This window comes from Ochlerotatus camptorhynchus, unplaced genomic scaffold (genome assembly GCF_037179485.1).
Source record: "Ochlerotatus camptorhynchus isolate MF236.1 unplaced genomic scaffold, CSIRO-AGI_Acam_v1.1 ptg000649l, whole genome shotgun sequence".
Taxonomy (NCBI): domain Eukaryota; kingdom Metazoa; phylum Arthropoda; class Insecta; order Diptera; family Culicidae; genus Ochlerotatus; species Ochlerotatus camptorhynchus.
The window spans coordinates 74,381-146,469 of NW_027041128.1; positions in this window are offsets into that span (position 1 = coordinate 74,381).

Below are 72,089 nucleotides of genomic sequence, written 5' to 3' on the forward strand. Positions count from 1 at the left end.
TGTATTGTGGCAGCAAGCCAAAGGGTTAGCATACCAACTACAGCAACAGGTTGCCAACTTATCACGAACATTTCCTTGACCAACTGTAGTAGCATGAAATGAGCTGGGGCAGCAATTTTGCATGGTGCTTACGGTGTTTCTATACTGCAGGAAACCTTCTTCTGGTTTGCATGACTGTATGAAAGCGGCTATACAATATGTGTGGGCATGATGACACTCATGGCGAAATCCAAAACTTACTAGAGCCGCCCAAGATCAGCTGCTGGCACGAAATGGAATAAGGCAGCAAAACGGGTCATGGGCGGGAGTGAGCATTACTGTCACCACACATAACAAAAACATACACAGCGATATAGGAAGGTAAGGTGAAAGAACGGCCAGCAAAAGTCGCAAAAGCTAAATGGTCTCCCGAGAAACATTAAGTCCAATAAATTTCCAGAAGATGAATGAACGTAGTTTATGCTGAAATTGACTTTGGGTTTGCCCTTACTTTGGTGGATGTTTTCTGGTAAAGTTGTTTTCCCTGTACATTCGCTCGAACGGAGTGAGTTTTCCTGGAAGAAGTCGAAGCTAAGATGGAGATTGGCATTAAAATTGATTGAAGGGCTATTTTTACAAAGACGATACATCTGAGAAGTCGAATGAAGTGGGTAAGACTCCTGACGGACCTTTTTTTACAGTGTTATTCGTCATTTATTTACTCATATGAATATGTAATATAATAAGAACTGAACAGTAAAGCTGTTATAAAATTATGCTCCAGTCTCAGAACATACAAATCCCGTTATTTAATCGTAAATGCTATCTACCAAAGAGAACAATGCCGTGGAACTAAGCTCATCCTCTGCCCCCCGGTTCAAAGAACTGTCACCCGACAAATAATTCAGGCTAATTAATTAAAAATTCTTTTGTGCCGTTAGCTGGTTCTCCATCCGCTGACTTATGCTTAACCAAAATAGAACTTCACTTCACCCTTTTAGTTTGCCGCGACAAACCTCGAGGAGAAGTTCTCATAATTAAAATTCTAAAAAATCTCGCAACGCTAAGTGTCGTTTTTGTCTTCCCCTTCGAGATGAAGTGCTGGCGAACAAACTGCACCGAACAGAGCAATGGCACACCTCAAAGGAGCCACCTGGAGGTGATTGCCGACTGCGAGGTGAGAAATAGGTTCACCGAGAGAGAGAGAAAAAAAAAACAACTGCACGAGTAAGTTTATGTTTCTTGGAAGTGACACCTCTCCTCCGGTTGGTTCTCGATGGGAGTAGGTACCTACACAAAAGATCGTGCAAACTTTCTTCGCCTTTGCTTTTCGCTACGTGCCCCGGAAATGAAGGGGTGGTGACCAAGTCGAGAGGTGTTAATTTTTCTCGCGATTTTCCCCTCGGATTTTGCGTTTTTCCTATTTGGAAAAGTTGTCTGGCCGTGATGGGTGTTCAAAAGTGGGAAGCGTGGTTTGAAAGAGTAATCGGAAGGTGGAGAGGGGTAGAACAACGAAACGGAAGAAGCGTGTTTGATTGAGAAGAAAAATGATAATTGACGGTTTTTGTTTGGCGGCGTAAAATTAGAAAGCAGAGTGGACGGAGTTTAATTGAACCTTTCATTTGCATTTGGTTCCTAGAAGTGCGAAACGTTTGATTTTGCTGCTTTAATTTCAGGCAAGTGGTGTGACCAATTTGCTACCGCGAGTGTTCAATTATAAATGGGAACTTGGTGGGAGTGGTTTGTTGTTCTTGATTGTTAGAAAAGTTTTGTTTGACTTTCTGTGTAAATTTATGATGACTTCAAAGCACATTCAGCATCCAAATTTCCCGTTCGGCACAAGAAACAGTTCATCATTTGGAAACGATCTGATTGATAGCGTTTTACTAGGCTTTAACTTGAGTTCAACCAGATTTAAGATATTTTGTCCCATTGGTTATTTGTTCTTTAGCCTTTTGCTTTCTTTTCCTAACTTCTAACTTATTATCATATTTAGAATCTACTTTTATCACTTTATTTCATTCCTTGCAGTGCCTTGATCCATCATTTACCCTGCAATTTTTTTCATGGGATGGATTCGGCCATACCTTTACTAACCATCGTCAAGGGGGTAAATGAAGACCTTGAGCACTCGTTTTTTGCATACATCGTGTTTAAGAGCATCGCTTGTAAAAATTTAATCGCTCAAAGACACTTTTATTTTTGCTTTATTAAGAAGATTTTTAGCCTGTAGGCTAGTTCATCACCGTCTCAAAGACACTGTTTACCCCAACCGATTATAGGCAAAGTTATTGCCGAAGCTGGTATTTCCCCTGTGTATATCTTATTTGAAAGTATTTTAATAATAAGATGGTAGTGCGCTGCTTCACCGTTATCGCCCATTTCCGTTTCATCGAGCAGAAAACATCAATAATATCAATGATTTCACCAAGCACAAATTAAACAATTAGTTTGTTCCGATGCGTTAGTTTACACAACATAAAGCCTATTAGAATACATTTTATGAATATTTACACTAATTGTTCTCAAAAACAAAACAAGCGCTCATTGCAAATCCATTTTTCTGCCTTCATCCGTAGGACGAACACAAATTAATGCCGTTTCAATACGTTAGCACGAGCGCCGGTGATGTAGTGGTAAGCGTGATTATCTCTCACCCCAGCAGGCCTGGGTTCAATCCCAAGGGATGTAAAGTACTTTAGACGGAACCAAGTTTCTTATTTCTTCAAAGTTGCGTTTCTGAAGCTCTATAAGTTTCTCAACAGATATTTTAAGCTCCATATGTTTTCCAATGAGGAAACCAAAAATCTTGTTACCAGCTGAATTTCTCCTAAAATCCCTTTGTTTCATGAACTTCCCGAAAGTTCCATGAACTTCCCGGAACATCCATGAACTTGTGACTATGGCATGACCAGACACTCCCGGGTAACTAGCTCAGTAGTATGAGATCCCTGAACTGTGTCGCAGGGCCGGCATGTTACTGGGTATTCGGAGGGGCTACGCGGACAAAGTATGAAAACAGCAGGAATATTCACATTTTCTAACACATTTATTTGCCCTTTTCTGTGGCGTGTGGGTGTGTGTTTTTACATATATGTGGCGTGTATACGAGGGTTTAAAATTAAGTACTCACTGCTGCAGCGGGATCTCCTACGGTGTCGCGACGCTGGCGTTGGCCCACATGGCTGCTCCTGCACTACCGTGTGGCCGGAAACTTGCGGCGCGGGCTGCAGACAGTGTTGTTGCAGCTTTGGGAGAATGGCGGATCTGGTGGCGTTCATCAGCCACATACAGCTCAGCAGGCGTTGCTGGCTCGTTTGGCTGGCAGGCGTCTTCCGTCGTTGACGGCATCGGCTGACCGTGGCATGACCACCTTGGTCGAGCCGAGACGGGACCCTCCTTGACAATTAAGGCCACCGGTCTGAGGGAATCGTCCCTGACGGACGATCGAGTATCATTTACCATTAGGCTCGGAAGCCATCTTGACTTCCGAGCCGAGCCGTGTAAGACCGTTTTATCAAATATATTATATTAACAATATGATCCACTCTTTCGCTTAGCTGGTGAACCGAATTTTTAGCGATGAAAGCACCTCTGTGGCCAAAAACGCTACAAATGTATTTGTTTATCGTCACGAGGGGCAAACCAAATGAAAATTTGTTTAATATTTCAAATGAATGTATTTGAGCATTTTATTTAATTTGATGACAACAGTGACATGTCAGACAAATTTTAAAGTAATATACACAATGTAATTAATTAAAATAATTTGACTCTTACTATTGTAATAAGTGCTATATTCGAACCCCTCGATTGTAATTGAATGATTGTTGCTGACCTTTTTCAACGCTAGATGGTGCGTGAAGCAACATTTTGCTGGTCGCCATTGCAACATTTGGAAAAGACATGAATGAATCATATTGTTAATATGATATATTTGGTTTTATTTACGGTACGAGGTCCTGAACGGAGGCAGTCCAACATCCCAGAAACCCCACAAGGAAGGGGGGTACACTAAATGGCACTACACTTTACGATACCGGTCTACACGGACGTCTGATTACTTCTGCCAATTAGAAGGTTTTATCTTTTAGAAGATGGCCACTCGCATGACTTTTGCCAATCATTCTCCATTTTTAGCTTAAGACTACGATTTTCCTCCCTTTAGTATCGTTCGAGTGTTTTTGCAGCGGTACTCCCTCTCGCTGCTGTTTTTTGCCTTCTGTCTTTGATATTAAAATACGTGAATTTTCCAAACAACAACAACTCATACAAACGAAAATCCACGGATTGTAACCAACTGGTTACAAACTTCCCGGAAGATCCACGAACTTTCCGGAAGATCTATGAATTTGCTGGAAGTTTTATAAAGTTCCCAGAAGTTACATGAACTTTCCGGAAGTTCCATGAATTTCCTGGAAGTTCCATGAACTTCCTAGCAGTTTCGTGAATTTCTTGGATGTTCCATGAACTTATCTGAAGTTCGGTGAACTTCTCGTAAGTTCCGTGAGCTTCTCGCAAATTTCTAAAAGCTTATAGAACTTCTTAAAGATCCATAGAGCTTCACGAATGTTCCAAGGGAACTTTAGGAATATTCCGTGGGATCTACACCCTTTGCTATATGCTCAAACAAAATGTAATTCCTCAAATGTACTGTGGCTTTAAAAAAATCTTGCGAAAGTTTTATATGAAAATGTTAATTCTGGATAATCTTGCTTGTATGGTACAGTACATTGTAAGAACTGCTATTTCATTTGTTATTAGAAAGGATGTAAAAGAAATCGACCCTTACACTTGATGTGTAAGATGTGATTTGAGTGAAACAGGTTCAATTTTGTTTGTATTTCGCATAAAAACCATATTATTTGTTTATCCCATAGAATCCTATATTTTGGAATAAATCATTAATATTTACTAAGAGACGCCTATACCTGAAAGCCTCTTTAATGAAAGTAAAACAAACAAGTAATACCACATTTCACGGCGATGGCTGAACCGATTTTAATGCAACCGGATTCTTTTTTTCTTACTTCCAAAACAACTCAATTGAATTGTTTGTATATTAGGCGTTTGATTCCGGAGATCCAAAGTAGTGAAATTTTGCAATTGAAGCCTGATTAATCCACCTGACAAGTGGCAAGTGTCTTTCTCGAATATTGAATAGCTTCATTCCATATTCTAGCCAGTATCGAAGGGGTATCCATAACGTAGCCAGATGTAAAGGACCCTTACTAAGGTTATGATTAAATAAGATAATTAGTTTACTACTGGTTAATTTATAATGAGATATATTCAAAAAAAATCATTGTATGAAAAAAAAAAATGCTTTGACGAAACTTACTTACCTTACCTTACCAATCAGGCTAAGGCTTTGTTGTCCTCTGCTGTCCGAAGAAGTCGTCTCCACTCTACTCGATCCATGACCACACGTCGCCATCCTCGTAGTCTGCGAAGGGTCCGCAGGTCGCCTTCTACTTGGACGATCCACCTTGCCCGCTGCGCGCCTCTTCTTATTGTTCCTGTTGGGTCGCTTTCGGGAACCATTTTCACTGCGTCGCCGTGCGGCATATTTACAACGTGCCCAGCCCACCGTAGTCACCCAATTTTTGCAATTTGGCCTTGGATGGCTCACCCACCAGCTGGTGCAATTCGTGGCTCATTCGCCTCCTCTACGTTCCGTCATCCATCTGCACTCCACCGTAAATGGTACGCAACACCTCTCGTTCGAAAACACCAAGGGCACGTTAGTCCTCCACGAGCATACTCCAGGTCTCGTGGCCGTAGAGGACCACCGGTTTAATCAGCGTCTTGTAGATAGTCAACTTCGTGTGACGCGAATTTTATTCGACTGGAGCGTCCTCCGGAGCCCAAAGTAGGCATGATTCCCTGCTATAATACGTCTTTGAATTGCTCGATTTTGTCACCGTCAATCTGAACTCGGGGTTGGAGGCTAACACAGTCTTCCCTAGAACCTCTTCCTTTCATGTATTTTGTCTTCGATGTGTTGATGGCAAGTCCAATCCACCTAGCTTCTGCCTTCACTCTGATGTACGTTTCCGTCATCGTCTCAAAGTTCCGTTGCATGATATCAATGTCATCCGCGATGCCAAGAAGCTGGATGGACTTCCTGAAGATCGTGCCACGCGTGTCTATCCCAGCTCTTCTGATCACACCTTCTAACGCGATGATGAATAGCAGACACGAAAGTCCATCACCTTGCCGTAGCTCCCTTCGAAATTCAAAGGGACTCGAGGGTGTTCCCCGATACTCTAACAACGCACATCACTCGATCCATCGTCGCCCAATCGCGTCAGTTTATCCGCAAATTCGTACCCATGCATAATCTGCCAAAGCTGATCTCGATCGATTGTGTCGTACGCGGATTTGAAATCGATGAACATATGATGTGTGGGCACGTTGTATTCGCGGCATTTCTGCAGAATCTGTAGTTCAAATTTTGGGAGGCTAAGCAGGATCCAATTTGGAACCGTTTAAGCACTGTGGAGCGAAAATTTCAAATTTTGCATCAGTCTAATATTCAGTCCCAGAAAGCCAATAAAATCTAATTTGTGAGAAAATTAGCTCTCACGAGTTCAATCTCTTGAAGTCCCTTCTTTATTACATATTCTGCACAAACGATACTTTGGCGAGGCGCCCCATTCATATAATTCGGAAGGAAATCCTGTGAGGGGTGAATTGAATACACTTTAATACCAAAATTAACAAAACATAAAAATTCATAAATAACAAAAAAATCAAAATACACCTTTTATTTAAAGCGGGTAGATGAATCGAAAATACTCAAGTTGACAGTCCCTTGGATTCTCTTCAGCAACTCTCTCTTTGAAATAAATACTACAAATTTTATACGATTACAAATAAAAAACGGAAAGATTTAATATGATTGATCAATTAAAAGAAATAAATGTTCACATTTGTACCGTCAACTAGTGGTCCTACGTCAAGCTTCCGTTCGTGTCCCTAGGCACAGATCCTTCTACTTTTTTTTCTTTATTTTTGTGATTTTTAGCCGTAGGCTAGTTCATCACATTATGTATGTATGGAATGTTGTGCTGACGTAACGTCGTCATTCACTGGTGCAGCAATGTTTACAACATTTCTGCGTCTAATACCAGCAAGCTGCTAGAAAATATAGCCGTTCCCTTCCTTTGCCTTTTCAATCACGTTTTTAGTGAAAAATAATTGGAGTAGATCTTTTGCTCAAAACATTTTGAATTGGCCGCAGCTGAGAAGCACACGGTTAGAAAAAAGTACCCAAAATTAAGTTCTTTTCACTCATCTCGGCACTATAGTGCAGGAACCCAAAAGTAGGTAAAGCGGGTCAAAGTAATTTTCATTTACTTGTATGCAGTTCGTATGGAATTTTCCACTGGCTTTTTAACCAAAAGTAAGTTATTTGTACCCAACAGTAGGTAAATATGATTATACTCAACGTTGGGTTCCCACACTTTACTTCCCCTGTTGGGTGGTTTTGCTCCTCCGTTTTTGACAACATTAGAAGGAGAAAAGGAGACAAACTAGTCAAAAGTAGGTAAAAGTGAACTGGCCGTTGGGTACTTTTTTCTTACCGTGCATATGGAGCATTGAATCCTTGGGTATTACTGGTACCGATAAGCACTCGATTTGATTTATCGTTTTGCTTGCGAAATTCTTGTGAATGGGACGATGGTCAGCTCAAAACACTGCATAATTTCCGCATAAACCGGGACACTTGTTGCAAAATGATGCTGCTTCTCTTTGAACTTCGAAATTTATGCAGTTAACTCCTAATTTGCGGGGTCGTATTTTTCCTCCTACGAATCCAAAATAAAATCAAAGTTGATGCAATGGCTCTAAACATTTAAAAAAAATGGTACATACATTTTTCTTCTAAGTAAACACAAATATTTAAGATTAGAAGAAGTATTGGCGTGGAGTTTTTCGCACGTTTTTGCCATAACTACAGAAAAACAATACGTATGGTTTACAATAACATTTCAGGATTACTCGTTGGGTGGTCATTGCTTACAAAATCGGCGAAAAATTTATACTTTTTTGATTTCAAACGTTAATATATATGTTTGCTGTGTGACGCGATTTGAGGAGCTAGCTATATAGTTATAAATAAAGGAAGACAGAGAATTTTAAACCACGCTATAATTATTTTAATAGAATTGACTACCCCCTTGATCCCCTTTCTCATTTTACAGCTGGTATAATCAATTTGACAGATCGATGTCTTTCTATACCACTTGAAATCACTGAAATGGGGTCGATTTTTGACTATCGAGTTCCACATATGTTATGTGCCTAGACCCTACCTATCGACCCATCAACTCAACAATAGTTGGAGATGATTCTTCTTCTTCCTCGCATTTCAAGCTTATTGCGTGCTCTCACAACTTAGTGTTCTAGATGCACTTCCACAGTTATTAATTGAGAGCTTTCGATGCCTGGTACCATTTTTGCATTAGTATAATTGTGTGGCAAGTACAATCATACTCTATGCCCAGGGAAGCCGAGAAATTTTCCAACCCGAAAAATTCTTAGACCGCACCGGGAATTGAACCCAGCCACCTTCCAGCATGGTCTTGCTTTGTAGCTGCGCCGTTACCGACTGAGCTAAGGGAGGTCCCAGTTGGAGATGCTTGATCGGGTTAATCATCTCCTGTACCAAACTACCGGAGATTCCTTCCTCAAAATTGACCTTTGCTTGCTTTCTACTCTCTATACAAACTTTCCACACTGCCGTACTCTAACGGGGCTATCAACTCTATACTTTCATCTCCTCTTCTATCGTACAAAATGGCCACTTTAAGTCTGATATTTGATGTTAAGCATCTCTAACTATATAAATCGTTAATTTCATGCATGGAGTAATACAAATATGATTAGTTAAAATATCCTAGGGGTAATGTCTTTAATTTTGGCCTGTGGATCAAAGATTGGGCCCATCGCTAAAAAGCTGTTATTTATCAATAGATAAACGCGAGAAATTTTTTCCTACCTGATAGTAGACTTAGAATGCGTGGGCGAGCTATCAGTTTCGCCAAACCGATGATCAAATGCATTATTTTCAAAAGCTGATGAGTCCCCTCGAAAAAATAATAGAGAAATATTGACATTTTCCATAGCCATCATGCGATGTGACATTTTTCAAGTACTAGCTCTACAGTGCTAACAATTAGATAATAATACGTGGGTTTATTCTTTCAAACGTGATTCAAATCAATGAAAAAACCTTTTAGTTTCCCCTATGTAAATATTCCATTTGTCCTCAAATGTCGTCGGATAAAAAAAAAACTTCCATACCCGAGCATACCATGATCAATCGTTAGAGAAACGAACTCCTAAGAAGTTTAAGTCCAAAATGAACTTCAACGAGCGACCCAAACATTGTAAGGAAACATCTGTGCTTACTCTGCCTGGGAAGATTTTCGTTAAGAAATTAATAGGATCAACTTTTGGCGCCTTTTGTTCAGTCTCGTCACACGCCTCCTTCCGCACAGAGTTTTGAAAAGTTTAACGTCGAAAAGGAGATTCGCATAAAGAATACAGGAATCCCTCTTAGAGATCGGTGGGAGGTGCTATCCACCCACCACTTTTTCACTGATATTATGCTACCAATTGATGGGACTTTTTTTTTTATGGTTGACACGAAATAGCGGTGCTCACACCGCGCTCCTCGAGTAATTTGTGAATCGACAATCTGTGCAGCAGTGTTGTCGTCTGGAAATGGGTCCAATCGGGTTGTGGCTCTGTTGAAAAAAGGCTTTGGGACTCGCAAACTCCGAAGGAGTTTAAAGCTTTTATTGGTTTTTCTTACGACACCCTTTTTCATTGGGTTTCCTGAGGGAGGAACGAAAGTCAGTGAAGGATTTAACAGCTTCGAAAAAAAGCAACGCTATTTGGAAAAACTTCTCCAAATGATTTAAATTGTCTCAAACAAATTGCAAATAATACACTTTATTCAAGAGAGTGTTTTATCCACGATGATATCGAATATCGTTAGAATGGAATTGAGAATTGATTTCCGTGAGACTTGTATTACATGTTTTTACACAAAATAATTACACTTAGTGCTTCGCATAGGGATAGCCTTGTAAATTAAGGCACAGTATAACCAAGCTGGAGCTGGGGGATTCGATTCCCGGTTCGGTCTGCAAAGTCTTGTGTCTTGAACATTGTATTGATTTCCCCTGGGCATAGCGTATCATCGCCCTATATCTAGTGAGTTCATTCCCCGGCAGTTTATACAGTCCCGGGATTTGGGATTCAGATTTCAGATATGACGAGAAATCCCGGGATCCAGGGGTTGAAACAATAATTTGAATAAATGTTTTAAGCAGCGTCTTTATTTACTTAAAAAAATAATGTCCCTATTTAAATCCTAAATTTATTTCGATGAGGAATTTGGATTATATATCTGCATGCTTGAGTAATGTTTCAGATATGTTACTAGTAAATCACTTAAGCGAAATATAGAATTTGAGCACGGGACTAGCAAGTGTCATTTGTAAACTTTTGTTGTAATCTGAGCGCTCTTGGTGGTGTGTGTATTCCTGCCCGAGTTTCGGTTAACCGAAAGCAACTTTCAGATATCTGTTAAGTTCTTCCTAATCCACGGTTGATTATGGGAGCTTTTAATTCCCCTAAGGCTGGGGGGGGGGGGGGGGGGAACTGTATGATTACAACCCGTCAACTTTGACCTTTGCAACAATTTTAATACAATTCTTAACAATGGAGAAGTAACACGTTTGGCTAGTCAATCCTCAAATGGAAGTAGATTAGACCTTGGAATGTGATCCAAGATCCCCTTTCCGATCAAAGTTTCAGTTGCCAGTGGGTTCATTTCACCAGAACTCGTTCACGTCGCGTACGATCTTACCCGTAATATCGATTGGGCAAAGTTCAAGACTGTGATAGATTTTTTCATCAGAGTGTCGCTTAGTTCGAGATCAAGATCACATTGCTCTCCAAACCTTGTGTTCACAATCCCTACCCTGCCATCCATTTGTTACAATTTGTCACCCCTAACCTCGAGATAGCCGCGAGTAATCGGCCCCCGCTTTACTAACGTTAGTTTTAAGTAATTTTGTAATCTAATCAATGAATATTGGCTCCGCAAAGCTATAGCAAATGAGCCTGGAAAAATAAACGCATTATAAAAAAAAAAAATAAATAAAAATAAAAGACTGTGATAGATGAAGCACTAACGTCGGTAGAAGGGCTTCCACCATAGGATCAATATAACTTCCTCTCCAATCTGATCTTAGACAGTGCGCTTCAAGCTCAAACTCTACCGGTTCCAGGAACGTCTTTCCGTAGGAAACCCCCTTCCCATTCGTGGGAGCCTCATCAAAGCCAAGAAACGCGGATACTGGTGTCAATTCGTGAACGGATTATCGTGCGATTATGTCCTGTTGGATGTCTTGATTCCGTGCCGGCACAGATGATTCCTCGCGAAACGACGCATTTGGTAGACGAGATCAGCCAGCCTTTTTCAATGGTGTAGCTCTCACTCGTGCTCCATTTGTGTGGGAATTCGGCTCCGGGGTATCAACTTCAACCCAGAGGTGCATGTTGAACTTGTTTGGCCAGTTTCTGGAGCTCAATATTGTTCCGGATGATTGGAGGCGTGTGAGAGTTATAACCATTAAAAGCCTGGCAAACATTTGGCAGATTGCAACTCGTACCGACCCATCGCGATGTTTTCGTGCATTCGAAGATTGTTGGAACAAATTATCCTTTATCGCTGGAAAAAAATGGGTTGCTATGAACCACCTACTCTCAGATACTCAATTTGGTTTCCGTAGGGACACTGGAACGAACGTCTGCCTTGCGTTGCTTTCCACAGAAATTCACTTGGCTTTCGCTAAACAAAGAGCTAATGACTTCTGTGTTCTTGGACATCAAGGGGCATTTTCATTAATCAATAACTTTTGGTACAATTTGCTGTCAGAGAAACGTATGAGCTTTTCTCATGTGCTCATGTAGCCTCTTTTGAATAATTTCAACGTCAGAGAAATTGATAATTGTCTTAGTGTCAATTGCACGTTAAGACAACTTGCAGATGCTGGCGTAGTGTCTGTCACAGGGCCCAAAGTGGTCGAGCTGCAAGGACTCTTACAGGATACCTAAGCCAATTTGTCTACTTGGGCTTCACATCATAATCTCAATTGTGTTTGCTTCTCCGACATCAGCAATTATGCTTAATTTTAATTATCCATGACGCGAGAGATTCGTTCGATCCCAGAGCATCATCACTCAATGAATTTTTGCTCCAAAGTTTGGCCAAGTTGATTCCGCAAGATCGTTCTTCACAAGCAGAAGAAAAAAATCGATTTTTTTTTTTAAATTTCATTGGGGCTACCTCTAAATCACGTTTTTCAGAGTTGTAACAATACAAAAGTATTTTTGTAACATTCATGACCATCATTTGAAGCGTGAGCCCATGAGATTTCATATTTCATACTACTTTTCAAATTTGGGTCAATCAATCTGGGGATCCAGGGAGAACCCAATACTTATTTCAGATAATCACAAACGTTTTATGATATTTACAAAAAAATGTAAATTCAGTCAACAGTTAAATTCTAACAAAATCTTTCGACTAACTCTAAAGGTCTCTTTTAATACATTAAAACATGAAAATCCTAGAATTTATCCCTTGCACGAAGTACTGTTAAAACAAATGTGATACTGAACGCAGATTTGTTTTCCAAACAGCACTCACTGAAACAAAAGAATGCAATTTTTCATTTTTCCGCGAAGTTCATCGAAATGAATCCGCTTACCCCACCTCCAAATACTGTGTTTACACCTCACCACCTAGCGATGTGTGGTGTAAAAGTTTTACGATCTTCATCATTCAGAGAATAAAACTTCACCCAACTTGAGTATGCTAAAACATCGAAACTTTCCATCAAGGTCTCCAGAGATTTCAATTTTCCAGCAATATCTCATGTGTCAGCCAAACTTTTACAACACTTCAGCCGTGTATGCATGTGTGTGTATGTGCGTGTCTGCCAGAGTGTCCTACGAGGAAAACAAAGCGTGGAAAAAAGTACGACGAGAGGAGAAAAACTTTGATACCCCACATGGATACGAATAGGTAGGACCTACTACAGTCAGGGAGGGAAAGTTTCCCGATAACAAAGGCGTACCTCCGAAAAAATAAAAGCAAAAACAACTCACATTCCAGGAGGTGGAAGTAAACTTCCGTCTTAATTTTTTGTTTGTTTTGTTTCTATTTCCTGTCTTATATGGGCTCAAATATTTCACCCCAGTGGCGTTAATAAAATAATAAATATTCCCTCAACGTTTGCGATCGCACTCACAGACTGTAGATTAGTATGTGACTTTCCGTCTTCGACTTCGTCAGACAAAAAAAAAGCAAGAGGCCAAGCCCATGCCAACGTGCTTTCGGAGTAGCTCTGATTTGGTAAGATTTTTCTTCGAAGTAGACGTTTGTTCATTGTTTGGTGGAGTTTTTTTTTTGAATAAAAGCAAAAAGAGAAAGACTTGAACAGCTGCAAGCATTTTTAAAGTAACCTAGGGGACTTGTTTATTCAATTCCCACACTGCTCGATGGTCGAGTTATCTTTGTTGAATATTGTTTGTGATCTTTTTGCTTGAGTTTTTCATATGTATCTACTGGTACAGATTTTCCAATTTATCAAAAGTTCGCTGATGGTTGCTAATCGTTATATTTTACTTGTTTATTCAAGTTTCATCACAGCTCACAAAGCTAAAAGGTAATTAAGAAACCATACGCTATTGAAATCTATTTCAAACTAAGTTTTTTTTTCTTGGATCCATATTCTGTAAAGGCAGACAAAGATAAGGATCCAGATCTCAAATCTTATTGGAGGCAGATCAGTTTGTAATCAAATGTCTAAGGGGTCTACGATGTTATCGTTTTTACAGAGTATTGATTCTCGAACGTTTTCTAACCAGGCGTTCCGATCGGTGTATGAGACGATCGAAAGCTATTGCAAATGTCGAATGTGTGGATCAGGCTTGATGACAACGAGCATATTGAAACCCATTTTGGTCCAATTTCACCGTATTGTAAAGCAGAGTTATCAGGACATTTTCAGAAAAACCTGGTCTCGTTAAAATCTGAAAAAATCTGGAATGATCTGAAAAATCCAATCTTGGATAATTATTTTTTTCATATAATGCTATTGAAATTAAATTGATGAACCAACCTTCCGGTAAAATCGTTCAGCATAATCATCTGAAATTTATTTAAAGAACCAGAATATTTTTGATTCCCCTAATAATTGCAATTTTAAATAAAGTATATAAAGCAAATTCATGAAAAACTTAAGAAAAGTATTTGCACAATGCGTTAAAAAATATTGAATATTCATTTTGCAGATTTTTAAAAATGGCTATGATTATTTTTTTTACACGATTTAATAAGTCTAAACATATTGAAAAAGACATCAAAAATCCAAGAAAATATTGTTCGAAAAAAATGAAAAAAAAAATACAATATATCAATTAACCCAGTAATGCACAGTGATCAATTTATAGATAGTTTTAAAAACGTAATAGAATAGAGTTATCATGGTATATGTTAGATAGAAGGATGCAGTCTGCTGTAATGTTGTTAAGATTAGAACACTACAGTGTATTTTTTAGTTGAGAATTTTCTAACTAAGTGGCTCTAGCGTTCATGTGAAATTTGTGTACATGCAATATCTTACAATCCAGGCTGTGAATAAAGTTGCTGTTTTCTGCAATGTTATTCAGGAGGCCAAAATCCTTTTAATTGTTGCCAATTTAGTTTGTTATTCTCTTGCTAGATGGCTCTAGTGATCTTGTAACTGTTGTGTTGATACCGGGTCGATATATCGAGATCCTTGCTACCCTAGTAGGACGCTTGTCACAAATCAATTGTAGAAATTTATCTACGACTTATTTCAGTCATAAACAAGTTGTTGTAACTTATTGTGATGAAAGTGTGCTACTCGGGATAAAATTGCTGTTTTCTGCAATATAGTTTATGAGGCTAAGACCATTTGAATTGGGAATTTTTAGTTATGAAACCTCTCACTAGGTCAAACGTGTGTTTTTATGAATGTCGTGTAAATGCAGAGTCGGAATATCGTGTTCCCTGCTAGATACACATGTACTGTTTTCTACTATGTTGTTGAGGAGGTCAAGACCCTTTTAATTATTAAAAGTTCAAAAACCTCTCACTAGGTGGTACTAGTGATCTTATAAAATTCGTTTAAATATTCGAAATGAGTATGTATGTCCTTCATTTTCTTCTCTACCTAAATCTTCTGTTGTTTACTGCTACTAACTGCCCTAAGGTTCTCAAAATTAACCTGGAGTTCTCGGAACTTCCCTAAAATTCCCACCATTTTCTTGATTACAATGGTCTGAGATTTCAGATCTGCTTGAAGCCACGTAACTTTCCTTAGAGATCTTTTAACTTAACTTAAGTTTTCGCAACTTCTGTTAATTTTCTGAAATGTTGCTGAAGTTAATGGGGATGCCCTGATGCTTTTTGATCTTCATTGTATTTCTAGATTTTTTTCTGAAATCTTTCAAACTACCCTGAAGCGGTCGAAATTTATCGAAAAGATCTTAAAACTTGCTCGTAGTTCTAAAAGCTCTTAAGAAACTACCTCAACTTTTCGAAACTTCCTTCAAATTAAAAAAAAAAATCTCATTCTTGAAGGTTCCCGCGTTTTTTATTACTGATTATAATAGGTGGAAATAGGTGCTGATTACTGTATAATCAACAACAATAGTAGTGAAACGACTCAATCAATACCCGCTACTAATAGTCATCTGCAAAAAGACAGTTAAAGCGTGTAGATTTGATCAATACCAACCAACTACACCTACTCATCCACACAAGTTACATTGCAAGGTGTTGGAGCAGCAATGTAAAACTATTTCGCAACTGGCATCCACTTGTAGGACAGAAACACAACTTACACAAGCACACGATTCAAATCGAGCCCTGATGAACCCTTGCATCGAAACGTTGGGGATGATAAAAACAGTAACACAGCTTCCAATTTATCACTCCAGTCGAATATCTAATTTTTCAAAATTTTCCTGAAGTCCTCTGAACTTCATTAAATATCCCCCAATTTTCTTGACGTGCATGGGACTCCCAAATTCTCTTAAGTTTTCTGGGCTGTGCTCTTCAAAAATCTGTAAAGTTCCTGCTTTTTAAATTGGATCGGTGTCCATAAGTTATCGATTTTTTCCTGAAGTTTTCGGAACTTCTCTACAGTTTCCACAATTCCAAAGTTCCTGAATTTTTTTACGGTTAATAAAATTGTCACGAAATTATCTGTTTTTCATCTAACTTTACTAAAATTTCCTGAAATTAATTTAACTGCCCTTTTACTCTTAACGGAATTTACACTTAACGATCTCAAAGTTCTCAACTTTTCTGAAGTTCTCGGAACATACCTGAAGCTTTAAAATTTTCTCTGAATGTTTTGGGTATTTCTTGAAGTTTTTGGAACATCCCTGAAGATTTTCTAGTTGCTATAATTAGCTCATACTTCCCTGATTTTATCAGGTTTTTCCTAAGTTTCTTAAAATTTCTGTAATATTTCTGTAAATTTCCTGAAATTAGTTAATCTGTCCTGAAGTTTCTCATACCGAATTTTTGATGGCTAGTTGGGCGTCGAAACTTGAAGAAGTTTCAAAGTTGGAGATGTTTAACGTCAGACTTGAAGTGGATATTTTATACGATACACGAGTAAACGAATGTATGAAGTTGATAGTTCCGTTAGAGTGAGGCAGTGTTAACATTGTAGGGGAAATGGCTCTAATTTTGGCCTATGGATCTAAGATTGGGCCCATCGCTAAAAATCTACTATTTACCTTTTTTGTCTAGATGAACACGTCATTGGGACGGTACTTATGAATATTTTTGGTCACTACTGAAAATTTAGTCGATTGCTGAATTTATGTATGGGCCCAAATTAGGGGCATTCAGGCCGACATTGCATCCATTTCCCCTTTATAGAAAGTCGAAAGCGAGCAAAGGACAATTTTGAGGATGGTTTGAATTGGGTTTATGATCTCCTTTACCAAACTCCCCCGTTGAGAAGAGAGATATGTAATCTTCTGAACTCGATCAATAGCCTCATCATAGCGGCGCCGGTAGTGTAGTGGTAAGTGTGATCACCTCTCACCCCAGCAGGCCTGGGTTCAATCCCAGACAGCACCGCCGGGATGTTCTGAGGCATAACATCTCTGATCTCGTCTTCCTTCGGAAGGGAAGTAAATCCGTTGGTCCCCGGTTCATGAGTTGATGGATCGATAGGTAGGGTCCAGGTGTGGCAGCTGCCTCATCATCAATTTCAACGGAGACGTTCTTATTTACTCGATTCCGTGAAATCACCATGAATTTAGTTTTACTTATATCCATCACAGTACCATCTGCAAGAAGATTATTGTCGCAAAATCGTAAAACACGCCGCATGCCATTAAGATACATATTAAATAAAAAGGGGCTCTAATACACTTCTTTGGGGCACTCCAAGATTATTCCCCGTGGGACTGGAAATAGAATCATTAAAAATATTCCGTTGAGTTCTGTCACACAAAAAGTTTTAAAACCATTTTTATGCAGTACTCGTAACATCAAAGCGTTTGATTGATCGTAACAATAAAGATCTAGAAATTGTTTCAAAAGTGCGGTGTAGATTTAAAAAAAGGCAAAAGCCGTATCTAAATGCTCCATGTTTGTTTTCCACTTTGGCAATACCAAATTCAACGTGGATTCACAAGAATAACCTTTCAATTTTCAGATTGCTCTGGTTTCATCAAACTACAAACTGGATTGGAATAGTGTTTTAATTTATTGCTCAATTTTTATGAAAAAATTGGTTTCCTAAAGTTTTTTTTTTCTTATCAATTGAACTTTACCAAACAAACAAACTAAACAAGTTGATGGAGATACTTTATACATATTGCCATCTACCTTAAGGTGCAATATTAAGTTTTTGTTCAGGATTAACTTCCATGCGGAGAGTTTTTTTTTTTTGAACGTTGGCAGAGATGAAAAAGAAATCGATTAATCATCAGTTCCGTAGTTAGCTCTGACAAACTGTACTTTGCGAAAAACAAAATCCTGACCCATCGATTTTTTTTTCTCTCTTAATTCGTTTATTACTGAAAGTGTAGGAAGAATAATAATGAATCTTTTTTGAGTTTTGAAAAAAAATTTTGATGCTTTTTTAAAAATGTTTTTTTTTTACATTTTCCCAACATCCCTTCAAACGGTTCTGGGCCATTTGGCGGAATGCCGAACAACAAAACTCCAAAGAACTGCTCATGTTTGAAAGAAGGAAAAATCTCAATTTTTTTTTTAATTCTGATATGTCTTAATTTTATGACAAGCTGCGTTGACTGTGGAAAAAAAATCATAAAAACTCCAAAGAACTGCTCATCTTAAAAACGGTGGCTAAAACAATATCAATTGCATAACTAAAAGCTTTTCTTTGAAAGAAATGTTAATCCATAAACAATATAAAATTTCAGTTTTAAACAAAATACAATTTATCATGTCAAAAAACCAGAATTGTGAAAAGCAAAAAAAAAAATAATACACGGCCATTTAGGAATCTAATGGTGTTCAAAAATTGGAAATCTTTTTTCAAGTATTCGGCCAAATGTCCAGACACCCTTCATACATAGAATGATTCAAGGAGAACAATACTGCAATACTTCTATAATGGTTTGCCACCCAGGTTCCAAGGTACTGTTTGAGCTCTCAGGGACTGTTTTGTTACTTCCTTCCATCCAGAAGAAAATAGTTATAGGATGTGACGAAGAAGTAAAACATCATCATTGCATAGGTTAACATGAGTTATGTGCTACGGCCGGTGTTAGAGGCGATAGATTTGTTTGACTTTGCCCGAGATCGTCAGTCAAGTTTTATCTACGGGCCTTCTCAAATCCGGTTATCTTAATAAATCTTCCAGCACACGCCTTTCGAACACAAATGATCAACTCTGGGTACAGTTTTTACCCAACAAAACGAGCGGGAAAAGCATTCCTCACCAAATTGAAAACGTGCCTGATGAATAATATTAGTGCGATTTTGTTATTCTAGTCATTTTATTAACGTTCACCGGCTCATTCTTATCCCTGTCAGTTTTGGAGGGTGAGAAAACACGAGCACGAGTATATACCTACAAATGATCTAACTTAATGAAATATGTGTAGGTCCTGTCGGGTGCTCCCAGCGAGCGTGTAATTGGTTGAGGTGGGAGGATGTACACAGGCAGGAACCAACAGGTCACCCGCAGCGTATCATTCGCCGGTCCGGTAGTGCTCGGATGGTGGCTTATGGACGATAGAAAAACCAGGGCATCACGTTTCTTGATTATAGTCGGCTGTACAATGTAATTAGAGGGGATTTGTTTATTTATTAAACATTTTTCTTCGGTCCTCAGAGTTGACTGGGTCCAATTTTTGTATGGAGCATGAAGATGTCCCCCCATAATTCATGGAACGCTTGGGATCGCAGCATTCGCTGAAATATCTAAATTATTTTCAATAAATTTTATGTTATCTGCTGAGCAGGTGTCGCAATTAGGGGTGAGATCCGTGGCGTTGTTTGGTGGGGGCCATCCGCGCCAGGTGTCTGAGAGGATGATGTGGTTGAAATTTTAAATTTATTATCAATTTTTACTTTACTACACACATATTTCAAAAATAAGTCTTCTTCTGGTGTCTTCCTCTCGAACTTTCTAAGAACTTTTCCCGAAATCCTATTTTCACAACTTTCCTGCATAATCATTAGGATGAACCACTGACTCGCAAATAAGTATTAAAAAAAAATTCATCCCAGTTACAAGATTTGTTGAATCCACTAGTGTTCCATAAATGTGTGTTGCACAGAGTGCAAGAATGTTTTGCTGATTGATAACAGGGTTGACACCCGCTACGCCACTGGGTGAGATATGTATCGCGCGAAGCTCACGCTGAGGTGTATTCTTTCAATTAAGTTACGCTATTCGACTGCCATACCATTCATTGCTTGTTACTTTAGCCGATGGAGCAGCACATTCTTGGAGCTTCGTGATTTTGGTATGCCATTAGCTCGCGATGATACCTTCGCGCAAAATTGTAAATCATATAAAATTTTAATCTCATCGCATCGTTTAGGTTTTTGCGTAAGATAAGCGGAATTTTGGGATGCTTGGAAATGGCGTAATAAGCTTCGCATAAATTGATATCTGTCGACATACCAAACAACGGTTGAAACCTGCTACTGGAGTCTTACGGAAGCCATCCACCAAACGTAGATCGTTGACTGGTACTCACCTGTAATGAAAACAAGAGAGAGATAATGAAATGAAAAATTTAGCATCGCGTTGTCATAATAGGATAATATTGAAATAATGTTGAATATTTCATCAAAACAAAATTAAACGAAACACTAAATTGAATTTTTGCCAGCGTCTTGCTGGTATTACCGGAAGAAAGTTATGCCTTGTTTCTACTCGTTATGAAATTGAAAGCTCTAGGTAGAGCATTTAATTGCATTTCTAGCAAGATTGTACAAATTCTAGGACAAGCAGCGTGAAATATGCTAAAATTCGGTATTTTGTTCGGAGGGGAATGCATTCCCTTCGTCAGAGCAAACAGCCGAGATTTTTGAATAATCAAGAGTCACAACCGAAAACGTGACTGGAATTGTCACTATCTATGCACTAGGCAAGCATTATGATTCATTCCCATAATGTTTCCGTTCTTCCCAACTGAGCCCACGTGCCTGCAATTGGCCACTTAAGTTGGAGCTTCCGCTATGCTGCCGGCTATGCACAGTTGGTTCCCTTAATAACTGTCACCTCGGCTGTGATGATGTTTTGGTCCCTGACTTTGGCAAAGAAAAAAAAAAGCAAGAGTCACAGAATTCCCAAGAAAAAGTGCTCTCAAAAGCCATATATCATTCGCATCATACCAAAAATGCCCACGCAAAATATCCACAACCAAGCAAACTCAGGAGGGATCGGAACAGGCATCAACCGCACAGACAAAAGCGCATCATTTATGCTACCCCACTGATAGGCATTCATCACAATTCCACTCATATTTTGTGCTGGAAAATATGCGTGGTTCTGGCAAATGTGCTGGCAAAAGAAGTAAATAAAAAACAGCAACTGAGCCTTCCAGCGAGCAGCTATGCCTGAACTGAACGTGAGAGGTCTGCCGAACAGATGGGGTGGATGGAAAAACTGAATCACAAAGAAAGGAATCCACACTCTGGCAGTAGAGGCGTTCAGAAACAAAGGCCTCTCCGGCCAACATATTTATCTGTATAACCCACGAGTGGTTCGGTTATTTGTGTCATCTTCATAATTTATAAATTGAATAAATTCTTGGTTGAAAGCTGGTATGGATATATGGAAGTACGAATGTGTGGTTGGAACATAATTTGGGAAAACAACTGAAGGAAATCATTTTTGTTCCCAGGATGGATTATTAGACTTGATTGTTTTTGAAGTCATATTAAACTGTTGCAGTGAACTATGTTCAAACTGGGTGCCTTTCAGATATCAATGAAACGGTCAACTTTATTCTCTACCCTTTTATTTATTTATTGCACACAGAACAAAAATCGAATTTTACTGGTAATGTTAACATCCATGCATGCAAACATTCATGCATATAAACTTCCTTTTCAAGTAAACTAGCAGGAAATGTTACTTACAAAGATGGACAGTTGTATACAATATATGGAATATATTATGACATGTCTCATAAATTTACTCGATCCATAATGTAAACTTATATGATATATAGCGCACTTTTTATGTTGCACATAATGAACGGAAATTTACACTATTTTTTTAACTGTGTATGTTATCAACAGACTAGTTTGGTGTCCAAATGATAAAAAGTTATCTTAAAACTAACAAAAACTTTCTTCTAAGAGAGTCACGTGACATGTCAAAATCTAAAACTGAGGAGACTCGGTTGAACGTCCGTTGGAGGGCGATTAGCCCGGAATTCGCCACATAGTTAGTTTTCCTGAGTGGGATCCTGAGAAGAGAGTTGGCTCGAAGCACACGGGAGCGAGCTTGAAAATTAATGTTGCCGAGCAGTTCAGGACAATCCATACGGTCGGTTAGAATATAAGCGATCACAAGTGCCTTAGACACCTCACGTCTTTTTTGAAGGGTGTCCAGCTGGATCAGGAGGCAATGGCTCTCGTAGCTTAGTAGATTAAAGGGATACCTCCAAGGCAATCTTCGGAAAGCGTATCTGATAAAACGACGCTATACTGACTCGATTCGTTCAACACCATTTTTGAAATGTGGGTTCCAAACTCGAGAAGCATATTCCAATGTCATTCGTATCAGGAAGCAATGTAGTGATTTCAGGCAGTATTGACCTTAGAACTCTTTTGCTGCCTGTAAAATGAAGCCAAGGTGTCGTGAGGCTTTCGTGACTACGTACGACACATGCGGCTTGAACGTGAGGTTTTCGTCAATAATCACTCCTTAATCTTTAACCTGGTGTTCCCTCTGCAATTGAGTGCCCATCAAGGAATAGCCAAAATAAATAGCCGTCTTTCTGGAAAATGTGACAACAGTACATTTACTGGGATTTAAGAGCATGCAATTCATCTCACACCACATTTGATTTGTCTCCAGGTTGTCTTGCAGTTCCATAGCATCTTGTAACGATTTCACGTGCATGTAGATTTTGAAATCATCAGCAAAGTATAAACGATGGGATTTCAGTAACAGGTTGACATCGTTGAAACACAACAGAACCTTGAGGAATACCAGACAGAGTGGGGAACGGAACTGACAATTCGTCACCAATTTTAGTTCTGATGCTTCTGCCACAGGGATACGATCATAACCAATGACAAGCCTTTCCGACGTTTCCACAGCAATATCGTGGTTGATTCTGTCGAAAGCCGCCGATAAATCTATATACTACCCGAGCAAAGTCGGTTAGCAAAATGAAAGCAAATCGATTTTAAAGTTTGCAGTTCCTATCATAATGAAAACTAATCAACTGTCGCGACCGAAGTCTGATTTCATATTGTGCTTTCATTATGCAGTCAACTAACTAACTTAACTTGAAGTTCTGCTGTTAATTTCTTTTTTTTTAATTTGATTTAAGTTCATCTATCGTTAAACTAACGATTACTGTTTATTTGTTTTGTTTAACACATTTTAGGTCATTCGTGACTAAACCGAGGTGAGATTTGAGATCAAGTCTTTCAGTGTGAAAAGCATGGATGCTAACCATTTACGTCAGGCCCGTATTCAGTTAAACGTTGTAAATGCAAAATCAGTAATCAAATTGATTTCATTGAGAGCAGGATTAATTTTTTCTGTGTTAACCGTTAAGTCAACCAAAATAAGATCAAATGGAGTATTCAAAATAAGTTACATCATAACAGCAAATTCTGATTTCAATTTGATCTCTAACTTTGCTCGAGTAGATGGGTGAAAAGTTACCTCCTGGGGAATGATTTTTTCAAATGCTTTTTTTTTTTCATTCCAGCGATTTTTTGGAAGGTCTGCAAAATACTACTTCACGGCATCGATGATTTCCTCGCGTGAGCTGATTTTTTTTATGAGCCATCTTTTGAGGTTTGGGAAGAGATAATAGTCTGAGGGAGCCAAATTTGGCAAATACCGTAGATGCGGAAGCAATTGGAGCCGTAAGTCTTTGATTTTAGTCGTGGTTGCAATGCTCTTGTGTGCCGGCGCATTGTCTTGCAAAAATAATTTTTTTTTACATTATGTGAGGCCGTTTTACAGCGATTTCAGCCTTCAATCGCTCCAATTATGCACAATAATACTCGCTGTTGATGGTTTTTCCTTTGTCGAGGTAGTCCACGAAGGATATGCAATGACAATCCCAGAAAACCGACGCCATAACCTTTCCACCTTCTCATCAAGCATCCCTCGGCCGCTTCTTAGCACTCGTACCGGCTTCAGTCCATTTCCGGGCACTTATTCTATTCTCTGGGGTGTAATAGTGGATCAAGGTTTCATCAACAGTTACCAACGCCAAAAGTTCGCCCGATTCCGCATCAGCAAGTCCAAACTCTCTTTCGAAGTTCTCTCGCGTTCGTGTTTTTGGTCAGGAGTGAGCTTGTGCGGCACCCAGCGGCAGGATAACTTTTTCATATGTAGAATCTCGCCCAAAATATGGCGTGTGCGCTCAGTACTAATCATTGCGGTATCTGCTAGCTCGCGCACCTTCACTTTCCGGTCAGCCGACAGCATTTCATGTTTTTTTTTTTTTTTGACGTTGTCCTCTGTAACCGCATCGGAGGGCCTGTCGCTGCGGACTTGATCGGTAGTGGATTTTTGGCCACCACGAAACTCTCGAAACCAATATTTGACGATATAATCTGACAGACCATTAGTCCCATAATATTTATCCAACTTTTCTTTTGTGTCCTTCGCCGTTTTGCCTCTTAAAAATAATGTTTAATGATAGAACGAAAATCGTTTTTATCCACACTCAACATGATGCCGAACACTTCCACAACAATCAGCTGTCAAAACAAAACTAAAGACAGTATCGCGCTGAAATTTGGTATGTCTGCCTAAATATGAACGGACTACAAGACACCATAACCTTTTTTGCAGTAGCAGCGCATTCTGGCGGTCAAGGAGGTTACTTTTCACCCCACCTAGTATATGACAACAGTTTGCGATCCAGCTGTAAACTCATCCATGATGAACGACGTGATTGGCAGGAGATTCGTGGTCGTTGAACGCTTTGGCATAAATCCATGCTGATCCTCGCTAATGTATGGCTTCACGTGGAAATAGATTGATCCCAGGACCACCAATTCGACCTATTTGGAAGCCGCAAACCAAGTTGAAGTTCTACGATAATTGTCAGCATTTCGTCTAGCACCTTTCTTGTGGACGAGAAATATATACGCGTCTTTCCACAAACAAATGGAATTTACCGGTCGTCAACGATAATCGAAATATATGTCCTAGAGGGGCGATCAGTTTGAGAAACACGGATGGTATGCCATCTGTACGACACCATCCGGCCCAGTTGTTTTCGATTATTTCTACTAATTCGCAGCGACAAGAATGTCTGAGTCATCAATAGGAATTGCTTTAACGCATCGATCGGAAATCGGCACGTTACTGGAGGCGGCTTCAATTTGTTGAGGTAGTAGGATGTCGTAGCAAAAAGTATCGGTGAACTTTTTAGAAAACAGAAGTAAGAAATGGAATCAACTACATTTCCGTTTCGAGAAATTGAGGTTGATAGACCGTTATCCGTTCGTGGTTCATTTACATGTCTTGAGAACGCCTCAGGATTACGCTTTAGTTTAGCCTGCACACCGCGTTGACGTGCTTATCGTTTGTATCGATGGTTAAGCATCACGTAATGGTTTCTCAGTGAAATCGATCGGTACTTCAAAAACCAACGCAAAGCTGTCCTCTTTTCCGATTGCAATTTACGCAAGGATGCTGAAAGTCACGATACTTTCCTGGAGGATGAAAGAACTTTCTTTGGGACATGTAAATAGATCAAGTAACCCGACACATTTGAAAAACTTTTTGTTTTTGTTTATTGATTTACTTGATAAGGCTCAAACGAATTAACTTTACAGAGCCGAGGATTCTTGGTCACTATACAATACATCTTTAAACTATTGTCAAAAGGTACAACACAATAAACACTCTATCTTCCGCCATCCAAAAAGCCTCCTCCATCAGAACTGGAGCCGCTTCCAGTGGTTTCATTGTATGGCAGTTACGCCTACATGGGTCAGAGCGCTTCAATGGCAGCAATGGACGCAAAATATGGTCAGCACTCACACCTCATCACTAAACGGTTGCTTTCCAAAGTCGACGACGCATCGACCGAAAGAACTGCTGATGAAGAACAATGAGGAGGACCACACAATGGTTGCTGCCGAGAAAACAGACGATCGCGTGGCACTTATCGAGAGTGGTCTGCTTTTGTCGACAGCCGAGTGAACACTGATCACATTTGAAAAACTTGTAGTGGTGATATCAGCGTCATCTGTCCAGAAGATTTTATCCCAGTTGATACCATCAAGGACATTGATAATGCCATCATACTCGGTATTATTGAAATCATAGTAAGTGGATAGAGGAACTACGGCTGGTTCGGCCAAAGGGCTATCCTCGAGATGAAGGAGAATCGGTGGGTGATGGGGCACTAGTTTTACTAAAGGAGATGGAGCCAGTGTAATACTTTGCGAGATGTCGGAGCTCATGAAGCATAATCAGCCATTTTCATTTGCTATTAATCTGACGTATGGAAGCAACGGAGTATTGATCGAGCAATGATTTTGATTTCACATTAATGCGCGATTTTGATGGATCGGGATGTAGAAAACTGTCAGAAGCACGTTGCCATTTAATGCCAGGAAGGTTGAAATCAACAAGTATCACCATTTCATCACTAGCAGTAGTGTTTTCCAATATGTGCATAACTGTTGGCAAATACACATTTATGAGATCGTCATCTCGAATCCTGTCTGGTGGAAAACTTACGACCCATAGATACAAGGTCGAGCTCTTGAGATCCACACTTGCTCAACGAAATTCCATGATTGATTTTCGACAATGGAGGCCTTGAGCCTGTTACATACGGCTACTAGGACGCCTCCACCGGAAACCTTACAGCTGTTTGGAGGACTGCGCTCGCATCGGAATACATCGTAAGCTAATTTGTCAAGATGCACATCATAACCATTGTGTCTCAATTTGGTTCATTCTTCTCTTTAAAAAAATTAAGTAATATAAACCCGAGTAGTTCAATTTATTTATGACTGAAATAAGGGAACAAAAAACTGGAATATTTCCAAAAGTATATGTTGAATACTTATAGTTTAAAATTTAAATAAATATCGTTAAAAATGCACAATTTTTGAGTATTTAAAACCATGGTCGTTTGAAAACAGACAAAAATCTGACCAAATCAACTTTTAGTCAGATGTTTAAACTTCTTTTTAACAAGCTTTTTATGAAGAGCTTTCCGAGTATGTTTATTTATTTCCTTTTAAATCCATTGTAATTGCTTATCTTTTTACAGATACGCGTATTTCGTTTACTACCTAGAGTTACAAACTGGATGTATGGAAGGTCACACGAAGGGCAACGTGAATCCTTGCATTCATGAAACCACAAAAAGCAGCGACCAAGTTTTTCCATCGTCAGAAGAACTGAAACAACAGCCACATTGTTCACAAAGTGAGTCTTGCGTGATCATGTTATTTTTCTGGTTTTTCATTCCTTTTGGTCAACCTCGCTTTCGTTTAGGGGATTCGGAATCATTGGTAGAAATGGAGTTTTGATCCACTTTCTCAATCCTCTACGGATGGTCAATATCTTTCAAAGCCTGCAACGACTACAGCTCATGCCCATATGGACTTGATGTTATATTGTGATTGTTTTTGGTACTGGAATTGAAAGAGCTCGAAAATGATCAATTAGGTGTGGAATTTGATGGAAACCGTTCAGGTTTTGTCTTAAGGGCCAATGCTGGTACAATACTGTACCATCTTCATTGCTCACAGTCTGAGAAGGTTCTGGCTTGAAATCTATCTCTTTGGATTCAGCAAATACATCGTCCATTCCACTGCATGAAGGAATCGTATATGTACCGGGTTCTGTATAGGGAAGGACGTCCGTTATATCAGTTGGTGCAAAATCATCATTGGTGAAAATGTACCTGTTCAGTGGAACAATGCTGCCTTACGGAATCCGTTGATGGCTAGAATTACACTGAAAATTTCATGAAAGCCAAGCCAAATAGCTGGCTGATTTCGTTGAAGGTTACAACCTTACCTGGATGAGATAATACTCCACTGACTTCGAAAAAGCCGTCATAAGTTGCCCCATTGTGGAGGCAAGCACACAACTGTGACAAAGCACTCACGTGCTCTCTCGATGAAGATGAGGTTTTTGGTATGGGTGCTATCCCATCCAACGGGAAGAAGCACAGGGTTATCAGATGTCGGGCGTGTGTGCTTTACGAAATGCTCGAACGAGGTGTTGAAATCCTTCACCGTCATCCAACCGGAGGAGTTGCAAGCAAAAATTGTGTCCAGTGGAGCACCTTTCTTCAGGTTGTCCGTCAATCGAGCCCTGGGGAAGACCAGCAATGGCGGAAGTATCTGTCCAAAAGCTGATACTCAGATGCATACTGTAGACAGTAGCCCTCTCTTCGCAAATGTCACTGACGTCGGCCCTTTAAGGCAAACACCTTAGATCTTTTCGTTTGAACCTAGCAACGATATAGTAAATGAAGGAATGTGAATGCTCAACTCATGGAAATAAATACTGCACATCTTACGGTAGCTACAGATGTTTCAACAGATACCCTGTTGAAGCCGTGCAAACGTGTCGCAGAGGTTCCCTTAGGAGCACGTAATGCAAGTTCCGGATGCCGTTTACGGAAACCATGCCGCCAATACCAACCAGCAAACTGCGTCTCGGTGTTAAAAAAAATGGGATTTTCCGTTTAGTGCTGCCAGCTGATATGCGAGGTTTCTTGTTTCGCGAGTAATAATTCCGTAGCGTCGAACCTCCAGTTTTATAATGTGAGACACTAGCTCGTTTTTCTCATCGGGAGAGAAAACTGTTTTAAACGATCCTATTTGTTTCACCTCTTGAACCGACGACACTTCTGATTTCGATTTAGGTTAGTGACTGAAAGTCAATTTTTATTTGTTATATGCGACAGTTAGAAGATTCTGAGAGGTTAGCACATATCATCGGCAAGAGACGTGCGTGTGAGAAAATTTGCGAAAAAATCTAAGGGCACCGGTGGGATTCGAACCGTTTCAATCGTTGGTAGAATTTGGAATTTGAGCGAAAAAACTGCTTTTGATTTTTTGATGATGATTGAAAAACAATGATGGTTTGTTGAACCTTAAATGATAAAATAAACCATGTTCATTTTACCCTGACTAGTGGTGCTCATAAGGCCCCTAATGAACTAAACATTAAAAACGCGTTATTTTAGTAATTAAAGCAATAAAACAAATGGGTTCCAAATCTGAGGCCTGATGTTGAAAGAATGTTCGTGTTGAAAATAAAACCCGAAACACACATTAAAACGCTTCTGAAAGCTTATTTCGTGGTACTCATAAATTATAATTATTTCACCATTGAAAATCAAGTTTCATCAAAAATCGCCGCATATTTGTAAAAATTTGAACGATTGCCCATAACTTACAAATATGTAGAGTATTATGCAAAACGGAGAAGCTCAAGTTTTATCGATTCATTATTTGGCGTGGAACTGCTCTGATGGAAATGGACGTGACGTCTCCGGAGGCTGAAAACGCAGTGAAAAGGAAACAAGCTATCAAAAGCCACCCGTTTAAAGCATTGGAATAATGCGTATTACTTCAATGTGTTTGGCATTGTAGACACTACGGTGAAGTAGTGAATTAAGGACCAAGCAGAGGCCAACCGTCTGGCGCTGTGGAAGGACAAACGTTTGGAAGAAGAATGGGAAGCAATTGGAAATTGATGTCATGATAAGAGCTCGATGACCCTGGAGGGATCGTTCTTGCTTATTGAGCAGAAAATCATGGGATAAAACCCAAGCTCATCATCACATCAAGCGTTGCGCTGTCGCTGGCTGTTCATAGGTCGTAGTCGTCGCTACATTAAATATAAGTTTACCAAAACGAACCCTGCTACAGACCCTACCCCATAATATTTAACAGCTGATCTAGAAAGCATTAGCAACCATGGGCGGTCAACATGCTCATGCTCATGCTTAACTCCAACAGACTATATTCTGTGAAATGAAAGTGTGTGGAGTGTAAAGGGGTCGTCCATTAATTATGTCACACATTTAGGGGGGAGGTGGGGTTTTGAAAACTGTTACGAGCCATCCAAAAAAAAATTAAGGTCCATACAAAAAATGTGACACCCCTTGGGGTGGAGTTGAAAATGGGCCAAATTTGCGTGATATATTTGATCGGGGAGTCACTCTCCTAGTAACTCGGCATGTTAACTATAGGTCCTAGTTGGTGTGAAGGAGCGAGGGATATGCACAGCAAAAAAATAATTTTGATATCACATCAAAGTGGATGCACTACAATCATGTCGAAAATTGCATGTAATTTTTATGACCACATAAATAAACAAATGCAGTAAAAGCAGCGTAATGTCAGTTCATGCATTGTATTAATGATAATTTTGTCCTTTTTAGCAAGTAATATTACACCATATTTTCGACATGATTGTAGTGCATCCACTTTGACGTGATATCAAAATTATTTTTTTGCTGTGTGGTCATGTTGTATATCGGGATTTCCAAAAAGGAAACACTTTTTACGACTTTAGTTTGTGGTTATATGTCACCCAATAGTATTTGTGCAAGTGTTTGTGATCTGCATAATAAATTTATTCTTCATGTTGCATCGTTGGTGGTGCGACGGAAGAGTGGTGCATGGTTTTCAAATTGTGGAAATCTCGGTTTAAGCCTCAATTGAGTTATTTACAATACAGACGTTAACGCTGATTTTAACGACGTTAACGTAATTGACAACCCTAGTGCAATGGCGGCGCTCGTGGTGTATTTGTAAGCGTGATTACCTCTCACCCCAGCAGGCCTGGGTTCAATCCCATTTGGCACCGCCGGGATGTTCTGAGGCATAACATCTCTGATCACGCCTTCCTTTGGAAGGGAAGTTAAGTCGTTGGTCCCCGGTTCATGAGCTAATTGGGTCGATAGGTAGGGTTTAGGTGTGGGAGCTGCCTGTGTGTGGTAGCATTGGTCTTCTTCTTCTTCTTCTTCCGCACATTTCATATGCTTTCGATGTCTGTACCATTTTTGCATTAGTATAATTGTGTGGCAAGTACAATAATACTCTATGCCCAGCGAAGTCAAGAAATTTTCCAACCCAAACAATTTCTAGACCGGACCGGGAATCGAACCCAGCCATCTCCAGCACATCTTAGTCCTTGTTACTTTTTATGCCTTGTTGATAGTGACAAGACTCGGCTTTGTCAACCGAGGATGATCTTGAAACAAAGAAAAAAAAGGAGTTAGTTAGTCTTCATCTATGTGATTCCTAATCTTCTATTCGTTGTTCCTTAGTTTGAAGTGGTTAAGACTAGGGTTCTAATGCATGGTCATTATCAATGTCATTCCTTAATTTGCTAAAGAATCCTATTTGACTGACAAAGGGGCGCGCTTTTGGAGGGTGTTTCAACACTCCGAAGGGTATAAATAGCGGAACCTTTCAATTAGAGCCGGATTCTTGCTATAAATGCGAGAATGACAACTGTAAAAAAAAACAAATACTTCATCATTTCTCAAAAGTGATGGAGTAATAAGACATGCACTAAACTAAGGACACGGGATATACTACAATAGATCAAATTACTGGTCGCAGTGGTATTAGGTCCCGAACAGAGGAAAAAAAAGGGAGGCTCCATTAGTAGCATTGGTGCTCAGCATGGAAAACAAGATCGCAAAAAAAAACCCAGGTGCAATAGGACGTGTGCTCGATCATGATCGGAAAGAATCGTTCTTAATGCCTTCGTTTTGTCGTTTTCTTACTCTTCTTTCATTTTACGCGTCCATCGTCGTAGTCACATAAGAGGAACACAATATGGGTCATCATTGATAATAGTAAAATAACCCACACAGCTAAAAAAAGTAGTGTAAATTTCCGTTACTATGATGCACATAAATGGAGCGTCGTATATCATACAAGTTTAGATTATAGATCGTGTAAATTTATGAGACATGTCATGCAATATTCAATATATTGTATGCAACTGTCCACTTTTGTTTGCAACCTTTCTTGCAAGCTGCTAGTTTACGTGAAAAGGAAGTTTACATGTATGACTGTTTGCACGCATGGATGTTTACATCGCCAGTAAAATTAAGAATTTTTTGGTGTGCATCAATCAAATCGTCTTTGATGAAATTGATGTAATCACGATAATTCTGAATGTTGACACTATCAACAATATTCAAATCAACATTCAGGAAGCAATACTCTTCTCAAAAATGCACGTTACCAACAGTAAAATGTTATCCAGCAAAGAAACATACATGATCAAGACCATTCTCAACAAGTCCAAAAATGGTAACCAGCGAAAATATCCTTCTCTACATTAGACTGATGCTAAATTTAAAATTTCCGCTTCACAGTGCTCAAACGGTTTCAAATTGGGTCCTGATTAGCCCCCCAAAGTTTGAACTCATGTAGTAAGAAACTGACTTGGCATAAACCATTTAAAGTTTATGTGGAAACTACTATGGGAAAACAATATGTTATGTTTTGTTCATATATATTCAACAAATTTTCTCAGCTACAACTTTGTTGAACACCACTTTTCAATATAATGTGATATAATATAATATAATATTAATGATTCAAGCCACTGATGTTTTATGACTATGACTATTTCTGGCGCGTAGAATAGAGCACACAAATGGTGGCACTACTATGTCACACGACAACATACAGTGCTGCCCACAAAAAAGCTGCTTGATGATGCCATAAAATTATCAATCTCTTAAACAATGAATAACTATTTAAATTGACGTTTGGCTGAAAAACAATGTTCTGCAAAGTTGTAGCTGAGAAATCAGAATGACCAGAAACAGAAAAAAATTAAACAGTGCAACATAGAAAATAGCTAGAAGACAATGAACAAAAAGTTCGCGTATCCCATAGTAATTTCCATACAAATTTCAAATTGTTTGTGCCAAGTCAGTTTGTTACCAAATGAGTTACAATTTCGAGAGGCTAATCAGGATCCGATTGGAACCGTTTGAGCATAGTGGAGCGAAAATTTCAAATTTTGCATCAGTCTACACTACATCCTACATTTTTCCCAGAATTGGAACCAGAAGAATTAATCAGTTATTCAAGCATCTGCATTTATTTTTCATAATCTGTACTCGATTAGTTGTTTACAGAGGATAGTGCATCTAGAAATCCCTTCTACAGACTACAAAATAGAGTTCCAGATGTTCCTTACAATATAACTGGAGATACCAAACCGATTGAATAAACATTTCTCGAGCAACATTTTTTTGAAAATAATCTTTAAATTTTTCTATAGACCCTTTTCATAATTATGGCTCAATTTGAAATGGTGATCTGAAGATGCCAAATGGCATTTCTGGTCATGAGGAACGTTTCTGAAAATTTTCAACCAAATCAAAATATACGAAAGCTAATGAATTTGCGAATTCGTCTGGAATCGTTCATAGGTAGAAATGGTTTATTGTTTTAGTATTTCAATTGACAGATAAGTGTTAATAAAGAAAGCCCGCAATGAAGGCTTGAAAATGCAGCAATAACAACATCCTTGTCTCTGAAGGTTCACTCGATGTCGATGAAACATGAATCCTCCATTATAAAGACGTAGGTTGTGCTTCAGTCCGCCGGTACATTGTATTGAATGGGGTATTGTTACTCAGTTTTACGAAGGCACCCATTACCATGGCACCGCTCGCTGTCGACTGTTTTGCCTGACTTAGAAAGGAGTGGCTTCTCCGGCAGCTGCGGTGGGCAACCATGGTAACCTGCCAATTTCTGATTTTCTTTCGGTTGTGCTGTTGCTCGGGAAGCACCACCACGTCATTCAGCAGTACGGGGTTGAATTTTGTGGTTTTATCACCGCCGTACAATAGGAAAACAACAACCAGCCAGCAACGTGATGAACTCCAATCACAAAACACAGCACACCACATCGCTTGGAAGAGACACCCACTTGCAAACCCCGCGCGTTGCAAGTGAGAAAGCCTGTGATTGCAAAAGCGGTTTGGTTTCGATTGGCGAAACCATTCAATCACGCATAGATTGTTTGTTTAATAAATTGAAAATTGATTTCATTCACCTCGCACTGAACCCTACCTAGAGTGATGGTCGGGTGCATCCTAAACTCTCGTGAATAGTGAAAATGGAAGGATGCCTGTTTGCGCTGTAGCTATCACACCCAGCAACGACCGGGTGTGTGGATGTTGTGCAGGGCAAAAATTGTGGCCGAATACGCATGCAAAAGAGTGGTCACCAGGAAAATCCGCTTTCATCCGTAGGTGCGATTCCATACCGGTTCACCTTCGGCATCATCTATCATTGTCCTAATCTACCCTACTGGAACTGTCCACATCCTGGGGGGGTCATACACGATTATGTACTCTTTTCTCCCCTACTCTCCTTTCTCTCTCTCTCTCTGGCACAAATTCGCATCTTTCAATGTAGGTATCGAGCGGAAAAGAAAACCGGCTACATTTCGTGCAGCAGGAAGGTGTCACGACGAGTCTTAGTTCCATACATATTAATGATTTTCCATTATTCGCTACATGTGATACATAGGGTGGAATGGCTTATTTTGGAACTCCTAGCATCTGTTTCAGTCATTTGCACTTATTCATGACCTGTCAAATATTGTTTAAGTATAATTCAGTTCATCCATTTATAAGCGACCATCCATAATTGACGAAGCATATTTTTAACAAATTTAAGACCCTTTCCCTCCCCATCGTATCATATTTTGCTATACCTTACATATGACTTGTCACAATTTGTGAAACCTCCTCTCTTCACTAAAATGCTACGTCATTGATGCATGTTCCCTTATACGTAAAAATACTTAATTTAACCATAGAAATTCTGCATTCCAAGTTGAAGTCATCATTAACTTTTCATGGACCACCTGGAGTCTAATTCAAACCAAATCCAGGCAACATGCCTCTATTTTGTTAAAATGTGATCCAAAACAAATGGTCCACTATAGGAAAACATTTAAAATGTGTGCTCTAAATAATTTGTAGCCTTTGTTAGTTTGGTCGCTCCTGGCGTGCTTTACCTAAAAATCCAATTTCTTTATGTTTAAAATTGCATTTGTACCAATATTTTTCATGAACCGATTCAGATTGATTGGAAAACATGTTATCCGATTATTTGAGGCTATTCGGTCGATGAAACCAAGTAGGCACTCATCTTATTTCCTTTCAAAGGTAAGGGAGCAGATGTGTGTGCTGGTCGAAAGATCATATATGATTACCTTTGTATGGGTCCCCTCACATTGCTCAATCCCAGGCAATGAGAAGGCGGACTCTCTCGCAAAGGTGGGCGCGCAGGAAGGCGAATTGTATGACAGGCAAATTTCACACGATGATTTTTACCATTTAGTGCGTCAGAGTACCTTTTCGAGTTGGCAAACCGATTGGGACACTGGAAATCTTGGACGGTGGTTACATTCAATTATTCCTAATGTTTCTTCGAGAGCGTGGTTTAAAGGCTTGGGCTTAAGTCGTGACTTCATTTTCGTGATGAGTAGACTTATGTCCAACCACTACTCGCTAGATGCTCATATCAATAGAATAAACCTCGTAGACAGCAACATCTGTCGGTGTGGAAACGGTTACGATGACATCGATCACGCAGTTTGGCAATGTACGGATAATGACGCCGCCAGAGAGCGACTTTTGAATACCCTCGAGGCCCAAGAAAGACAACCCTATGTTCCTATCAGAGACGTGTTGGCAACCCGTGATCTCTGCTATATGCAGTCCGTTTATGTTTTTCTTCAAATGTCTAGTATAAGAATTTAATTCCTTTTGTCTTTTGTCTCTCTTTATTAGTTTTTGTTTGTCTTGTCCCCCCGTCTCGATGAGTCTCATCGTCGCCCACTGGTCACCCACCATAGCCGGTCGAACTCCGGACGAAGCTAGAACAACACTACCGTTCATACTGGCGACAACGCTCTGATGAGACAACGAAACCCTACCCCAAGCTCCTCCCCTGATCCTATCCTTCGAAAATGTACCCTTCTAACCTCGAGTAAGCCGCGAGTAATCGGCCCAACTCCTACTAGACATAGAATTAAGTGAATTTTGTTACACACAGTGAACAATTAATTATCGGCTCCGTTAAGCAAACACGATTGAGCCTTCCAAATAAACGAACTAGATAAAAAAAATGTTATCCGATTGATTTTCGAGAAAATCACTACAACTTTAAAATAAAATGGAATTAATCCGAAAGTGGTCCACTGAGGGGAAAGCGTCCACAAATGACAAATTTACCCTAATAACTAGTTTACGATATGGGTACGTGTGGTTTTCTTTGTGAATGGTTCACTCGATGACTCGATGGCATTTGTGGCCTGCGAATGATTTTGTGATTTGCAGTGAACGGCAATCGAAGACACCTAACTCTTTTTTACGCGGGTACATTTTTCCAATTTTATTTTTCTGTGGTGCAGTTCGAAAAATGTTTTTTTCCTTGATTTGTTTTCCGTCGATCTTGTTTTCCATGCTCAGCACCAATGCTACAGACGCCAGGGTGGCAGCTCCCACACCTGGACCCTACCTATCGACCTATCAACTCATGGACCGGGGACCAACGGCTTTACTTCCCTTCCAAAGGAAGGCGTGATCAGAGATTTGATGCCTCAGAACATCTCGGAGGCGCCCACTGGGATTGAACCAATTCCTTTTAAGTGCAGAGGTAATCACGTAAACCACTACACCACCGACGCCAAGATCTTCCAAAAATCAACCTAGGGGTATGTGAGCATTTAGCTAGCATATTAGCTTATTACGAGCTCTGAACTTAGTGTTCTAAATGCACTTCCACAATTATTAATTGAGAGCTTTCGATGCCAATACCAATGCATGAAGTTGTATATTGTGTTGCAAAAACTGTGACACTCTATTGCCCAGGGAAGTCGAGAAAATTTCCAACCCGAAAGATTCCCTCGACCGGACCGGGAATCAAACCCGCCGCCTCCGGTTTGGTAATACCGTGTCTATGAGGTTCCCTAGGCTAAAAGTGCCTATCATTGTTGATTGATTGGCTTCATCGATTTTCTCTTTCGCAATTAACGTGACTGCAAATGCATTTTTCATCGAGAGTATTGTTTCAGGCACAAACAAACATAATCTTCTGTCGAAGTGTGCTGCGAGCATAGCGAGAAATTCGTCTTTGTTGTCGTGGTAAACCAAATAGAAAGTCAATGCAGATAAACGATCAACAACGATAGGCCTTTTTTAAATGTTGCACGAGAAATATTCAAAAATAAAGACGAGAAGTGTATGTGGAGCCGTGCAACGCATGTGAACAGTAGTCTTTTTGGCTCTGTTATTGTGGACCGCTGATCGCATAAGTTTAGTTTTATTAGTTTCATATCCCATGCACGATAATTTGATTTGATGGAATTAGTTTATGCAAATAGAGAGAGAAGGATTAGTAATTTCCATTTAATTCCAATACCTTATAGGCCTATCCTTTTTTTGTCCTTTGATTTGTTTGCTACCGACGCCAGGGAGCCTGCTCCCACACCTGGACCCTACCTATCGACCCATCAACTCATGAACCGGGGACCAACGGCTTTACTTCCCTTCCGAAGGAAGGCGTGATCAGAGACGTTATACCTCAGAACATCCCGGAGGCACCAACTGGGATTGAACCCAGGCCTACTGGGGTGAGAGGTAATCACGCTTACCACTACACCACCGGCACCGCTGCAAAGGTGGTGCAATTTGAATAAATAATGTATGAATCCGCATTCTATGTATGAATTCTGAATTCTAGTTGAATATTTTTTTAAATTTATTATTTAATTTATTTATTATTTATATGCTTAACGTTTTTTACTCGCAGGGATAGCCTCGATCACGCGTAATCTATTATTCAGTTTATGTGGTTAGGTACGTGGTATAAGTTATAATTAATTGGGAACTCCGGAACCGTGGAAAAAGTTTGAATAATTGTTTAATTTTTTATTGTAGTCATTTCTAGATACCATGAAGGTAACTTGGTCCAATTTTTATGAGGTGTATTTGAATCCGAACTATTAGACTTATTAGACGCACTTAAAAAAAGTATCATTATTTATTCTGACTTGTTGCGCGATGTACAGTTTAAGTGATTTTTCGTGTTGAAACATGCTGCTCTCTGAAAAAATAGATACCGTGTTCGCGATGGAACATGTAGGCTTAGCACGTGGCTAATTTCGTTGTGTTTGGAAAAGTCGCTCACAATTTCTACGGTTGCATATGCTCACCATGCTATGCTTTAGGTGTATTAAGGTTTATTTTGATGTTTTAATGTCCTATCGCATTTTAACGTGCGGGTGCTCGGTCAGAGAGATGTGAAGTAAAAAAAAAACTGAATTTATCCAACTATGGTGAGATCTGACTCTTTTTACGAAGTTTATTTTGAAAAAAAAAGCTGGAAAGGAACATTGGATGTGTGCAATGTGATCTTGGGCACTTGATATAACAACCGTTTGACTTGTTTTTGGATGCTCATATGAGTTGAAGTGTCGCTTGATGGATTATGGTCAGAAACTGGCCGCTTCCCTGGAAGTACCGGAAACATCCCCAGATTATGTGGCTAATGTGATCCTACGATTTTTTTTAATTATTTTTATGTGATTTGATGTGTCACTTCCCGGGTTGTTTTTATTTTTTTTTTTTTTTTTTATTAATTTATTTGTACAGGCTTAATCGAATAAACTTTACAGAGCCGAGTTATCATTTGCATTATACATGATTCATGTCTTAAATCTAGAGTTAAAGGAATTGAACCGATTACTCGCGGTCGTCTCGAGGTTAGTGGAGATTTACAATTTTTTGGATGGGGAAAGGGAGAAGGAGGTTTGAAATATGATTTATTATACAAATATTTAATTAATCCTAAAACATGAACTTATTTCTATTCATCTTGAAGACAAACATAAAAAAAAAAACTACACGCACAATACACAAACTAAACACAAGGTTAATCAAACTTACAATCTAAGGTTAGTATTCTTAAAGTAAACATATATGAGTTTCATAAACTCCAGATCACGTCTAGAAAAAATATCCCGAACTGGAACATTAGGTTGTCTACCTCGAGCCCGAAGGGAATCGCATAGCTCAGATCTGACTCCACGATGCTCAGCACAAGACCAAAGGATGTGATCGGCGTCTTGGTAACCTTGTCCACATTCACAGAGATTGCTGTCTCCCAGCCCAACACGAAACAAGTGAGCGTTTAACGAATAGTGATTGGACATGAGGCGAGACATCAGACGAATGAAGTCTCGACCCACATCCAACCCCTTGAACCAAGGACTCTTCGACACCTTAGGGATGATCGAGAATAGCCATCGTCCCAAACTTCCTTCACTCCATTTATTTTGCCAGCTGGCGAGCGACTGTTGACGATAAATGAAGAAAAATTCATTGTAGGCGATTTGTCGATCGTAAATATCGCCTTGCATAGCGCCCACCTAAGCAAGTGAGTCCGCCTTCTCATTGCCCGGAATCGAGCAATGAGATGGGACCCATGCAAAGGTGATGACAAAAGATCTTAAAGATAAAGCACTCAGAAGCTCTCGTATTTTCATGAGAAAATACGAGGAGTGCTTTACCGGCCTCATGGATCGAATAGCCTCGACAGAACTGAGACTATCCGTACAAATAAAATAATGATCTGGTGCAAGTGAGGCGATCGTTTCTAGCGTATAATGTATTGCCGCCAGCTCAGCAACATATACGGAACAAGGAGCTTGAAGCATTCGAGAGGCGCTATGAAATTCGTTATAAATACCAAAACCAGCGGACGCCTCTATTAATGATCCATCTGTGAAGAACGATCTTGCGGAATCAACTTGGCCAAACTCCAAGGGGTAGGAGGTTTCCTACGAAAAGACGTTCCTGGAACCGGCCGAGTTTGAGCTCGAAGCGCGCTGTCCAAGATCAGATTGGAGAGGAAGTTATATTCCTCCAACGGTGGAAGATCTTCTACCGACGACACGGCTTCATCTATCGCGGTCTTGAACGTTGTCCAATCGATATTACGGGTGAGGTCGTACGCGACGTTAACGGATTCCGACGAATTGAACCCACTGGCAATCGAAATTTTGATCGGCAAGTGATCACTACCGTGGGGATCCTGGATCACATTCCACGTGCAATCCAACGATAATGAATTAGAGCAAAGTGTGAGGTCTAATCTACTTCCATTTGAGGATGGACCAGCCAGACGTGTTACTTCTCCATTGTTAAGAATTGTCATATTGAAGTTATCACAGAGGTCATATATCAAAGTAGAACGGTTGTCATCATACAGTTCCCCCCAGCCTGTACCGTGGGAATTAAAATCTCCCATAATCAACCGTGGAGTAGGAAGAACTGAACAGATATCTGAAAGTTGTTTTTGACTAATCGAAACTCGGGGAGGAATATACACAGAAGCAATACAAAGGCTCTTGCCTTTAACAAAAGCCTGACATGCGACAACTTCAATACCTGGAAATTGTGGAAGATTCACTCTATAGAAGGAATGGCACTTTTTGATCCCCAAAAGTACTCCTCCTCCACGCGAATCCTCACGATCCAGTCGAATAATGTTAAAATCATGAAAAGGAAGATCGATATCTGAAGAGAGCCAAGTTTCACATAGAGCAAATGCATCACAATCATTATTGTGAACCAAAAACTTAAACGATTCTATCTTAGGAATAAGACTTCGACAATTCCACTGTAGAACAGTGATCAAATCCCCGACCTCGTTTGGAAAATTATCCATCGAAGGAGATGATTGCTGCAAGGAGGGGCCACTTCAATGTCAACTGCTTCAAGAGGGTTTTCACAGTAGGAAGCATTGCCAGAACAATGCTTTTCAGAGGATCAGAAATATCGAGGTAATTGAGGATACTGTCCACAATGTTATCAAATGAGAACAACCCAGATGAAGAAGGGGCTTGTGTTCTGAAAATTGGGGCATCGGGGGTTTTGGATGTCCCCGGGAGAGGTGGAAAATCCTGGGTATAATCAGTTCTGCGGAATCCAGGAGGAGTAGAAGTCTCCTTTTTTCCACCACTCCTTGATTTGGGCAAGCTGATTTGGGGTTCTTGATCTGCAACTTTCCGCGAACGGATGCGTTTTCGTTTCCGGGCAGAACCTTCCGGAAAACTGAAAGAAACTCCCTCCTCAGCCAAGTCAGAGCCAGACTCGTCATCTGACAAAAGAGCGAAGGGATTTGTTTCGTTGGTCGATGGCTTGGCTGTCTTAAGCATTTCTGCAAAAGACCGCCTGGAACGTTCTTTAAGAGAGCGCTCTAGTTTTTCCCCGCGTTGTTTGTACACCGGGCATGACGAGAGACCATGAGGAGTTCCCTTACAGTACACGCATTTTGGTGCAGTGACTGTGCAGGCGCCATCCTCGTGCTTCTCCCCGCATTTGGAACACCGTGCCTTGCTGCCACAGTGGGACGCCGTATGCCCCAACTGCTTACAGTTTTGGCAGTTCATGACCCGGGGAACGAACAAGCGCACAGGTAGTCGAAGTTTTCCCAGCTCGATGTAGTGAGGAAGGGCTGAACCAGAAAAGGTCACACGGAACGAGTCTGTGGGGGTAAAACTCTGTTTACCCTCGCTGACAGATACTGAGCCCAGTTTTTGGACATCCAGTATCTTCACCGGGGGGAGCAAGGGGTTCTTGAAACGGCCAACCGCCTGCTTCTCCAAGATCTCGGGGGTCAGACTCGCTTCGGTGACCACACCTTCGATCTCCACATCACGAGCTGGTATGTAAACCCTGTACTCAATCGTAAAGAGCTGGGAGGCAGCAATCTCGTTAGCCTGCTTCAGGTTAGAAACGACAACACGAAGTTTATTATGCCTAACCTTCGTGATTTCGGTCACGGCTGAGTATCGCTTCGTCAGATCAGTGGAAATTTGCATCAAGTTCAAAGGTTTGTTTTTGGGCTGAAAGTAGACAACCCATGGCCCAGTCGAGTCATCTGGATAGGCTCGCGATCGGGGGCTTTTCTGAGACGAACCATGAATGACAGGACGTTTTCGTCTTTTCTTGCCATCGAGTGGCAAACTGGTGTCATCTTCCGACAAAATGTCCATATCGTCTTCTGACGAGACGTCCATTTTGCCGTACTAGTGGGAGCGGTAAACGCTCTACCACTGAAACGATGCTTAAAACCACACAGACACAATAAACAGAAAAAAAACTACAAACACAGAAACACAAAATTAAATTTAACTGATGGGCGAGAGAAAGAAAGAAACAGGAAAAAAAACTTATCTGCTATACTACTACCACCGAGTGATTACACAGCAGCAGCGGAGCGACGCGCAGCGTGGATGATCTTCAATCAGTGTGTGCGGGCGGTCTTCGTTGGTGTGTGCTTATGTGAGGGTCGGCACTCAGCTGAACACACGATGATGGATGTCCGGTATAAATGCGGAGGCAGATGCTGACACTCGATGACGATGATCTGTGTGCAGGTATGCGTGATCACGCACCGATGAAGCGCAAATTGGTTTGCGAATATGCAATTGCAAGTGAACAATTTTCTTTCCGATGGCGCCGAAAACCACTTTCTTCTCAGAAAAACTCACTTTCAGATAATTGTTTAGCCGGGTACTATGCCAGTAATCACTAAGCGAGAAAAAACTGATAATTTAAACCAACCGAATACCGAGAAAACTTCCGAAATACCGGAGCGCGAAACAAGTCGACTGTACTTCTTGCTAGGTCGCAGTGGGATGACTTCCCGGGTTGTGGACCACATCATAAACTGGCTTGGGGGTACCTGGAATATGCCCGGAAGAGACCAAGGTGGTCCAGGAAACTTTATTTGATTTCCATTTTTCTTGTTTTTGAATGCTAATGTGATTTTCTGTGTCCTATTATGTCTAATTCCCTGGACGTAACCAGAACATACTTGGAAGGGGCTACAATGGTCCTGCACACTATTTTAATACCATTGATCTTGTTTTGTTTTTGAATTCTAATGTGATTTCATATGTCGGCGTGGTGGCGCCTCAGAGTGTTTGCAAAGCAACTTTGTGCATGCACCGCACAACACACGACAAAGAGAGTGTGATTCATCAATTTGCTTTACACACTCTTTTCCAACTTATCTTCGACGAAGCGATCCACACAAAGAGCAGTGTACTCCGTGCGGCGCAGCGAGCGAATCAAATACAACAAGTAACTCAAGTTTTCTTTGAGTCCGTTGCAGTCTTTGCTTACCACGATAGCATGCATATCAGATGAAGAGCTGCATAACGAAGAAGAACTCCGTGTTCTGTGAATGTATCGTATGATGGATTTGGATTATTTCAGCTCGGTTCCAATCTTACATTCCATATTCACCGGAGCATGCTCCGGTCATATCTCCAGAACCGGTTAGCCGAAAACAAAATTTAATTCACCAGTTGCTGAGAAACATGAGCGTATTCGTTTCGCTACACACATACACGCAGACATTTCCAGATTTCGTCGAGCTGAGTCGGTTCGAAAGTCGGTTTTTCTAGCGGTAAGCATACCGCTTCTTTGTAAGAATGGTAAAAGGGATATTGTCGGTAAAATATGACGGAAGCTCGACCCGGGTGCAACAACAAAGTTGAGTTCTGCCTGGAGAAGATATTAAGATCTATGAAATCTCGCTATGTAGAAACTCGTTACTGATAGAACACTGGCGGAACGGTACGGAAAAGTAATATGTTGTAATGGAGAACTATTGAGGGGGATGTAAAACCTCAGACAGCTCCGGATAGCTCGAAGAAAGTACGCTCAAATCAAGCTGAATGACACCAAACCAGAGGTGGCAACAGTACATTTTTTGAAAAACCATCGTTCAGAGCGAAACAAAACAGCCAGCACACGGGCGACCGTGTATAACTACATTCCAAGCGAACAGCGGAGATAGAGAATAAATAAAATCTCGCAGCCTGATTTTTCCAAACAGTTTATTGTAATGAAATTTTAGCTGCAGGCTTGCGTGTGACAGTAAATTACCAACTCCCTTATTTACGCATAATTTTAACATCAATGCTTATGAGTGGTCAGTCTTTATTCTTATATTTTAATTCCATGCAATAAACATCAAATAAATGCAGTAATTAGCCAGAAATCAGCAAAATTCTACACGACATAAATTTATGTCGCGCGCGCCGCCGGTCTTGTCTGCTTCTTTGTGCGAAAATGTTCTGTCGCTGGCAGAAAACAGTTTAGAAATGTCATGACATTTTTGCCGCTTGCCAGTTTGTTTTTGTGTGTCGTCACAATGGTTATCGCAAAATGTATCAAATGTTAAGGAAAAAATGTTAAACTCCAGGACTCGTGCCACCACTGCACCAAACAACAAATATCAAGAAAAACCCATGTAGGGTTGACTACCCCATTTCCGACCTATTAAGCACAACCCGCACTTAGTTTTTCTTAATCTAGCGCAGTTTAGCACCAAACGGAATGTTATTATTACTGATAGCTTCAAAATTTATTTACCTTTCCGTACGTACTGTTAGAAGAGAAACCAATCGTTGAGATATTGTCAAAAGTCTAACATTGCTTCTTGACGCCAAACTCGGCATACGGATTCTAAACTCGGTCTAACGCATTGAATTGCCAATGAATTCACTTCGGCCTATCGGATGAAGATAAAAATTGTTTCGGTCGTTGCGCTTCTTTTGTGTTTGGGAGGTGCAAACTTTCATATCACGCGTTCTCAATGAATTCGTTCGGTAGCTTATTAACTAAAGTATCATACCGAAAGCATAATTGACTTGTTAACTCTGAAATCATGGATTTATCTGAAGTTTTCTGCTCGGTAGGCCCAAAATGGACGATTAGGTCGAAGTAGTTCTCTACCCTATTACGCCGAATTATTATTTTTAGGACATATTGTATTTGTCTCTCTTCAACTCCTATTTTCATCGTTCCTACTTTTCTTCTTCAGTGTGTTCTTATTATGTTTTTACGTCCTACGTACTCACAGCATCTTCTTCTACTTAACACGGGGCCCCGGTTTTCTGTCTGCATCCTCCAGTGCACCGCTTCACAATCCACCGCGACATTGGGCTGCCGTGAGATTCGCGTTCGCCCACGGTTTCGCCGAAGAATGCCACACACACAACACTCATGCACTTCAGCTTACTCTCCTGTTCCGTCCCGAATGAGCAGCGGGATGCTGGTCCTAGTCACTGTCTTTGGACTCTATCCTACGTCGCTATTGGATCCTCCGATCACGCAGCGCTGGACCTACCGATGTCACTGATGGTGTTCGCCGTGAGCCTAGCCACGGCCGGGTCGTGTTGCCACTTTGTGCGAGCTTAAGCGTCGTGCGTAGCTGGTTCAATCGGAGTTCGAGCCCACACCAACGATCGTAGCTGGAACGCTACTTGGGTACTGGGGTGCAGAGATGCAAAATATCATGACACTCACGTGACACTCGTCTTCGCATCAACCGACTATCGCTGACAGATCGTTTTGTCACGCAGTGAGAGTTAGAGCCGTGGCAAACAACAATCACCAGTAATGGTCGCTGCTCACAAGCAAAACGTTACACTCGCTGCTGATGATGAAAAACACAACGAAAACAGTGAAGACTTCTGCAGTACGATCATGAGAAAAAGCGAAACGACAGAAGAAAATGAAAACAATGCCTACGCATTCCAAGTTCGTCTCGGCAGGCGCGACTGTGTGAGTTACAAGCAAAGCAGGCAACATGAAACGGAATCAGTTGGGCTCACTCACCAACACACTCACATAAGCAAGCAAAGCAGCAACTGCTTCAAAACGAGCACAGATGAGTGTCGTGATTGTTGGGAATGACCAGATCGGTGATGGATCACAACAGAAGACGACATTCACCAGTTGCTTTTCACTTCTTTCGTCAACTTGATGGATGGTCATGGAGAGAGCTTCGACGAGCACATTGATAGGAATGTACAAAGCGTTACTACCATCAGCTGTTTGGCGATCGTGATTGTGATAGGTCGCAACTCTGCTGGTGTGATTCGCTCGCTTCGGTCCCCGGCTGAACTGGCTGACTGAAGTTTCCCACGTAGCTCCTAATTCGCGCCTAGACGCAACTGCCGCTCCTTTTCGACCGATCGTCGTCCACAGTGGTCTGATTGGATCTCGAGACGACACTAGCGTATCCCGTTGGAACGCTGCCGCACTTCCTAGTTAGAAAAAAACCGAAACAAGAGAAAAACACTTCCTTTCGGAGGTGCATGAAAGGTGAAAACGCGAAACACTTTTCACCCAGCAGTGAATGCAACGACGTTCACTTCAATCCAAAAAACTCGTCACATGCTGGCTCGCGCTGTCTTTCGTGTTATGCTGCTCCTTTTGTGTGTCGATGAGTGTGTGTGGGATTTGCATTTTACTTCCGCATTCGCTTGCGGGGTATTGGCAAGAAAATCTCAAACTGCAATCGGCTGTCAAGCGACGTGCTCCGGGTGGATGCGTGACTGGTTCAGCAGCTTTCACACTACCCTCGTACACTGAGAAAATTTTGCTGGCTTGTTTTGAATGTATGCATAGGGTAAATTTACAATTACAAATAATTTATTAACGTAGCAATGTTTATGACGCACGCTTGATCCAGTTTGAAAAACATTGTTAACTGCTTTCAGGGACGACAGTTCATTTGAATAAGTTCTTGTACCTGGGCTTGAACGATCGTCAATCTTAGCTTGTTGTGATGTGAGGGGCACGGTGACCTTAGAGCAACCGTTTTTGCTTACTGAGTAAAAGATCGTGGGTTAGAATTCAAGCCGCTTTACATTCCTGAGTTGATCAACAATCCTTTCCGTGGCAACCGTGCCATTTACGTGCCACAACTCATTGAAAAATGTCAAGGATGCCATTTTGGAAATTTAATGAGATCCAAAATGAAAAAAAAAGCAAAAATTCGAATCATTGCACATAACAAACAATTACGCAAAGTTCCGTGCAAATCGGAGAAGGTCGATTCAAAAAATCATTTTTGTTCACAATTTTACCTGGAACTGCTCTAATCCTACTTCGGCCATTAACATTATGAGGATGGTAATTTAACCAATTTCTTCAAAGCCTGCGTATTGGTGTGCTTGCTACATAATATACACAGTTCATAATCAATTATTAATCGTTTAACCCGTACGAATTAACTTAATTTACTCTATTTAGCAAATGTCGTTATACGTTACGAGATGATGATGATCCGTCTATGAGACTATTTCACAACAATCTGTGTAAAATTTCCATGCATTCAAAGTTTCTGAAACCATGCCAAACCATCATTTGCTCGATTGTACCGGTTCTCTCCAAAATTTGTGCACAGATTGCGAGATTGCGTTGTTTATGCCAAACCAACCCATCTAACCCACCCGATCATCCCAGTTGTAATGATGAGGAAAAGTATTTTTCTGCCAACTTTACCGTCAACCTCACCGCCCTCCCGCCATTGTATATTCACCTTTAACTACCGTGCGCTGATTCGAGCACAAAGAAAAGCATCCTCATCCCAACCAATCAGCAGTGGCAGAGTGCCAGAAAAGTTTTTTGACGGAATGACAAACACAGTCAATTCCGTCGAACTTGTTCCGTGGAATCTATGTAAACATGCCACCGTTACATGCTGCCCTAGCCATGGGAGTCTTAGTAAACTTGTGCCAAACATTCCAAGAACTTTACGGGGTGGAAAAATAGCGCATTTGGGTAAACACAACCAACGATCGGACCGATTGACCAAGCGAGTTAAACTGTGCCGGCGATGCAGCCATGCTCGGATCCAGCAAAAACCAAATCGAATATTCATTCGATAATTCGAAATTGAACAGAAGAATAGCAGCGTGAATTGGCCCGTTGAATATGGTGGATAATTATTCATCTGAACAAGAGAACAACTTTTTGAGCACATTTCCCCAACAGGACCAACCCGTGCACATGCTAGTGCTGATATGGACACGAAGCGGTGGTCGAGGAGGGCGATGGGAGAAAAATAAATATTCATTCTCTCTTGCTCAATAGTCATCATTAAATTGCTTCGATCGTTTCTATGGTCCAGACTGATTCAAGAGCTGCGACGGTGACCAGTGAAGAGAGTGCAGAGTGACGGGGTGATAGCTAATTCGGCCTCGCCAAGCTTATGGAAAAATGAAAAACTGTTGCCACGCTCCCACTCGGTCCCACTGTGGATGGGTGGGTTGTCACTGGTCATATGGGTGAAAATAGTTAATAAACACTTTCTATCGACGTGTGGCACCCGGAGATACACAGGCTTCGGTCACCCACCATGGATGCTGTATTATTTATGGAACTTCGACTATGGCTTTGGGTTTTGGCGAGGCGAATCATCGGCAACAGAATATAGTGTGCGACAGCACAGTGAATCCCAGCGAACAATGAACGTAATTTAAATTTGAATTTAGCTCAATTTGAGCGGGAAATTATGAACTATTGTCTTAAAATCGATCTGCCGAAACATATGCACACGATTGGAACGTGGTTCAATGAAGACATTGTGGTGGTGGAAATTATAGAACCAAATGAGTTGAGGAGTTTAATTTTTATGGAAATGCAAAAAGAAATTATATATACATTTTGGGAAAGGTCCTGCTTGAGCTGCCACAGCTGGTTAACAAAATCATACTGAAGGCGGTGGATTCACTTATCGGATAGGGCGACCAATTTAAGAGTTGAAAATCTCTAAACTTCCTGGAGCCATGATTATCATTATGCTTTCCACACAATATACTAATGCAAAAAGTAAAATGATACATGCTGGTTCAGAGGCAGTCATCAAGGAAGGTTAATTCAATATCCGGTCTTAGAGATTGAGTACACCTCCCGAAATGGCAACTCCAAACTGTATTATAAAGGTTTTGGCGTTGACAGATGTTCAAGATCGACCCCATGATTTATGTAGAAAACCGTAACCATCATATTAAACAAATCTCGAAATGTTGAAATAAGTTTCTATACATATTATATTCAAGTCAACGGAATAAAAAACACACAGTTTGGTGACTATCCAATATTTCAAGCAATGTTGCCTGAATGAACAAATGTTATGTTAGGGTGCTTTATTCTGTTAAAAGTACTTGCAATCATAAGGGTCATCCTCCAATGGTATATATTTAATGTTTTGGGATGGTTTGAAATTTGTATGGGGATAACTATTAATTTATTTATTTAACGTCGGTTTCTGTTCCGCAATGGTAAAATTGTTTTTGTAGCATTAAAACTATGAAATGCTGTATCAATGCTCTGTAGGATACCTGGCTCGGTGGATAGCTCGGTGGATGGGTTGGGATGCTCGATGAGCTGTATGGGTGCCCGAGCAGGAGAAAATAACTAATGAATACCTAATTCTGATCTGATACCAAAATTTGGTATTGACCAGCATGACATAAGAGGTAAAATACCAAAAAATTACATGCAAAATACTTTGTGAGTACCAAAAATTGATATTTGGATACCAAAGTAATACCTGGGTGGTATTATTTTGGTATTGCATTATTAAAATTTGGTATTGGAATGGTATAGTGGGAACATTTTTTTTTAATATTATTTTTGGTATTGTTTTTTGGTATTTTACCTCTTACATACCAATTTAAGGTATCGAGATATTCATTTCTGCTCAGGTACAGCTCCTTTTAACAGTTAGCACAACTCTTTAACTGAAACAGTTCTCTAAGAATCATTACATTTGTTTACACAAGACTAACAAAATTTCCTCTTAATACTAATTTTGGTCACGCAAACCTGCCACTACTCTTAAAACAAAACCAGAACAAAACAATCTGTGCCAGCGGCGCCGGTGGTGTAGAGGTAAGCGTGATTATCTCTCACCCCAGCAGGCCTGGGTTCAATGCTAGTTGGCGCCGCCGGGATGTTCTGAGGCATAACATCTCTGATCACGCCTTCCTTCGGAATGGAAGTAAAGCCGTTCATTAGTTGATGGGTCGATAGGTAGGGTCCAGGTGTGGGAGCTGTCTCCCTGGCGTCGGTAGCATTGGTGCTCAGCACGGAAAACAAGATCAACAAAAAACAAACCAAAGGAAAAAAAAAAAAAAAAACAATCTGTGGGGAATTTATACAACTTAAATACATATCCGACCAATCGTTCTATCGCGCTTACCATCTATCGGTTACCGATCGGATGCATTAATGACGTCAACGAAGTGTACCATCGAAAGGGAAAGTGATCTCCTTTGTTGATCTAGTTGGCCGTCGAACGATTGGCAGAACAAAAGTCATGCAAAACAATAGTCTGCCATTCAGGGTGGTCCTTACAGGCATACTCCTTTGCTGCATATCTATTCAGATTTACTGTCTTGCCAGTAGAGATTCGGTGGCCGACGTTGCCGTGAATCAGCGAGTTTACGGCTTGCAAAAGTGCTCGTCTTCTGGTCTCTCGCCAGTGTCGGAGATTGTGAGCAAGCTGAAGGATGCTTCGCTGGATGCACCCAAGACTGGACGGGCAGTAGCTGGTGGCCGTGTACGGTTCCTGGGAAAGCACTAGGCACGAACCTCCTCCCAGCTGACCATGGTAATGCAAGAAAAATTGTTTTCGTCGAAGAAAGTATTACAACAAATGTAATTTCCAACATACATTGGAGGCAGAATCAGCACTTGTTCAGGCAAAAATATGCGTCTTCAGCTAAACAATGTTTTAAACAGCCTTTGATCAGCAAAAATGAGATATTTTTGCAAACAGTGATAGATAGCATACATGAAGCTCAAGTGGAGGGCCGGGCAAAGATGTTATATCGTGGACAAATGGCAAGTTACAAATTCACTGTTGTCGTCATCGTAGGCACCGTCGTAGTCGCTGTCGTAATCGCCATCGCAGTATTGTTATTATATTTAAAATTAACCATTAGTCGCTGAAACTTTTTGAATTATCGCGTATTTTTGTTGTTCATTACATACCAAGTGAAAACTTAATCATATTTTGCCATGGAGTTTTGTGGTTTTGAGATGCTCGATAACCCTAGAGAGATCGGTTTTGTTTAATGAGCAGAACCCAACTAACACATTTCACAATGTAAACGCTTTACTCATTTCATTTATACAGCCTCAAGCTGTATTCAAACGTTATACGATATAAGCAACCTTTACTCAACCTCTATACAAGCAAATCTGGCGAACTTAGTCAGCTATTTATGGCTGTTGGGACGTTTGAAACAAGCTCCTATTGCATTTCCATTTATGTTATATACAGCTGTTATCCTGCTGATTAGTTAAGTGTGATCTTAAAAGGCGCTTATTCAACCTTTTCCCGGTTATCAAGTAATCACTACACAGCTTTCTCTTGAAACCGGGTTGAATATTACTAACGCTTTTTTTGTTGGATCAATTCATTGAGTTTATTTTGCTGCTGTGAGAATCCAACTAATCGAAATTAGTTATAAGCACACCCCCAAATTATTTACTCTTCACCGGAGAACCTGGAATTGAACTCGAAACGACCGTATTGGCAAACCTTGACACTACCAACTTCGCTACGCCAACACTTTGAACTGACGTAAACAAATAAAAAATTACTTTCTACAATAATACCGTTTAAGAGGCTCTATGATAGTGCACATGAATCACTTTTTTCGACTAGTTACTTCAACTTTGTAAAGAGCAGATTGAAAGCTGTAAAACTGCACACGTCTAAAAATAAACCTGGTTTACTGTAAAAGTGCTTCCAAAGTAGCACTAACACAGTTTATTTGCTAAATACAGGTTGTTCAGTTGTTGAAAAAGCACTTTTGATGTTTAAGTTATTCAGCAAGAGTGGTGGGTTGTATAGCTATCAAATGAGTAATATATTCAATGTATTAGCTTCAGGCATGGAAAATCATTTGCATTCATTTCATACATTCATTTACATTAATTTGTCTCTAACTTTTTTCATCAACAACATTCCGCAAAATGATGTATAAAACTTTTCTAGGATTTGTTATTACCTACAACTTTTGCTCATAACTCAAATCTGTATCTCCTATGCATCACGAACTAGAGCGGGCAGAACTTTTTACTGTTTTTCAGTGACAGTAGTGGCTTCTGTTCACTCTGGTTTGTCATGCATAAGAGATACGAATTTGACTTGTTGACAAAAGTTGTAGCTAATAACAAAAACTACAAAAGCTCCTTGCATTATTTTGCGGAAAGAAAAAAGTTAGAGGCAAATGAATGTAAATGAATGCACGAAATAAATGCAAATGATTTTCCATGCCTGATTAGCTTTGTTTTGAAGCTACAAGTTGAAAGATAATTAATATTTGCATGGAAGTGGTATAAGACGGATTTCACGCCAACTCGTCTTCGGAGTTGGCAGCACCCTCTCAGAACCTTATGAAACTTTGTGGGTGTGGAGACTTAGCAATTTTAAGCAACTTTGAGTACTTATTTTTTTCAAAATTTATCTCGCCTAACATTTGATAAGGGTCAAAGTTTTTTGTCGATTTTTTTTCAAATCGATATAGCTTAAAAATGACAAGCCCTACAAAAAAGTGATGTATGGCGAACTTTTAGCAAATAATCTGAAATTTTATAAAAAAAATTAAATAAATTAAAAAATTGGTTTCTACACTCTAAAAAAATATATTTAAAAATTAAAAGTCATTTTCCCAAAAATGGTACCCCTCAGATTTGCTTGATATTTTTTCTCATGAAAGGCAATATAATTATCTAACTTTTCTTCATACATCGCAAAGTGGGTGCTTTTAAGGAAAAAAAGTTGTTCGAACAACAACTTTTTCATGTTAATTTTTATTTAGCGTGTTTCACTCAAAGTCGAATAGTAATACGCGCACAACCTTATTAAAATCCGTTGAAACTTAATGAGCATAAAGATTTTGACCTTTTGATAATCTGGGCGTGCTTAAAACAAAAATCTAGCCTAACATTTGAAAGGGCCTAATACAGAGGATTTTCCTGCATTTCGAATGGTGTTTTAATAAATGAAAACTCTAGTGTTTTTGTTTAGTGCATAATTTATTTTCCTATAATTCTCCATAAATAATTTGAGTTTTTCATTGATTATTAGTCTATCGGAAACAGAGTGAAATTTTTCGGAGTTCCCTTTGAATGTGAAAATCGCTTAGTAGAAATTATGTTTTGAGAAATAGGTACAAAACAATGAAATTTTTGTGTACTAGGTATAGTTTTTACATGACTGAACAGCTCCTTGAGTTCATCGGACATCTTTGTGTATTGATCATTTGATATGAAGCAGAAGTTCAATTTTGTTATGCTTGTATCTGTTTGTTTAACTGCCCAGTCATACAGTTCTTGTGGAGTTGTGATTGTGTTTCCATAATCTCGAGCAAGACTTGCTCTCTTTGCCATTCGTTTGAGAGTTCCTCCAATTGCGTCACATCGGCCTTTCCCATGAGACGTTGCGAAGAAGTGCCATTCTGCTTCCAATCCATACTTGGACTTGAAGTTGCACAAACTGGCAAAATTCTTTTTATTTTTGTAATGATCCGCTGCTCCATCTGACATGAAAGTAATTTTTGTGAAACTAATAGATTGTTTAATGAAATCTAACAATTTTGATATAAATAATTGAACTGCTAAAGGGTGTCCACGATGAAATTGCCACACTATGAAATTGCTCTAACTTTTTAACCGTTGGGTAGAATTTAATGAAAATTTGGGTGGATTTAGTTCATAGTGCATTATTTACATCCTGCAAGTTTTAAAGTCCTGTGATCAAAACTCGCGGAAATGGAGTCGAAAGAACAGCTCGTGCGTGATAAAATCTTGCGCATTCATCACGAGAACAAAGATCTCTCGCATCGTTCCATCGCTAAAACGTTGGGAATCGCGAATTCCACGGTGTCGCGAGTGATTAAGCGGTTCGAGGAACGGTTGACCACCGATCGGAAGCCCAGAAGTGAAGGAAAAAGTATTCCGTACAACACCAAAAATCACAACCGCGTAGTTGGGGCCTTCAACCGAAATCCGAACGCCTCCGTTAGGGATGTGGCTAAGAAGCTGCACCTAAGCCGAAGTTTTGTCCAGAAGGCCAAAACTAAGGCTGGGCTTCGAACGTTCAAGGTACAAAAAGCCCCTAATCGCGACGAGAAGCAGAACAAGTCCGTCAAAACCCGTGCCAGGAAGTTGTACCTCAACATGCTGACGAAAGTTGAATGCTGCATCATGGACGACGAAACATATGTGAAGGTCGACTTCAAACAGATCCCCGGCAACCTGTTTTTCACGGCCAAGGATAAGTTCAGCGTTCCGGAGCATGTCCGCACTCAGAAGATGTCCAAATTTGCGAAGAAATTCCTGGTTTGGCAAGCCATCTGCACGTGCGGGAAGCGGAGTGCACCTTTCGTGACCCAGGACACGATGAACGGACAGGTGTACATAAAAGAGTGCCTCCAGAAGCGGCTGCTTCCTCTCCTGAAGGCCCACAACGTCCCAACAATCTTCTGGCCGGATTTGGCCTCATGCCACTACTCCAAGGACGTGCTGAAGTGGTATGCGGACAATAAGGTCAATTTCGTGCCGAAAATGTTCAACCCTCCCAACACTCCGGAGCTCCGCCCCATCGAGAAGTACTGGGCGATTATGAAGCAGCACCTTCTTAAACGACCTAAGGTAGTGAAGACAGTCGAGGAACTGAAGAAAGTATGGGTTTACATGCAAAAAACGGTTGATTCACAGGTTGTGCAGAATCTTATGGCCGGGGTTAAGGCCAAGGTGCGGGCATTTGCGTATGGACTGTAAATAAAATACGAGTAAAATGGTAAAATGAAGTTTAATAGTTATTTCTCAATCCCTGAAAATTTGATGGCAATCGGATGAAAACTCGAATTTTGCGAATCAATTTAGTGTGTGGCAATTTCATCGTGGACACCCTTTATTGTATCATGGGTCAATACTTCTGAAATAATAATAAAGCTTAAATTTTCCAACTTGTTTTCTTTTATGTAGTAAATTTCGAAAGGATGTATCGTAGCTTGATTATTGTTCCAATGATACCCCTGTGCTGAGTTTTGAATAATAAATGAATAATTTTCAGAAAAGTCGCAAATCACTAAAATTTCACCGTTTTGAAGAGAATTTTTTTTATTACTTAGGTAAGATGATTGCTCTTTATGAATAAAATCATGGGTTATGAGCTTTTCAACTTTTTCCGTCAAATATTGAACAAACTCATCTGCAGGTTTAATAATAGTTTCCAAATTACAACGGTCGGTAGTCAACCACTGTTGAAATAAAACTTCTTCCATATCATCTGCTTCTAATACTGATGTAAGTTCCCTCACGATACTATCTGTGGAAATGCATTCTTCACATGTACGATAAAAACAATCTATGGTTCTAATAGGACTACTGCAAAGTATTTTGTCTGCAATTTCTTTATATGAATCAAATTTTACACTATTAATAATCAATTTAACATTTTCATGCATAGTACAGACACATACATTATGTGTACCTGCACTATCCAACAGTATGCAATGCTTTGGTCGGAGCTGAGTGAACGAAGTAAATCCGATTTTAACACTTTTGTATTTCTCTTCAAAAATCATAAAAGCCTCTTTAAGAGACATCATCAATAAACGTTTCTGAACATGCTCTTTATATCCATTTCGATATTCAGAAACATAATCATTACTTCCTGGCATAGGCCTACTAATATCATCACTGTCAAAGAAATTTAAAACAATTTGTTTTTCAGTATCATTAAATCCATGACCACTTCTTGCTTTCTTACTACAAAGAATACCTTGTTCTCTGACTAGCCTTTTCATCTGTTTCACTGTATGATGGGGTGCATTAAACTCATTAACTATTTGATTCACTGACCATGATTTAGGGAGCACTGATAACACTTTTAATTTATCATTTGTACTCGTAGAAGGCAAATTAAATTTCTCCTTTAACTGCATGATCATTTCGTCAAAATCATTTGATTTGTTGACATCGTCTAAATCCATCCCAAATATATTTTTACGCACTGCCTTTGTGATCTCTGCAGATTTTTGAACACGATAATTCATACTTCTCATACTTCTCGATGAAATTGGTGATAACTGTAAGGTTGAAGCTATACAATTGAATTGTTCCACATTATATGGACCTTGGATCTGATCCGCTGATGGGATTGATTCTAGCGATGGATCTGTATCTGTAAAATTAAAGAAAAGAAAAAAAAATATTACCACACATTAATATATAACGCTGTTAAGGTGATAGTACCATGAACGGGGGTGGTTTTGATAATAGGGGTAACTTTGGTAATGCAGCTAAGCCAAAAATTTATGACTTAAGGCACATCGTACGCAATATTTTGGATAGGAAACCGATGTTCCCTTCCAAAATAATGAATACGAAGAGCATTAAGTCATAACTTTTTGGATTAGCTGCATTATCAAAGTTACCTCCATTATCAAAGACATCCCCGTTTACGGTACATCGAAGCCGCATCTGAATTTTCCCCATGTTTGTGGAGCACGAGCTGCATAAACCGCATATCGTACAGTCGTGAAAATTTGATAGATTGTTCACCGAGGTTGGCCTACCAATCGATCAAATTTGTACGATAAGCGGTTCATCCAGCTCGTGCTCTAAAAAAATGTTGAAAATGAAGTTGTATCTTCGATGTACAATCCTTAAACCACACAGTTGAAACAGTTAAAGTTATTATTATTTACCTAGTGTATCATCAAATTCCTGATGTTCTGATTGCTGATGACTTGTTGATGGTTGCGGCTCTTCAAACTTCCGAGCATGGCTTGATTCTTTTCCATCCGATCGCCTCTTTTTCGGGAGAGGTGTCCTATTGTGCACTAAAATTCCACGACACGATTCACAAATACGCATTGTTACATCCAATTGATGATCAAAGCCCCATGAATGTATTTTCTCTATGAGACTTGATGATAAATTACGTAAATTATTGCGGCTGCAATTGGGATTGTTTATGTTGGCACTACATTGCACCCTTTTAATAATCAATTCAGCAGATTTTTCCATTGTTGTATATATAAACACTTTTTCGTTTCAACAACTATGCAGCACTACACTTTCAACAACTATGCACTACAGCAACTATGAGCATTGTTGTGATATCACCAAACTTAAATATTAGATTATGTCGGTAGAAACAGACTGCGGTGCTTTAAGTTTATACCTTATATCTCTCATGTGACTACCTGCGTTGTTATATAACTGCTATATAGCAGGTAACTTAACGATTATTTTAGGCATGCCTTAAATAATCGTTAAGTTACCTGCGCTATTATATGTATTCACTTGAGAGATGAGGTATAAACATATATGCATATTGCTTACTAATGGACACACCTAATACATAAAAATAAATGAATGATTATTTTTCTAATTAAATTAATCACAAATACATGAATTGAAATCTTTTCATGAATAAAACATACTAAGTGATTTTTACTTAGTTTACCTGTTGATTTGGAACAATTTGAGGGTGGTTTTATAGAAGTTGGATAGAGTGTATGCATATATTATAATACAATCCATCACAGGAAAGTGCAAACCATGCTGAGATGGCTGTTCCTCATTAGAACGTTTTGTTCTGAACTCTTATTGGACGATTTGCAGGTAACTTCTCTGTACCCTTTTCAAATGTTAGGCTAGATTTCGCCCAGATTATCGAAAAGTATACCCATAAAGTTTAATCGAATTTTAATAAGGTTGTGCGCGTATTACTATTCGACTTTGAGTGAAACACGCTAAAAAAAAATTAACATGAAAAAGTTGTTGTTCGAACAACTTTTTTTCCTTAAAAGCGCCCACTTTGCGATGTATGAAGAAAAGTTAGGTAATTATATTGCCTTTCATGAGAAAAAATATCAAGCAAATCTGAGGGGTACCATTTTTGGGAAAATGACTTTTAATTTTTAAATATATTTTTTTAGAGTGTAGAAACCGATTTTTTATTTTATTTAAATTTTTTTATAAAATTTCAGATTATTTGCTAAAAGTTCGCCATACATCACTTTTTTGTAGGGCTTGTCATTTTTAAGCTATATCGATTTGAAAAAAAAATCGACAAAAAACTTTGACCCTTATCAAATGTTAGGCGAGATAAATTTTGAAAAAAATAAGTACGCAAAGTTGCTTAAAATTGCTAAGTCTCCACACCCACAAAGTTCCATAAGGTTCTGAGAGGGTGCTGCCAACCACTGGATGAGTTGGCGTGAAATCCGTCATAAGCGTTTATTGGCTGCTGTTTTTCAGTGCGACTGATAAATTGAATAATGGTGGTGAAAAAGTTGAGTAAACGCTCTCCAAAACTATTTTGCGAGCTTCTGCTTGTAGCTGTATCTGCAGCTTGTTTTCAGCTACTTTACAACACAATGCTGGAAAAGTTAGCTTATAAAGCTGAAAATGTTAGTTGGGAATATCATGGGTTTTATCCCAATCTGTCCAATAACATAATAAACCACCATATTTGGGTTCCGAGAGCATAAAGCGCAGTTAATAATCAAAAGTTGAATTTATACCATTCATGCGTTTTGCAAAGGGTGTATAAGCATCGGGAATGCGCTCCCGGGTGAAGTGATTTGGTGAGTACGTTCCAGTTGAAGATAGTTGACAAGTGTATTTGTGGTGATGCAAATTATGGCTTAGATGACGCATGGCTTCAAACATTTTGTGTATCCAAATAAAACATATTACATACTAAATAAATACGTACAGGGCATCGTCTGCTGACCATTGCCGCGGGTATATGCCGCGGGTGGCTCTTCTTGACCTTCTACCCCCTGAGTGGTTAGTGTGAATAAGGGCGTCTATGTGATGTTTTGCTGTACCTGTTGTGGACATTTAGTGCATCCTGTTCCCTTAACTTGTTGAGGACACCCTGTCTTGCTTCAAAAGTTACCCTTTTTGAAGTACTAGTCTTCACAACATAAAGGGCACCATTACGGAGCATGAGATTTGATCAAATTATTCGCAGTTCTACTTGTCCAACGCCCCCGGCTGGGTGAGGGATAGAGGATGACACACGCATACACACACACATGCGTTTTGCAATGGGTGTATGCGTGAGCTACTTTGGAAAACATTGTTGGCTGCTTTCGGAGACGTCGTTTCGTTTGAATAGCTTTTCGTTAAGTTGGTTGTAGATTGTGGTGGTGTGGGGGGCACGTTGTCTATAGAGCAACCGTTTTTGCTTGATGAGTAGAAGATCATGGGTTAAAACCCAAGCCTCATTGCACTGCTGAGTTGATCTATGATCCGGGCCACTATTGTAGAAAATTGTTAATAACAGAAATTCGAGGAACGGTTCGCTGTTGATAATTATATTTAAGATCGTAATGATTAGTTTTTCTGTGCCTTCACTCGGGTAAGATACGTTTGACTGTTTTCGAAAACGTAATTTCATTTTAAATGGCATGTTTATTCAGCGTTTAAACAATCGTAACGTCGGTCATAGCTTGTTATGATAACCTGAATAATGCGTAAAGAGCATATCGAAACATTGAACGTCGTGAGAAAGTGGAACTTAATGAAGGCCTAAGTACTTTGTCATAGCTTTTAGTTTTCGAATCCACTGTTGCCCAATTTCTCAAGGAAAGTCAGATTCCATACTTAATTAATTTCGGAGATGATTATCTTATAGATTTGGTATATTCAGATTAATTGTTCAAAAACAATAGATCTTTCTCATATGCGTTGTTGGAAAGGGGGGGGGGGGGTTACTACAGTTTTCCACGCCACCTCCCACATAACATGGAAGTAAACTTTCAAACTAAAATAATTTTGGAGTTTCTTATCTTATCGATTTGGAATGTTCAGATGAATTATTCAAAAACATTGTCTCAACGTCATAAGAATGGTTAGAGTTGAGGGGAGCCTAACTATATCCCCGCCTCCTTACTCATTTTTATTGGATTGTAATGATTATATTTCAGTTTAATACATTCTACGATTTCTTATGCTACTCCCTTTGATGCTGTTCGATCACCTGAAGCAAATATTGCTGTTGAAATTGTTCTTGAGTCAAAAATTAGCTTCACCCCTCGTTTATCATTACTCGTTTGCCGGAATTCACATGAAGTCAGTTGGAATTTTAAAAGGAATCAGCACTATCAGAAATGACGTTTGACTTTGATTTGGGTAGGCTACAGCCCAACTAATGGGAGCCAAATTAAAACGTCGCCCACTTAAAGATAGCTCAACGACCGAAATTCGACTGTACCTGTGTCTGAGATAAAACTCGTGAAGACAGTTTTCTTTTTCTCGTGTGTTTGGTTTTCGACGTAGGACTACTTCTGTGTTGACAGTTTAATACTTCAACAAAAACAATATTTCTCACTAACAACTGTACGGTAAAGTGTACATACCACAATTTTCGCTTCAAAACATGCATATAGTAATCCTCTCCTCTCTTACTACGCTAATGAGATTGATCAATGGTTTTTGAATAATTCATCTTAACATACCAAATCGATAGCATAAGAAACACCTAAGTTATTTCAGTTTGAAATTTTAGTTCTATTCATATGAGTGAGGTGGGTGGGGAGTTCAGTTTCGAACCCCTTCGGATACGGTTGTGTTTTAAGTTTGCTCTCTGATTTGTGCGTACGATCGCTTTCATAGTTTTCGGCTGCTTTTGCCTGATTAGCGCTGGCACTATGTCTCCCGGACATTTATACGTTTGTGATTGGTGGTTTTCTCGCTTGTGATTCACCATGGCAAGCATCAGAAGAGATGTCGCTATCTGCGATGTGTTTTTTTTTATCATCGCTTATGCTCGCGTACCAGAAATTTGTGGCATCTGTGTTTGTGAGCAGAAGCGCTTGATGCTTGCGTCAGAGGTGAAGGGTTTTCTAATCATTCTAAGGTTCTATGATGCACACTTAGAAAAAATCATGTACATTTAGGGGCTCTGAGACTGACATATACGAGTGTCAATTTTGACATAGAATTGAGTCATAGCAGACGCGAAATTCAACTCAATAAAACGTATTTTTCGTCGAGTTACGAAGTTTTCAGTCCTTGAGCACTTAATTTTACATGAAATATTTGTTTACGTCTGATCCATTAGTTATTTCTAAGTGTGTGGTATTGGTGATTAGATGTACTCCAATCACCGGAAATTCAGCGTATTCTGCTGCGAATCCTGCAACTAGCTTCCAATTAAATAACGCAGGCGAAAGAGTGGTTAATGGACTCAATGCTTCGGTGTAAAAAACGCATGCTGGAGAGTAGTGGCAAGAATGATGCATGGAACAGCTTCGAAAACATGGAAAGACAGGATTATTGCAGATAATTTTGGTGACATCTTTCCTTTTTTCCATTGATTTGTTTTCCGTCGATCTTGTTTTCTGTGCTGAGCACCAATTCTACCACCGGCGCCGCTAGTTTAATGACATTTCCGTCAATTTGAACTTCACCCCGAAGCAATGTTATGAGATTTTCTTTTCTAGTACGTCGAGAAAAGAAACATTATCTAGAAAACTCTTGTTAGAGAATGATTTAAATCTGCTCGACTATTTGATTAATTAAAATCAACTTAAATTAACTGACACTTGCTATTCTACATGCTGCATTGAATTGAAACCAACGATGGCCGTTCCCCAAACATCCAATGATATATAATCTATACTGTCCTTCGGTTTTGATAATTTTTAAATGAAATTTCATCAACTCAACATTAACTTTAATTTAAAAACCTTTTTGTCTCATTCATAATCTTGAAACACATTCAGACTCATTTAAAAAATTGTTTAGTAATTTCTTAGATTTACAACTAAAGAAAAACTCCAAATTGACGATAGTAATGCAATATTTGCATATTATAACAAATACGTCATAAACTAACATCCACAGTTTACGTCAATTAGCAACCCACATGATCCAGAAGAATGAAGAAAGTGAGTGTGAGGGAGAGCTGTTGATTAAAACTTTTTATTTTTCATCTCAGTTGAATCGTGCTCCTCAAGTGCTGATGTAGAGTAGATGGCAAAGGCGAGAGTATCTTCTCAAGCCAAGATTAACAGTTTACTGGGTTCCAATCCCGGCGGCAGCATATCTGTTATCAGCTACTATTTTGATGACGATTTATCAATAGAGAATCACTCCAAACATGTTTTATCCTAAATTGTTTTAAAAATTCCAATCTATATCGTATTTAGTTTTATCCCAAATGTGTAATTCTGTAACAAACTATGTTAAGAAATACTAAATTTCCAAAACAATAGTTATTATAACTTTCATACTAAGCAGACGATATTTTTTTATTTTTTCTACATCTGGGATCTAAATTGTAACACCAATCTATGAACCCAACTAACACAAGATACAATCCAAGGATTTGAACTAGATAACTTTAGCTAATTGCTACAACAAACCCGTCACCATCATAGAAATTAGTTTTATTATTGAATTAATGTTTTTGTGACCAACGCACATATTTGTTAATGTTTTCAAAACGGCTTCCTCGTATTTCTCGTGGTTTGAATTATTTAATTTAAAATAGGCTCCTAGAAGAAAGAAGACAAAAGTTTTCTTAAACAGTTATGAAACTTGATAATATAATGAATAATAAAAATAATGCTTCTTATACAAACGAAAGGGCTTAAGTAAACCGTACTAATATGTGTATAACAAATGATTGGCGAAATATTCATATGGTTTTGTAAGAAGCATTATTTTAAATTTAGGGTTGAGAACTAATTCGGCCTAATCACCCATTTTGGGCCTATCGAGCAGAAAACTTCAAAAAAATCAATAAGCTACGGAACGAAGTCAATGAGAACGCGTGATATTAAGGTTTGTACCCATTATTCCCAAAAACAAAAGAAGCGCTCCGATCGAATCAATTTTTATCTTAATCCGATAGGCCGAATTGAATTCATTGGCGTTTCAATGGCGTTTCAATGCGTTAGGCTGAGTTGAGAATCCATAGGCCGAGTTTGGCGTCAAGAAGTAGTGTTAGACTTTAGACAATATCTCAACGATTGGTTTTTCTTTATCAAATCTTACGGTATATACGGAAAGGTTTATAAATTTGGAAGCCATCAATAATAATAACATTCCGTTTTGTGCTAAACTGCGCTAGATTAAGAAAGACTAAGTGCGGGTTGTGCTTAATAGGCCGGAAATAGGGTGGTTAACCCTTCTAACTATATCGTTTCAGTAAAAAGATCGGACATTGAGTGGACTCAAAAAATTTACAAACAATTTGAAAAATGAGTGAGAATTTTTAAAACTACTGCTAAAAATTCAATTAATACCCACCCTCGATATATTTGCAAACTCAATACAAATATTGTACCCGCATAAAACATCCCTTTTATGATCTGACTTCCCACATAGCTTCCTCGAGAGCAACAGCAGAGCCAGTAGCAGTTGAAAATGCCTTTTGATTTCTCATGCAAGAAGTCAAGTCGTTTTTCCCACAACCCATCCCCAGCCGAAACCAATTCTCAAGCTTTTATCTGCTACCACATTCTTCCAACACTTTCAAGTCTATGAGTTCTTCGAGTGTGGATGGATCACATAGCCAAGTAAAAAAAAACCGCACCGTTTCACTTGAGCAGTGCAGTTCATAACACTAGGAGTGGTACATTTTTTCACCCCCAGGATCCTTTTAAAAGAAGCATATTTCTGCTGTTTCTCTCTTTTAGAATCTACCGAATGGTGCAGTTCGAGTCGTACCTACTTCGAGCTGCAAAACGAATTTTTATTCACTCTAATATGTTACTCTTTATTTCAGGGCAGGATTTTTTACTCCGTTCTGCTTGTTGGACGCCTAAAAGAGAGTTATCATGCATGGTTTCGACTTTTAGGGAAGCTTTACTTGGCGCTAAACTCTTTGGTTCATACGTTGGCACGTTTTTCCGCACTACTTTCTTGGCTTGTCTTCTGATGGGACGTACGAGCATCGGTCTAAATTCAATTTAAAATGAATCAGTTCTTATTTCTTCTTTCTGGCCAACACTCTCTTTCCTGCTGCAGCCAAGTGTGGCAAATGTATAGTTTTTCGGTGTAGGGATTTGAAGTTCACAAATGAATATTTATGAAGATTATCTTGCTGGGTTTTCCAGTTGGTGTGGAGGTTCCTTCTCCATTTCCAGTCGTTGAAATAGTAACAAGGAAAATGGCCTTTTGCATGTGAAGATTTTTGGGTGCTAATAGAAGCAAAAGAAATAGAATCCACTGGTCGGTGTGGCTGGGGGTAGGTGAAATAAATTCGGAGATTTCTGTCAACGTAAGCTTGTGATTTTGGGTTTAGAATTAGAAACGACTTTGGAGTGGTTAGTGTTTGTGAAATAGAACCCATGATGGGCGAACCGACTCCATTCGGAGATGACCACCTCCATGCCACAAGACAGGAGTATTATCCTGTCTCTGCACATGCAGTGATTGACCAAGATTTTGATTTTCAACCAACCCCCCCCCCACCCCCTCCAGCTTCCAGCATGACTCCAAACACCTGTAGGCAGTGCGAGACAGAGTAAGGCAAACCGACGTCATTCCGAATCATTGAGAGAGCGGACGCTCTTGCCAAACCAAACAAATCCATACAGATACAGTGCGGTTTTCCACCCTAACTGGTTTTAGTGCTTGTTTATCTGGTTGAGTTTGTACCTCGTGAAACCACATATAGATTTAAGATATTTTGATGAGCATGTATGGCAGAACGGTGGACACAGTGGTTTTATTCACTTCATCATATTCATTTACGATGACGTTGCAGTACAGGTCAAAATGATCCAGCTCAGTGCACTTATTTGGTGTTATTATTGAGCACAAGTTTAACTTTTAGAATCTTCAAACAACGGGGATTCTAAGCCTATCTATTATATCAACAGCTCTGATCATTGAACATGCGTTTCTAAGTTTAAAATGTAGCAACAAGTAAATCATACAGAAATAATGATCTCAAACTTTGGCTGCTTCTACGTTTCATCGGTAGAACAAACTGACTTTAGAACTTTGTTTATTTCCTGCATATTCAAACTACATCAAATAAACCAAATCTAACGAAAGCGCAGCTGAACTACTGCCTACATGAGATGTTTGAAATCTTCCTGAAACCCAATGATTATTAAGTTCCCGTCATCAGTTCTGCACGCTGCTCGTACTATTCGCCATTATTTACGCACAGATAATTTGCCTTTCCCGCACATAGATCGAACTTTATCCTGAGCAAACATCCTAGTAGTGTAGTCTCGTACGTATCGTAGCATAGACCAGAATTGTGAACCTGATCGAGATTAGGTGCACCGCACAGCAGTATCAGAGTGGAGTCAGATGTGTCTTATTTCGAAATCGGCGGCTGTGGCATGGGAAATCTGATAAATATAAATGCAATGCAATTTATACCAATCAAAACTAATTGATTTTCGAGATAAATTTTGCGGTAGGAAAACTTAGAGGGTAGCAATAAATTTCAATGTATCCTTTTGCAGATTTCCTGTGGTCCCGGGTGGTGGATTTCTACTGCCTGCATGAGGAATCCTATGATCCACAGTTAAGGGGAGAAAGGAAAACTTTCCGCACGACGACGACGACGACGGCGACGACCCGACAGTTCCGACTATCTAAAAGTGTTTTTGCGATTAAATTAAATTCAATATATATCCTTTCACCAAACGCAAACTTGGCTGCGTGTAGAGAGGCTGCCATTTTCCAACCAGTGGCATTGCTTCTGCTGCCTGCCTGCCTGACTCGGTTATGGCACACTCGGTCCGTGGCTAGAACTTCCAACCCATAAACTGCACTATAAATTCAATTTAGAAACTTACTTTTTGCAATCAAGCCACCCTTTTGGGAGGGACTTTTGCTTGAAATCTGATTTCGTTATCACAACTAATTGCACCTGAACATCATGGGTTTGGGACGACGGTTGGTGCATCGGTGGGTGTTTCGGAGTGCCACCCACTTAACCGATTCCGTTTTCGAGCGGCGGTGAACTACTTACGGGTGGGGCCGGCACAGACTCTCGAGCTCATTCCTAATGAATATTGCTTCGTTATTTAGTCCTTCAAATTCAGTTACAGCAGCACGGTCCGACGGTATCAATGATCTGTCGTCATCAGCGTCGTCGCCCGTAGATGATGCAAAACAAAACCGGACACTAAATGGATTAAGTCTATCAGTCCAAAAACAGTCAAAGACAAATAGGAGTAACTTTTTCGACGACCGTTGTTGGCTGGATTTTATAAGGGTGGCAGATAAAAGTTGGTTTGTTCTTACGGTGATTGCTAGTTGTAATTATGTGACGTCTGGTTATCTGTCTTGGATGGCGAATGGCTTCTCCCTGTGCAGTCATTGACCATTTCTGGATGGGGTTAGCAGGATTTGTGCAGTGAATTCGTTTCATTCTGGTAAGTATGGCTTACACTATCAACAGCAGATAAATGCAGCAGCTTTGGGTAGCTCTGGGAGCAAAATGCACCCCTGATTTTTGTGATCATAATTATTAGCACCATGGGACGCATAATTCATGGGCATAACATGCTTCATCTTTGAAAAATATATTTTTTTTTATCATCTGGGAAACGTAAACTATATATTTCGTAATGCTGAGAAAGAGGATTTGAAACTTCTGAACATTTTGGAGCAAAAATTGTATTGAGCAGCTTGGTCCTGGGCATCAAACCGATCAAACCCGAATCTTCTTCTATCTGGCTTTGACGCCGCTATGTGAACTTGAGCTTGCTCTCAACTAAGCAGTAATGCCAATATTTCAGTTTAAACTGGATTCTTCCTGGACTGGACGCATCCAGTCAAAGAGTTAAAGTTTTAAATCTCCCAGTTTTTTTTTTGTTTTTTAAGGAATTCATCCAGTTTTAATTAGCAAAACATTTTGAAGTATAATTACCAATACAGAATCATTAAGATGCTTACTCTTAAAAGGATTATATTGCAATCAGTGTTGGAAAAATGTCAACAAAATGCTACGATGCTAAAATCATCGTGCTTGGAACGTAGTGAAGCTGTATTTATAAAAATTTTTAAGACCTGCTTTTCAATATTTCTGTCGTCGTGACAGCCTTCACAAACCGACGGCATGCCTCAGCTTACCCAAGTAGCTGTCACGAAAAGGCTGTCACGAGACATTATGAACAATTGATAAACGGCAGTGGAGTATGGAAGAAACCCAGAAAGATGATCCTGAACAGACATGTCGGCCCGAAGTCGGATCAATGTAAGATCAATTTATAATCGACGTCGGTCAAATTTCGGGTCGATGTCGGTTCAATATCGTTCCAACATCGGGTTGGGGCTTGGTAGAAGTCAGGTTGGTGGGAAGCACAAACGTGATAGCAACCGAACGATCTTCGGAATCACACTGGTAGTGTAGTAGCAGTCTCACGACATAGGGTAGAGAACTACTTCGGCCTAATCGCCCATTTTGGGCCTATCGAGCAGAAAACTTCAAATAAATCCATGATTTCAGAGTTAACAAGTCAATTATGCGTTTGGTACGATACTTTAGTTAATAAGCTACCGAACGAAGTCAATGAGAACGCGTGATATGAAGGTTTGCACCCATTATTCCCAAAAACCAAAGAAGTGCTTCGATCGAATCAAATTTTATCTTCATCCGATAGGCCGAAGTGAATTCATTGGTGTTTCAATGGCGTTTAAATGCGTTAGGCTGAGTTTAGAATCCGTAGGCCGAGTTTGGCGTCAAGAAGCAGTGTTAGACTTTTAACAATATCTCAACGGTTGGTTTCTCTTTATCAAATCGATACGGATACGGATAATACGATACGGAAAGGTAAATAAATTTGGAAGCCATCAGTAACAATAATATTCCGTTTGGTGCTAAACTGCGCTAGATTAAGAAATACTAAGTGCGGGTTGTGCTTAATAGGCCGGAAATGGGGTAGTTAACCCTACAAACAAAATTTTAAAGACAGCAGAAACGAATCGGCAGGACTGCTTTTTGTATGTACGAGGAACGTTACGAATGACCATCCGAGGCTGTCATAGCCGAACGAAAAAAACACATGAATAAGAACGAGTTGTCGTGTACTGCTCAAGACGGCAACGTTGCATGTCGTATGACAGCCTCAATGTGGGCTGTCGCTTATAGCTCAATATTAAGGCTGTCGTAGGAAAAAGAAAGCGACAGCCGTTGGAATACTGTCATGAGGTGGTACTTTTGGTATGCCTTGGAGGTGAGATTGAGCTTAATAATTTTTGCTTTACATCCGAACACAACCGAAACTTCTATTACGGCTGACAGCAGTCGCTTCGTGTTTGCCATCGGTGGAGGAAAAAGAGATAGCATTATTATACCTTCTCTTTCTAAGAAAACGAGGTACAACGGAATCATTTTTGCGTCGAATCAACTCTCAGCTTCATTTTTGCACGTTGAAATTTTCGTCGATCTTTTTTCCGTACTAAATACCAATTCTACCGACTCCCACACCTTGACCCTACCTATCGCCCTAACAACTCATAGACCGGGGACCAACTCAGAAAATCCCGGCGACGGCGAAACTGTTTTTTGACCCAAATTTGTGTATATTTTTACAGATCGTAGTTTTTGTTTAGAAAAGGCAATCCATATTTCTACAACGTTGTATCAGACGACGTTTCGATAAGCAGAGCCGTTTTGTGCTAGGATTTATCGAATATGGCATTTTGAAAAATTTGAAGTCAAACTGGTTGACCTCCAGTACAAACTTGGTTTAGTGACCATAGCAAATAATAATCCAAAGATTCATGGAATTCGAAGAGGGAAAAGATGGATCGAATACTCCGTTCGTGTGGTTTTGCTGTTCTCCAACATTTGTATTCAGGATTGATTAGCAATAAGGCTGATTCAAATTTAATTTTAATTTTATGCAGCCCGTCAATGGAAGGCAATCGATGTCCGTCGGTGATTGGCACTAGATTGCGGAACAGAGACCGACGTTAAATAAAGGAAAGAAGAAGAAGAAGATTCATCTCAGAGCTGTCTTGAAATTTTGCTCAGAAATTTCCTAAAAATTCTTTTTAAATTTGATTTTTCATGCCCAAGCAATTTCCTTAAAATTATTCTCAAAATTCGATCCCCATTGTTTGTTTTTTTTTTTCGAATCCTGGGAACCTCTTGGACTTGGAATTTTCCACAAAGCTACTTTAAAACTCTACTCTGATACAAACACCGATGACGTTGGTACCTGAAACGGCTGGTGCCCCGGCGGTGGCACAAACACTAACGAAGTTGGTATCTGCTTCTGCTGATGCCACGGCGCTGACAAAAGCAATGACGAGCTAGACGCAGGGAATTGTTGTTGTTCCGGCTGCAACAAGTAACTAAATGTTGGTTAACACGGGAATGTTGATAGCCACGTGACATGATGGGTTTTGTGTGTTTCCCTTGATTCAAAACAGACGACTGCTCACGTCTGTTATCCCTAAGAAATTCTGGATGTTGTGGTTGGTGATACAGGTTAGTTCTCTGCTGTTGTTGAGAACTTTGGACCGTCCTCTGATGTGGGACCGATGACCATGTATTGAGTGCGAAATGTTGGGTTTGTCCCATCGGTGGCTGCTGCACGATTGGAACTATTGGTTTCCCCATAAAACTTTCGTATCCGACTGGTAGGTGCACCGACTGTTTCCGCTGGGTACGTTGGTCAAGGCGTGGCTACTGCATTGACCACTGCAGATTCGACCCTGAGGGGCCTCCCTTAGCTCAGTCGGTAAAGGCGCAGCTACAAAGCAAGACCATGCTGGAGGTGGCTGGGTTCGATTCCCGGTCCGGTCTAGGAATTTTTCGGGTTGGTAAATTTCTCGACTTCCCTGGGCATAGAGTATGATTGTACTTGCCACACAATTATACTAATGCAAAAATGGTACAGGCATCGAAAGCTCTTAATTAATAACTGTGGAAGTGCATCTAGAACACTAAGTTGAGAGCACGCAATAAGCTAAAATGCGATAAGCTTGAAATGCGTAGAAGAAGAAGAAGAAGGTTCGACCCTGAATACTGTTTGTGTCCCGGCGATGGCAGAATCACCGACGATTTTGGCTCGATGACTTGGGTGTGCCCCGACGGTGGCACAAACGAGTGTACTCCATTAGGCATAAATACGTTAGGCATACGGACGTTACGTATACGGACGATAATGGACGTTAGGCATAATATACGTTAGGCATAATGGACGTTAGGCATAATGGACGTTAGGCATAACATACCTTGCTGCTGTGTAACTCTAGAAACCTGTTTCGAGCATGGTAAACAATGCTTAACTTAAACTAAGCGTTGAATAAAAAATGATACAAGTTAAACAAACATAGTTTATTTAATAAGCACAATTTGGAATCCATTATTTATCAAATCATAAGTGACGTAGCTACATATTTACTCAGATCCAAGATTAGTAGCGATAGCGGTTAAGTAATCTGGCAATGAAAACTCAGCATAGTTTTGAACTATATATTGAAATCAATCGCATCTAGAAATAAAAATATCACACATTTGTTGTAATATATTCTTACACACATATTGTAATTGTCAAAGAAGAAAAGGTTTTCCTCAAAGAACAGCTCATGAAATAAATAATGGTCAATTCTGTGATTTTTCATTTAATAACAAAAAAACAGCTAACTTGAATAAAATATGATGCCAAAGAACAGCTCATGAAATGAAGAATGGTGAATTCTGTGGTTTTTCATACAATAACAAAAAGACATACCTGCTGCTGCCAGGATTTCCTGCCATACTTTTCGATACAGCGATTCTGTTTTTGTTGTCATCAGAATGAATACTAGCCGAACCGTCTGCTGATGTAAAGGAGCGATACTTCCATGAACAATGACGAGTTGCCGAAACAAACAAGGAACTGTGGCAAACGTACCATCTGTAACCCAATACTTTGCCTGTCCAAGACGTCGCAAGTTTTCATGAGTTCCAAAAATTAGGGCTCTTTCATTATTGTCACCGAAGTCAGCAATCAATAGACGGTCCCCATTATCATCCTTCTGGAATACATTGGGTAGATTATGACTAACGTCCATTATGCCTAACGTCCTTTATGCCCAACGTCCATTATGCCTATCGTACATTATGCCTAACGTCCATATGCCTAACGTCCGTATGCCTAACGTCCGTATGCCTAACGACCGTATGTCTAACGTCGTGTACCAGGCAGAAACACCGACGCATTTGATTCGATACCCAGCTTTTGCCCTGACGGTGGCAGAAACACCGATTGATTCGATTTGAAAAACTGCTCGTGCCCCGGCGGTGGCAGAAAAACCGACGATTGCAAAATTGTCTGTCGGATGTTCCCTGGTAGCAGCACAGGGGCCGACGTATTGGGCCCAGGAGGAGCCTCGCCTTCGTGTGACGTTACATTTGGGTGAGGAGGTTGGGAGAATTGGACCTTACTTATTTGATTTTCATTCCTATTCTAGTTCCTACTTATAGCGGGTTTTGGTGTACTAGTTTTAACAACCTCAACTGTAGGTTGATTCAATCCCAGTCGGCACCGCCGGGATGTTCTGAGGCATAACATCTCTGATCACGCCTTCCTTCGGAAGGGAAGTTAAGTCCTTGGTCCCCGGTTCAAGAGTTGATTGGTCGATATGTAGGGTCCAGGTGTGGGAGCTGCCTCGCTGGCGTCGGTAGCATTGGTGCTCAGCACGGAAAACAAGATCGACAGAAAAAAAAAATCAAGGAGAAAAACTGTAGGCTGCAATCATACCTTTAAATTACTACTACTACTACTTCTCACCGTAACTGAAAACTGACCTGTACTGGTGGGTTCACCGTTGTGTACTGATGTACTTCCCATGTACTTCACCCTGTACATGGTGCTCATCGATGAGGAAACCACTGGGTCCGACTGTGTACCTCTCTCTGCGTTTGCACTGGTGTGTTGATGATGGTAGGATTCAGACACATTAACGGTTGCTGCGATAGCTGCCGTAATTGAAACTTCCTCCTGGAATCCGGTAGGAGCTAAATCTGCTTCTTCCTGCTCTCTTATGACGTTGCTTGCCGGCGTTTGCATTGGCACTTGAATCCCGATCGCTTCGGGGTTTACTTCTTGCTGCAATACTGCACTCTCGCTCGACGTCGCCGTAACAACTCATCCCGGTTGGGATGAACCTACGACTTCAGCAACGAAGCTGCCTATTGGGGTATTTCTCCAAACTTCCAGACTGATTTTGTGTTAAGGAATCCGTGTATGTATGAGTGGCAACAGTGGTTGTCGGCGTGATAACTGCCCGACCCTCGGTCTGACTTGCTGCTCCAATCCACCTACCGGTATTCTCTCAGATGATTCTGGAGCATACTGTGCTCCTCATGCTGCGATGCTCGTCTTCTTCAAGAAGTTGAGCTTCGAGCGTCTCAAAATGCTGCTTTTCAAAGTCAACTTCCC